Here is a 72,089-nt window from a genome sequence, read left to right on the forward strand (position 1 = left end):
CAATGTTTGACACAAAATACATCAATAAAAATTACAGTATTATTTTCTATTCTGTAATAACAGAAATTGTTTTTTCTGTTTATCATATGTTCTCAATAAGTGGGGTGGCGAATAGAAGCATTCTTTAGTAAATTTTAGATTCCCATCCTCTTTTTGGAAATGCTGATGCAGATATCCCAGTATAGAATTTTGTAGACAAGAGCTTCTAGGTGTGGTTCTGTAATTTTGCCCATCTTTCTCAAAAGGGATGACACAGTGCTGTTCCTTTATCAGTCCAATACCAGCAGCTTCACCACAGGGGAGGTGTTAGATAACACTAACCAGGAAGATGTTAGAGAACAATAGATACCACACTGTCCAGTGAGTCCTGTCATAGCTTAGGTTTACCAAAATCTTTCTATAAAGTCACTACCATAGCAGGCCCTTCTAAATTCCCAATAACTGTCCTAATTGCCTTCCAGAAGCAAAAGTAAATCTTCCTTGCAGAATCCTCAAATTATCTCTATGATTTTTCAAGTAATATACCCCGCATTTAATCAAAAATTACTTAGAATAACAGAAAACAGGACCAAATTACCAAAATTGAGAGATGGGAGAAAAAGGACAATCATCCCATAAGCAATCCAAACAGTGGTGTTATTAAGAAATTGAAAACAACATAGAGAATTTTAGGAGAAGAATGTAGTATTAAAAAAAATAGAAATGTTAGAACTGAGAAATACAGTAACTAAAATTAAGAATTCAAAATGTGGGTTTAACAACAGGTTAGACATGGCAGAAGAGAGGATTAGTAAACTAAAAATAAGTCACTAGGATATATTAAATAAAAAGAAACAGAGAAGGAGAACAACTAGGGTAAAGCAGCAGGTTATACATAGGACACCTTATACAATGGAATATTACTCAGCCATAAAATACCTCACATAATTTCATTGATCATCCAGAAGGAAAGAACATGGAAAAATACAAAAGCAATACATGTAAAGACAGTGGATAACAGTCTTCCAAATCAATCAAAACATCAAGCCACATAGTCAAGAAGCAAAATTCAGGCAGGATAAATACAAAGAAAACAACATATAGGAGGTATCAGAGAACTACCAAGAGAGCAAAAAAGTAAGAAAGCAAGGGAGGAAGTAGAGAAGGAAAACCAAGTACCTGGTGAGACTATAATTCAAACTGAAGGCATAATGAAGACATTTTAGGCCCAAAAAATATCTGAGAAAATAACAAAAATGTATGTTAAGAGCAGAAATGAATGAAATAGGGGAAAAGTACAATAAAGAGAATGAAGAAAATAAATTTGGTTCTTTGAAAACACTAATACTTTTGATAAAGACCTAGCAAAACTGATTCCAAAAAAATGGGAGAGAGAAAGAAAATAGAGAATATCCACAAGGTCAATATTATTATTTTTAAAAAGGACATCACTTACAGGTCCTACTAAAAATAAACAGAGTTATAAGAAGATATTATGAACAACTTTGTTGCCAATACATTTGAAAAATTAGATGCTAAAGTAAACAAATTCCTAGATAAATCCCTACATGTATAAATAGTTTGACAAAATTTAGCATTTATTTATAATACAAAATCTGCATTGAGGATCAGCAAATTCTTTCTTGAGGGGCAAGATATAAATATTTTTGTTTTTTTAGGCCACACAGTTTCAGTCACAAGTATTCAGTACTGAGATCGTAGAATAAAATAGGTCAGAAAACATGCAAATAGTCACTGTTATGCTCCAGTACAACTTTATTTATGATAACAGGCCATAGTTTGCTGACCCTGCTCTAAATAATTATGAGTTATAGGGAATTATGTTATCAGATAAATGGTACCTATTAAAAACTTAGAGCAAACATTATATTAATCATGAATTATTGAAAGCTTTCCTCCTTGTAAAACGGAAAAGGAGGCTCACTTTCACTTCTTCTATGTAATCTATACAGGAGCCTTACATGTGTGCTATCCAATTACTGTAGCTACTAGACACATAGGGTGATAATCTTCTTATATTAAGTTAAAATATATCATAGATATAGGGTGCCTGGGTGGCTCAGATGGTTAAGCGTCTCCCTTCGGCTCAGGTCATGATCCCAGGGTCCTGGGATCGAGTCCCGCATCGGGCTCCCTGCTCCTTGGGAGCCTGCTTCTCCCTCTGCCTCTCTCTCTCTCTCTCTCTGTCTCTCATGAATAAATAAATAAAATCTTAAAAAATATATATATATATCATAGATATAAAGAATATAAAGAATAAAATTGCTACCTTTATTACCAGTTAAAGCTAAATTGGGAGGATGTAGCTTGGTACAAGAGCCAAATGGTCCTACTAACTGAATTCTAGATTTAGACAGATGTACCCAGCCCAGCTCATGCACACTTTAACAACACAGAGAAGGTTAAGAAAAAAACTTGTTCTTTTTAGGCAGGTGTGTACCTAAGAAACACAGAGCTGAACTAGGTACACTCATTATTATAACATGCTTACAAAGAAGGGAATTCATTATATCTCTATCTTAGTCAATTTGGGCTGCTGTAAAAAAATACCATGGACTGGGTGACTTATATAAACAGAAAATTATCCTCAGAGTTCTAGAGGCTAGAAGTCTAAGATCAGGATGCTAGCACAACCAGGTTCTTCTAGTGAAGGCCCTCTTCTGGATTGCAGATGGTCAACTTTTTGCTGTCTTTACATGGTAGAAAGGACTAGAGAGTTCTCTCTGGCCTCTTAAGGCCACTAATACCGTTTATGAGAGCTCCATCCTAATAACAAAGTCATCTTCAAAGGCCCCACCTCCTAATACCATCTATAAAGCTACAGGAATCAAGACACTGTGGTATTGTCAAAAGACTAGAGAGATAACATCAGTAGAACAGAATAGAGCCCAGAAATAAACCCACATAAATATACTCTGTGATCTTTGACAAAGGAGCAAAGGAACAGGCATCCTTTTCGAAAAATTGTGGCAGAACAAAATATGCATGCAAAAAAGTGAATCTAGACATAACCTTACACTGTTTACAATTATCTCTAAATGGATCATAAACCTGGATAAAACCCACAAAACTATAAAACTCCTAGAGGATAACATAGAACAAAATCTAGATGACCTTGGGCATGATGATGCCTTTTTAGATGCAATTCCAATGGCATGATCTGTGAAGGAATTGATAAGCTGGACTTCATTAAAATTAAAAACTTCTGCTATGCAAAAAACTGTGTCAAGAGACAAGCTGCATATTAGGAGAAATATTTGCAAAACACATATCTGATAAAGAATGGTTAAGCAAAATATGCAAAAACTATTAAAACTCAAAGATAAGAAAATAAACAACTATATTAAAAAATGGACAAGAGACCTGAACAGACAACTCATCAATAAAAATATATAGGTGACATATAAACATATGAAAAAAATCTTCATTGTATATATTAGGGATTTGCAAATTAAAACAATGAGCACAGAACCATCTTCAAAAGTATTTCTTAAAAAAGCATTTTAATGAAAGAAATATTACCCCCTCTTTTTTTTTTCCTGTGGGTTAAATGGCTCTTGTTATCATATGTTTATAGCATTTCTGTGTGTGGGTAAATGTTTATAGAATTGTGATATGTATAAAACCATGGAAATTAAATATATATATTTTAATTTTTCCATTTACTTGATAATGAGATAAAAATAAATTAAAGAACTAAATGATGTATAGTTTATTAAAGAAATTATCCTCCTTTTAGATATGTTGGAAGTATAATTCCAATAAATTGTATTTTTTCAAAGAAAATAGTTTTCTATTTACATAGGTTGTGAAAACAGATATTCTAGTTTCATATTTATGCAGAAACAAAAAACAACTACTCTTGGTTTCTTAGTTTAAGAACATTTGAATAAACCTTAAATGATGTACCAATTCATCATGCTTATGAATTTACTATTATCTTTTTTTGGGGAAAACTAAATCTCCTGCAGAAGACAGTTTGACTTTAAGGTAGTTGTATTTATTAGTTTTTGTTGCATTAACTTCTATTCCATATTGCCTGAGGGGAACAATAAACTATTGAAGAGAGGCATATGGTCTTCATTAGGATAGGCATTCCATCTATGTGGTCTGTTATATCCCAAACACCCAGCACAGCACAAGACATATAGTAGATGTTCAATAGCCATAGTTTTCTTGTCAGATAATAAGTTGCACTTAATGAAGCATGCTCTTTTCTGTTGAACTTTTTTCTTTTTAGTATATTCTAAACTATTCTTTAAAAACAAATATTAATACTTCTGAAAAATCATGACTCCATGGGAAAAGTATGGCTTTAGAAATGTCAGATGCCAAGAACAGATACTTCTGCAAAGAATACATCCAGGGGCGCCTGGGTGGCTCAGTCGTTAAATGTCTGCCTTCGGCTCAGGTCATGATCCCAGGGTCCTGGGATCGAGCCCCACATCTGGCTCCCTGCTCAGCGGGAAGCCTGCTTCTCCCTCTCCCACTCCCCCTGCTTGTGTTCCCTCTCTCGCTATCTCTCTCTCTGTCAAATAAATAAATAAAATCTTTAAAAAAAAAAAAGAATACATCCAAATGGCCAAAAGACACATGAAGAAGTGCTCCATATCACTCGACATCAGGGAAATACAAATCAAAACTACAGTGAGATACCACATCACATCAGTCAGAATGGCTAAAATGAACAAATCAGGAAACAACAGATGTTGGTGAGGATGCGGAGAAAGGGGAACCCTCCTACACTGTTGGTGGGAATGCCAGATGGTGCAGCCACTCTGGAAAACATTAGGGCGGTTCCTCAAAAAGTAGAGGTACCCTTCAATGCAGCAATTGCACTACGGGGGATTTACCTCAAAGATACAAATGTAGTGACCCAAAGGGGCACGTGCACCCCAATGTTTATAGCAGCAATGTCCACAATAGCCAAACTATAGAAAGAGCCCAGATGTCCATTAACAGATGAATGGATAAAGAATATGTGGTACATAAACACAATGGAATATTATACAGCCATCAAAAATTGTAATCTTGCCATTTGCAAGGATGTGGATGGAACTAGAGGTTATTTTTCTAAGTGAAATAAGTCAATCAGAGAAAGACAATTATCATGTGATCTCACTGATATGCGGAACTTAAGAAACAAGGCAGAGGATTATAGGGGAAGAGAGGAAAATTGGAATGATGAAACCAGAGAGGGACACAAACCATAAGAGACTCTTTTCTTAGGAAATAAACTGAGAGTTGCTGGAGGGGAGGACGGTGGGAAGATGGGGTAGTTGGGTGATGGACATTGGGGAGGGTGTGTGTTGTGGTGAGTGCTGCATGTTGTGTAAGACTGATGAATCACAGACCTTACCCCTGAAACAAATAATACATTATATGTTAATTAAAAAATTAAAAAAAAAAAAAGAAATGCCAGACGTTGGTTCTGATTCTACATTAGTTGTGATACATTGGGGAAGTTACATAACTTCACTGACTTTTGTAAAAATAACTTTAAATAGATAATAACTGTATTAATTTCCCATTGCTGCTCTAACCGATTACTATAAATTTAGTAGATTAAGACACAGATTTACTATCTTACAGTTCTGAGGTCAGAAGTCAAACTCAAAGTGTCGGCAGGGTTTCTTCTGGTAAGGAAAATCTGTGTCCTAAGATGGCCAACTGAGCCAGCGGGAGAGTCCCAGTCCTTGCCCTGGGGCTCTTCCGGGTTCTTCTTCCTGCTCTGCTTCCCGCGCACACCAATCCGGGTTCTTCTCCCTGCCCCGCTTCGCGCATGTGCCATAAGCACTAAGTATGCGGAAGTAGAAGTATATAAATTGCCCCCTTTGTGCTTGGGGCTCAGACCTTTGGAGACCATTCTCTTCTGAGCCCACCAGCGTTAAATAAACCTCCTGTCCTCCAAGATCTCTGAGTGCTGCTTGGTTCTTCTGTCGGGTGATCCAGTCCAGGTTCTGTAACACTTCTAGAAATTCTATGAGAGAATGCATTTCAGCTTCTAGAAACCACTTGCATTCCTTGCCTTATGGCTCCTTCCTCCAGAAGAGCATCTTCAAATCTACTTCTGCTCTTGTCATTATACCTCTTTGTCTGACTCCAACTCTCTTGCCCTTCTCATAAATAACCTTGTGATTACATTTGTGACACCTGGATAAACTCCCCATCACAAGATCCTTAACTTTATTACATCTGTAAAATTCCTTTTGCTATGTAAAGTAACATAATCACAGTTTCTGAGGATTAGACTGTGGCTACCTTTGGGAGGGGAAGGGGTGCATTATTCAGCCTGCTAAAATAACACTTACCTTAAGAGGTTTTTAAGAGATTTAAAGGATTTTGAATATATGAACATTTGGTATAACGGATTGGCCTTGTGTGATGCATTTTGTATACATCCGTATCTATCTATATCTTCCTATCATCTATCTATCTTTCTATCTACTTACCTTTTATATCTGTTTATTAAAGTTATCTGTAACCAGCAAATTTAAAATATTTAAAATATGAGTTTTGGTGTTAGACTGCATGAATTAAAACTCTGGTTCTATTATTTATTAGTTGTGTAAACTTCAGAAATTCACTTATTCTCTTTTTGACTATTTGTTCATTTTTAAATGGATTAGTTATGCCGTCATTTGTAAAGATATTGGTGAGAATTAAATGCTTGTTATCCTGTCTGGTATATATTGCATATAATTAATTATATTAATAGAATGTGATAGTATAATTATTACCATTTTCAAGACATTTCTCATATTTTACATTCAACCCTTATTTCCTTGCATGCATATTCTCTATATACTTTTTTTTTGCTTCTATTTTTATTGTCATTTGCCTACTTTTGTGTAAGAAATGTGATTCTTGCTTAAACGTATAAATTTATTTTCATCCTGCTCAATGTAATGTGCTTTGGGTCTATTTTAAAATCATATATATTTTGGGACGCCTGGGTGGCTCAGTTGCTTAAGCATCTGCCTTCGGCTCAGGTCATGATCCATGGGTCCAGGGATCGAGCCCTGCATCAGGATCCTTGCTCAATGGGGAGCCTGCTTCTCCCTCTGCCTGCCCCTCCCCCTGCTCATGCTCTCTCTCTCTCCTTCTCTCTTTGACAAATAAATAAATAAATAAAATCCTTAATAAAATAAAATAAAATTATATGTATTTTTTGACTCCTGAAGATCTTATCAAACCACAGCATAATATACATATGTGGTTAGTCAATAAACACTTGATGACTGATTGGGGGAAAAATTAAGAGGCATTTTTCTCTCCCAATTATGAATTCTAAGCAATTAATTTGTAAACTGGTGAAACTGTCCTATTTACAAAACAAAGCAAAACAAAACAAAACAAAAACATAAAGCCATCATATGTAACTAAGATAAAGGACACTTGCTAGAAACCATGCTATGTTAAATGATCAAGCATTTCTTAGAGCCCAGAAAATCCAGAAGTCTTGCAGTAGCAAGAATTTTACTTTGAGAAATTTCTTCACCACAAAGTTAGTCTGCCTAACTATTATGATAATGCATCAATGTTTTTATTACTGTTCTACCACTCAAAATTTGTCATTATTCCTGAGGTATATGTGGAACTCCAATTTCCACATTTATATATGGAAATCTATCAATAAAAAATAATATTCCCTTGAAACAAAGAAGTTATCAACTCTAATGATTTTTATATTTTTTAAAAAGATTTTATTTACTTATTAGAGAGAGCATGAGTGGGGGTAGGAGCAGAGGGAGAGGCAGACTCCCCACTGAGCAGGGAGCCTGATGGAGGGCTAGATCCCAGAACCCTGGGATCATGACCTGAGCCAAAGGCAGATGCTTAACCGACTGAGCCACCCAGGCACACCAATTTGTATATTTTCTAATAATATAGCTTTCCTATCGATAGTACATATAAACATTCCATTTTCACATTTATATGGAAGAAAAAAAACTAAGTCTTCTAATATTTCCTCCAAACATTGAAAAATAAGAAGAGGGAATAAAACTGCACAAAAGTATACTGTCCACACAACCTGAAGATGAAGACTGCCCAAATTCAAAATAACCCAAATAACAAAAAAGAAACATAAAATCCCAATGAACAATCTCTTGTACTCAACCCCATAGCAAACTTGTGTGATAAGCAAAGTCAGTCTAATTAAAAAAACCTTATAGAAAAGAGTGAAGGGAATCCAAGTTTATCTAAAACCCAGTTTCTAAGAATAAGTTCACCCTAAGTGTAAAATATTCTCTAAAGTTTCCTGGTAAGGAGAGAGAAAGAAAGAGAGTGAGGAGCACACAGGGGATGACACAAGAAAAACACTTCCCCAAAACCATTGACTGGGAAAATGAGAGGGGCTAATTATTGTGAGTTCTTTCTTTTTTTAATTATGTTATGGTAATCACCATACATTACATCATTAGTCTTTGATGTAGTGTTCCATGATTCATTGTTTGCATATAACACCCAGTGCTCCATGCAGAACGTGCCCTCTTTAATACCCATCACCAAGCTAACCCATCCCCCCACCCCCTTCCCCTCTAGTACCCTCAGTTTGTTTCTCAGAGTTCATAGTCTCTCATGGTTCATCTCCCCCTCCGATTCCCGCCCCCCCCCCCGCCATTATTGTGAGTTCTTGCAACCAGTGGAGCTCAAAGACTGAAGTTTTAGAAAGACACACTGTGGCCGGTGTGGAGCCTGGTGAGCACAGCACTGCTCCCATGGAGGAGGAGGGCAGAAGCCCAGAAGCAGACGGTACAATTGAGGATTCCCTGGGTCACACTGGGAGAGACAGTTCTCCTTCTTGGAGTGCATTTGAGAGAAGTGGCAATGCCTTTCAGGGAACAAAGAGCCAGTAGGTGCCATTGAGCTCCCCTATTCCTTAACATAGGGGCAGAGACACCGACTGTGGGCAGCTAACCTGTACACCAGCTTTTTGTTATAATTTAAACTCCAAGTTCCTGGACATTGGTGCAAGTGCCCTTCTGGGACAAACTGGCACCAGCCCCTTGTGTTGAGTGAGACCCTCCCTCAGAGGATCAACATGGGTCCGCAACATGCTGGGTCCCAAAAGTTCAGTTTTCAAACTCAGCCAGCATTTCTGAGATAAAACACGGTGCATTGTGCTGCTGGATATGCTGATGGCCCAGACACAGACAGGATGAAGGTAGAAATCTGAAGGACACCTGAGACACATGCTCATCTATGAGGGGTTCCCAGATGGTGGTGGGCATGAACTCCCCTCACTAGAGATGAAGGAGAGGGCAGGCACCATTTTTCTTCCAGGCTCATCAACACGGACTGACTTCAGTGAGCAACACAGTGCCCACAGTGGAGGCCTGGACCACCTACACCAAGCCCTGTCCCCTGCATTCTACAGGTTTTCTTTACTAAGGCAAGTGTGCCTAAGAACCAAAACAGTGGGCTTCTCCCCCAGAAGACCATCACAAAGCACCCCCCCACACACTCACTGATAATAATACAATAGTAGGGGACTTTAATACCCCACTTACAGCAATGGACAGATCATCTAAGCAGAAAATCAATAAGGAAATGATGGCTTTGAATGACACACTGGATCAGATGGACTTCACAGATATATTCAGAACATTTCATCCTAAAACAGCAGAATACACATTCTTTTTGAGCACACATGGAACATTCTCCAGAATAGATCACATACTGGATCACAAATCAGGCCTCAACAAATACAAAAAGACTGAGATCACACCATGCATATTTTCTGACCACAACACTATAAAACTTAAAGTCAACCATGAGAAAAAATTTGGAAAGACCACAAATGCAAGAAGATTAAAGAACATCCTAATAAAGAATGAATGGGTTAACCAGGAAATTAAAGAAGAAATAAAAAAAAATACATGGAAACAAATGAAAATGAAAACACAAGGGTCCAAAACCTTTGGGATGCAGCAAAAGCAGTCATAAAAGGAAATACATAGCAATCGGCCTACCTCAAGAAGCAAGAAAAATCTCAAATACACAACCTAAACTTACACATAAAGGAGCTAGGAAAAGAACAACAAATGAAGCCTAAAGCTAGCAGAACAGAAATAATAAAGATTAGTGCAGAAATAAATGATATAAAAATAAACAAAAAATAGTAGAGCAGATCTGCTGCTCTAAAACTAGGAGCTGGTTCTTTGAAAGAATTAATAAAATTGATTAACCCCTAGCCAGACTTCCCAAAATGAAAAGAGAAAGGAACCAAATAAATTAAATCAAAAATGAGAGAGGAGAGATCATAACCCACACCACAGAAATAAAGTTTCCTGGTAATCCAGAACATTGGTTTTCAACTTTAACAGCTTAACCCCTGGGTAAATTTCTGGAGACATTTTTAGTTGTCACACTGGATAAGTGGTCTTATTGGTATCTACTGGGTAATCCTTTGAGATGCTGACATCCTACAGTTTACAAGGCAGTTCCCTACAACAAAGAATTATACAATGCTATTGTTTGGCAACAGTGCTGCTGTTGAGAAACAGTGATTGGAAGAGAATTTTATGATTTGATGTCACAGTAATTTAAAGGCATAGATTCTAGAGGATATATATTACATATATAATATATAATTGGAAGAGTAATACCATTTTTTATTTGGCATTTGCATAAAAATGTAAAATGGAGAAAATTTAGGGTCCAATAAGATCAAAGAAAATGAAAATTTTTAGGAAACAAAATGCTTCCCTTCACTACTGAAAAGAAAAATCCAATAAGAATCTATATTTTGCTACACTGATGAAAAGAAGTTAATATTAAAATAAGAATGTTATAGGGCGCCTGGGTGGCTCAGTTGGTTAAGCAACTGCCTTCGGCTCAGGTCATGATCCTGGAGTCCCGGGATCGAGTCCCACATCGGGCTCCCTGCTCAGCAGGGAGTTTGCTTCTCCCTCTGACCCTCTCCCCTCTCATGCTCTCTCTCTATCTCATTCTCTCTCTCAAATAAATAAATAAAATCTTTGAAAAAAAAATAAATAAAATAAAATAAGAATGTTATAAATCACCACAAATCCTCAGAACGGACCAAAAATTGAAAAAAGAATCTATACATATTTCTTATAAAAAATCAGAATATGAGGTCAACATACTTAATCTGATGAAAAATTTTTTGCCAAAATCTATAATGAAACAGAAAAACTCTGTAAGATAACACTTTATACTGAGTATACTCAAGCCAGAATTTGTAGATATGGAAAATACACTCTTACAGGATTATTTTAAACTCAGAACAGAAATGATCAAAATATACACACACCAAAATGAAAGCTTTTTAAACTCAGACAATAATGAAAAAGATAAACAACTCAGAAATAGAAAATTATAAGGTGATTAAGGAGAAATTAAAATTTGATGAAGGGTATTGGATAAAAGTAAAAGAGAGAGGATAAAGTGAGATTTTAAAAAATGTTAAACATTTCTGAAAATTACGTAAAAAGGAAAACAGAAAAAGAGGGAATAATATTTGTATAATTGATGTCCCTGGGAAAGGTAAGGGAGGAGGAGCAAAATCTAACCAATAGAACAGAACTAATAAACTATAATCCAAATAAACCCTCCAGAAATGAAAGACTTGAATCTTGATATTGAAAAGACCCAGGAATCACCTGGGAATATTACCCTAGAACAATCATCTGCAGTATATAACCTAGGGGGAAAAAAAAAGAAAATACTAGATTTTAAGATAAAGAAAGACAGGGCACCTGGGTGGCTCAGATGGTTAAGCGTCTGCCTTGGGCTCAGGTCATGATCCCAGGGTCCTGGGGTTGAGTCCCGCATTGGGCTCCCTGCTCTTTGGGAGCCTGCTTCTCCCTCTGCTTCTCTCTCTCTCTCTCTCTCTCTGTCTCTCATGAATAAATAAAGAAAATCTTTAAAAAAAAGATAAAGAAAGACAATTCTCAAACTCTAGTCAAAAATCAAATAACATACAAGAATAAAATAATCAGAATGACAGTAAACATATAAGAATGTAAGGAATTCTGTACCCATAAAACTTTCTTGAGAAATCTACTACTGCAGATTGCTCTTTACCCAACAAGAGAGGACTGGGAAAACTTTGGCAAAAGGACTGTTGTGAGCACTTAATATTTATGTATTAGTATATCTCAGACTAAATAAAAGACAGTTATGAGGGTGTAGGACTAAAGCACTAATGCATATGCTATGACAAAATAATGTAAGTAAAAAACAAGGGTAATGGAGAGGAAAACAGGGAAGAGTAATTTCATGGATTTTTGTATGTGAGGTAGGTGGATTTAAAATGTACCATTTAGGGGTGTCTGGGTCGCTCAGTCAGTTAAGTGACCAACTCTTGATCGCAGCTCAGGTCTTGATCTCAGAGTCATGAGTTCAAGCCCTGTATTGGTCTCCATGCAAGGCATGGAGACTACTTAAAAAAAAAAAATAATGCACCATTTAAAAATGATAAAATAGTTAAAAACATAACAGAGAACTTCGTGTCTTAAGGTATATTTACAAAGGTAACCACTGGAACAAATACACATCTGGTAAAGAAAGAAACAAGGCACATATACTATATTATATATAATTATAAAATAATATGATGGAGTGGAGACCAAATTTATTGGTCATATCAAAAAATATGAATTTCCATAGGTCACAACTAAAAAACATTTAAAACAATTTTTAGGGGTGCCTGGGTGGCTCAGACGGTTAAGCATCTGCCTTCAGTTCAGGTCCTAATCCCAGGGTCCTGGGATCGAGCCCCACATCAGGCTCCCAGTTCATCAGGCAGTCTGCTTCTCCCTTTGCCTTTGCCTCTCTTCCCTGTTCATGCTCTCTCTGTCTGTCTGTCTGTCTGTCTCTCAAATGAATATATAAAATCTTTAAAAAAAAGAATACCAAAATGTAATAAAAAAACAATTTTTAATTGTGTTCATAAAGGAAAATGTAACTAATCTGTATAAAAGAGGCAAACCTATTCAAAAAGAATCAGAAATGCTGATGTAATGTATGGTGATTAACATAACATAATAAAAAAATAAAAATAAAAATAAAAGAATCAGAAATACTAAAGTTGAAGAGTAGCCAAAGGTATACCTGAAAGATGGAAACCAGAAAAAAGTAGGGCTACTGAACTTGATATTTAAAATAAAGTATAGGGGTACCTGGGTGGCTCTGGCAGTTTAGCGTCTAACTCTTGATTTCAGCTCAGGTCATGATCTCAGGGTTTGAGATACAGCCCCGGTCAGGCTCTGTGCTCAGTGGGAGTCTGCTTGTCCCTCTCTCTCTGTGCCTACACTGCCCGGCCCCTGCCGCGTTCTCTCTCTAAAATAAGTAAATAGGGGCGCCTGGGTGGCTCAGTTGGTTAAGCAACTGCCTTCAGCTCCAGTCATGGTCCCAGGGTCCTGGGATCGAGCCCCGCATCGGGCTCCCTGCTCGGCGGGAAGCCTGCTTCTCCCTCTCCCACTCCCCCTGCTTGTGTTCCCTCTCTCTCTGTCTCTCTCTGTCAATTAAATAAATAAAATCTTAAAAAAATAAATAAATAAAAATAAATAAATAAATAAAAATCAATATAATCTTTAAAAATAAATAAAAAGTATAATTCAAGTCAAAAAATATTAAATGTTGAGTACATTTTAATGCTAAAAGTCATAATTCACAATGAAAATTAATGCCTGTCGATATTTATGGACTGAAATACCCAGAATTTATCTCTATGAAGGAAAAGCTACAAAAGATGCAGTGTAACATATGTAGAAATATACTAATACTAGGGGAATCAGTGCAAGAAGAATGAAGTGAACAATAACAGCAAATAAGCAAGGGTAAAAAAAACCTAAATGTAATCAATAAAATAGATGTAGTAGCTATATATCAACCTTAATTTCTGATATTTGAAAATATACTTTCTTATCAATAAGAAGATACCCTTTAGGGCAAACACTGCTGGTGGCCTAGCCCGCATCTCTTCTCCCATTTATCATTCTTCATTTCCCTATAATATCTTGCACCTGGTGGTGATTACGTGACTCAATACTAGTTAGTAGGTTAGAAAGCAATTTTGTATGGGATTTCCAAGATATCGTTTTTACTGATATCGTATAATTTTGTTCTTTTAATTTTCTCAAAGAAAAAGCCTAATAATGTTCTTTTTTTAAACATCTTACATTTTACCTTTTTGAAATCAGAATCCTGAAGCTGCAGGAACCTTTATAACACCCTTGAAATAAATGGCACAGTTAAAAATATTAGAGCAAAAAGGTTTAGGACGTTCCAATATTTGCAACATTATGAAGCCTCCCATGCAGCTCTGGACCATCTACTTGAACAGACATTTTTTTATGTAAGAAGAATAAAAAATCTTTTTTTCAACCCTTCAGGTTGAATATTCATTACTTGTACGATAGTCAAACAGTGTTAAATAATACAGTTTTATAACTACAACTACCTTCTCTTTGTATATGTTCAATTTCATATATATTAGGTTAGAAGATACAGTGACTTTAATAAAACTAGAGGTTCTAAGAAACATCAGTTTCCTGTGAAATTTTTATATTAAACTCCCTTCAGTTACTACACTAATTTCCCATTGAGATGTTAGTGCTCAGTTTTGAAGTGTTCTGCTTCTGAGGACCAGTAGGGGTCTTAAAGGTGCCTTGTGCTTTTCTCCAGAACTGCGAATTACCAACTGAGAATTTCAGTTCACACCGTTCTTTTTCTTGGAAAATTTGGCTTTCATTCAACTCTACTGAAAATTAGCATCAATACGGTAGGGATTAATCACTGTGTTTTATATAACTTAACTACTATAAACAACTCTTTTACTTAATTCTATGTAGAATATTCCCTGAAGTATTTATCCTATTCATTAAGAGTACCTCATAGTTTAGCTGGGAGGACCAGGTAGCAAAACAAAAGTTGACACTTTTCTTCTTATGCCTACTAAAATCTATTTGAAATGATAACTTTGCTTAATATATGGGTTAAAATTATTGTTTCTTTGTATATGAGACAAAGAAAATCTAAAGTTTTTATTTGTTTTTATCCCTCAGCATTCTTCCCTTATCTGGCTTATTTCCTTAATTAAACTAAAAGATAAGAATTAAGGGATATGCTTTATCAAAGATTATCGGTGGAGAGTAGTTTTAGATACTAACAAATTTTAAAGGTTTTCTCTATGACCTTTTATCTACTTTATATAGCTGATAAAATTAAAACAGAAATAAATAGGGGAACAAACAGACTGAAGCAAAATTACAACAGTGACAGGAGCCACAACATATTTTGGCTAAAATGTATTATCCTTTCAGGGTTGAAATTGTGAGCTTAAAATGATAGTAAGATTGAAGAAAAATTTCCAGCAGTTGCAAAGATATTGGGACTTAAGTAGACTTCAGCAATTTTAAAGAAAGAGAAATTGAGTTACACATGGCATACATGGAAATACATTAAGCTCTGAGAAATGGAGATTACTTAGGACTTATGAAGGAAAATTGAAAACTATAAAATCTATTGAGAGTGTAACATTCTATTCGGTGTGGAGGGAATGTTTAAGATTACCCTGAATATGTCTTGAGTTTGGTGAATAATACATATCTCAGCATTTTAGTGCCTTTAAAAAAAAGGAAAGAAGAAGAAGAAGAACGAACAATGGAGAAGCATAGATATGCCACTTGCAAATAAAGTGAAATCTCAGTTTCTCTTTTGATGAGAATATTTCTATTTGTTTAATTAATGTAAGAGAAAAGATGCCAAGAACTTTTTCTTTGAAATATATTCCCCCATCTCTCCTCCAAAGTATGTGCATAATTTATATTCAAATACACTAATAGGTTTTGATGACATTTAAGATAATGAACGTCTGAATATATCAGCTTAGAGTCCTTTTCCCCAAGCATTGCTGCATTAATTCATCACATATTTATTCAACCTCTACCCATCTGTATGCATGGGACACGTCTATGAGCAAAGTAAAAGATCCCTTCCATCTTACATAATGAAAGAACAGGACAGAGCGATGGCAAGAGGAGATAGACAATAAATAGTAAATATTAAAAGTTAGCAAAGCATATAGTATGCATGAAGTTGATAAAATCTTTGGGAGAAAAAAGTAGAACATGCAAGAGACATTAGGCATGTTGTAAATATTTAATCCACTGGTATCGTCATTTACTTTTCTCTCAGAAATAGACATTTGGATTATAGCAGTTCCAATGATATCAAAGCCATGACAGCAGAACGCCCCCCCAAAACCAACTAACCAACTAACCAACCAACAAACAAAAACCTCTCAGTAAACACTAAGATGACAATTGAAATAAAATTGAGAGGACAGTGGTTTGCTCTGCTTGAGGAGAATGTGGTTGAAGATGAAGTGGATATCCATTCTCCTGTCAATAATATGGTAACAAATTATTCTACAGTGGATCTAAATCACAAGCACCAGACCAGAGATAACTATTTCAAATATATTTCATAATAATATAAAAATAGGCTAAAACACTATGTCCTAAAACTGACTAAAAGAAAAAAAAGGGGGGTTTACTGTATAGAGTGTTTCCTAAAAACACTAAGAAGGATCAATGGAGTATTGAAGCATCACACACATGCTCAATTAAAGAATCTAAATCACACTTTAAATGAATTATTCCTAGTGAACATTGCAAAGGAGATTTCTACTTATCACTAAATTTATTTAAAAGAGATAAAATAGTGTTATAAGTATAGGTAGTTTACTGAGGTATGCTATATGTAATAAGTAGCACATTTCAAAAATGAGACATGGCATTCATCAATGAGAGGAAAAAGCTCATCTTGAATCTGAAAAAGCACATTTGGATTTTCAAGAAAGTAATTTATAAACACATCTTAGCTATTATGAAGTTTTCACCACTGATAATGAAATGGTTTCGTAGGAGTTTGCAAAATTCTTCTCTAACAAATATTAGAAAATCAAATGCCTATGAGTTTAAGCATAAAAGAAATAGAATTACTAGTTGTATGATTTCATAAAATAAAAGAGGTAATCTGACTGGCTCTATCATTATAGAAATATAGGCTTATCTTAAGTTATTAAAGTTGTTTCTTAGTTGTAAAGTTATGTTATTTTCACAAAAGAAATAGAACATGTGGCTAGAGTGTTTAATTAATAATACTGCCTTCCCGATTAATTTTAATGAAACACATATACCAGATAAATTAAAACATAAAACCTCATTAGAGTTTATTTTAAATTATTTGAAAATAATAGTATCATTAATCTGTATTTTAAATTTATAACAGGCAATAATTATTTTAAAGAATAATATGATTTATCTTGAGATATTTTATATATATTTTTAAAGTTTTGTTTTGTTTTTGTTAAGTAAGCTCTACACCCACCATGGGGCTTGAACTCATAACCCTGAGATCAAGAGTCTCATGCTCTAGAGTGAGCCAGCCTGGTGCCCCTCTTGAAATCTTTTTAAAATCAATTGATGAGAATAGATCAAATTGAATTTCTGTAAGACATTTTTTATAAATGTCATCTTGTGAATAGTATGTGTAGATTTTCTAGAAAGTAACACTTAACAGAAATACCTAATGCAGTGTACTATGATTACTTTGTACTAAGCCCATGAGAGTAGACTTGCCATCTAAGAAGTACATTTTTAAATTGTCTGTGGTTCATTGAGCTAGTGATAAAGAGGTTAAAGGTAGTATTTCAAAGGGCACACCAAATCTGAGACCACTAAATAGCTATAATGAACAAATAGGATTTAGTGGTTTAAAAAATACGAACTGAGGGTTATAAAAAGGAGGGGGTGAAGGGATGGGGGAACCGGGTGATGGGTATTAAGGAAGGTACGTATGGTGATGCGCACTGGGTTTTATACACAACTAATGAATCGTTAAACACTACATCAAAAACTAATGATGTATTATATGTTGGCTAATTGAACATAATAATAAAAAATAAAAAATAAAAGGACTAGGTTTAGAGAGCTTCCAGGATGGTGAACACATAGAGATTTGAAGAGACTGGCACACCTGGAGGTCCATGTCCTTTCCCCATATCTTGCCCTGTGTTTCTCTTCATCTGGCTGTTCATATCTTTTATCAGATCCTTTAATAAACTGATAAATGTAAAATAATACATTTTAGGAAGAGGAAAATAAATTATAGGAATGAAACCTTCATCTTTCATTCAATAATAATTTTTGAAAATTTCAGTCAATTTTCACTAATTTATTCATCTGCATATTCTTTCTTTATGGAAATATTTTTACATGTTGAATAAGAAAAAAAGACTTTTTCTCAAAGTAATAAATTTCCATAATAATATCCAATCAGTTTCCAATTTCATTAATTCTGTACCTGTTTATGGATTCATTTTCTTATTTATTTTGTTTTGAGTATAGCTGACCACAATGTTACGTTAGTTTCATGTGTACAACTTAGTGATTTGGCAAGTTTATACATCAGGTTGTGTTCACCACAAGTATAGCTACATCTGTCCCATTATGTCATTATTACAATATCATTGACTGTATTTATTATACTCTTGCCTTTTATTCCTGTGACTTAATTATTCCATAACTGAAGGCCTGTATCTCCTTCTCTTTGCCCATTTTGCCTAACCCTCCACCACCCTCCCTTCTGGCAACCATCGGTTTATTCTCTGTATTTATAGTTCTGATTCTAATTGCTTTTTATTCACTTTTTAATATTCCATTTATTACTGGGATTATGGTATTTCTCTTTCTCAGTCTGACTTATCACTTAGCATAATATGCTCTAGGTCCATCCATGTTATTGCAAATGGCAAGATTTCATTATTTTTATGGCTATGTAATAGTCCAGTGTGTGTGTGTGTGTGTGTGTGTGTGTGTGTACACCATATTTTCCTTACTCATTATATAATGATGGACACATAGGTTGCCCTCATATCTTGGCTGTTGTAAATAATGCTGAAGTTTCATATATATCTTTTAATTTAGTGTTTCTGTTTTTCTGGGTAAATACCCAGTAGTGAAATTATTGGATTATATGGTATTTCTGACTTTAATTTTTTGAAGAACCTCCATACTGTTTTCGACAGTGGCTACACCAGTTTACATTACCACCAAAAGTGCACAAGGGTTCCTTTTTCTCCAAAACCTTGTCAACACTTGTTTCTTGTCTTCTTTATTTTAGCCATTCTAACAGGTGTGAGGTGATATCTCATTCAGGTTTTGATTTGCATTTCTTTGATGATAAGTGATGTTGAGTATATTTTTATGTGTCTTTTGGCCACCTGGATGTCTTCCTTAAAAAATGTCTATTCAGGTCCTCTGCCCATTTTTTAATCAGATTGTTTGTTGTTTTGGTGTTGAGTTGTAGAAGTTCATTCTGTATTTTGGATATTAATCCCTTATAGGACATATCATTTGCAAATATCTTTTTCCATTCAGAAGGTTGTCTTTTTGTTTTCTTAATAGTTTCCTTTGCTGGGCAAAAGCTTATTTTATTGTAGTCCCAATAGTTTATTTTTTGCTTTTGTTTCCCATTCCTTAGGAGACATATCTAGAAATATGTAGCTATGGCTGATGTCAGAGAAATTCCTGCAAGTTCTGTAGTAGGATTTTAATGGATTCAGGTCTCATGTTTAGGTCTTTAATCCATTTTGAGTTTATTTTTGTGTATGGTGTTAGAAAGTAGTCTCATTCTTTTACATGTAGCTGTCCATTTTTGCCAAAACTATTTATTGAAAAGACTGTCTTCTCCTTTATCATAGATTAATTGACCATATAAATATGGGTTTACTTCTGGGGTCTCTACTCTGTTCCATTGATCTATGTGTCTGTTTTTGTGCCAGGACATTACTGTTTTGATGACTACAGCTTTGTAGTATAACTTGAAATCTGGAATTGTGATACCTCCAGCTTCATTCTTTCTCAGAAATGCTTTGGCTGTTTGGAGTCTTCTGTGGTTCCATACAAATTTTAGTATTTGTTCTGGTTTTGTGAAAAATGCTATTGGTATTTTGATAACTATTGCATTGAATCTGTACACTGCTTTTGGTAATATGGACATTCTGACAGTATTAATTCTCCCAATCCATGAACATGGAATATCTTTCCATTTGTTTGTGTCATCTTCAATTTCTCTAATTAGTGTTCTATACTTTTCAGACTGCAGTCTTTCATCTCTTTGGTTGAGTTTATTCCTAGGTATTTTATTCTTTTTAGTTCAATTGTAAATGGTGCTTTAAAAAAAAATTCTCTTTCTGTGATTTCATTGTTAGTATATAACAATGCTACCTATTTCTGGATATTAATTTGTAACCTGTCACTTTACTGAGTTCATTTATCAGTTCTAGTAGTTTCTTGGTGGATTCTTTAGGATTTTCTATGTGTAGTATCATGTTGTCTACAGTTAGTGAAAATTTGACTTCTCCTTCCAATATAGATGCCTCTTATTTCCTTATCTTGTCTGATTGCTGTGGCTAGGACTTCCAGTACTATGTTAAATAAAAGTGGCAAGACTGGATATCCTTGTCTTGGTCCTGACCTTAGAGGGAAAGTTTACAGCTTTTCACCATTGAGTAAGATGTTAGCTATGGGTTTTTTATATGTGGCCTTTATTATGTTGAGGTATATTTTCTCTAACCCCATTTCATTAAGAGTGTTTATCATGAACAGACACTGAATATCATCAAATGATTTTTCTGCTTCTGTTGAGGTGATCATATAATTTTTATTCTCCGTTTTGTTGATATGGTATATGACATTGATGATTTTCAAATATTAAACCATCCTTACATCCCAGAAATAAATCCCACCTGATCTTGGTGAATGACCTCTTTAATGTATTATTATATGTGGTTTGCTAATATTTTGTTGAGGATTTTTACATCTGTGTTTATCAGGGACATTGGCCTATAGTTACCTTTTTTATGGTGTCTTTGTTTTTTGTTTCAGGGTAATGCTGGCCTCATAGAATGTATTTCCATTTAAAGTGATTATTGATAGCTATGTGCTTATGGCCATTTTTAAAATTTTTTTCTGTGTTGTTGTTGTTTGTAGTTCTTCTTTGTTACTTTCTTCTCTTGCTCTCTTTGTGATCAGTGAGTATTGTGTTTTGTTTGGCTTTCTTTCTCTTTATTTTTTTGTATGTGTATCTATCATAGGTTTAGGGTTTATGGTTATCGTGAATCTCATATATTAACATCCTAGTTTAAATAGCAGTCCGTATTAATTTGATGGTCAATTAAGTTCAAATACATCCTAAAAAAAAGTCTTCTTTCTGTTTCTTTTTTTCCCCTTTTGTTCCCTTTCCCCTTTCTCTTCCCTTTTTACTCCTCCCTCCACATTTTATGTATATATTGTCATATTTTACATCTTTTTATTCATAGTTTTCTTATGTCTGATTATGGCCATTTCTTTTCCACTTAAAGAAGTCCTTTTAACATTTCTTCTAAAGCTGATGTAGTGGTGATAAATTCCTTTATCTTTTGTTTGTCTGGAAAACTCTTTATCTCTCCTTCAAATCTGAATGATAATCTTGCTGTGCAGAGTATTCTTGTAGTTTTTTTTTTTTTCCCCCTTTCTGCTCTTTAAATATATTATGCCACTTTCTTATGGCTTGCCAAGTTTCTGCTGAAAAATTAGTTGACAGCCTATATGTTTTCCCCTGTAGGTCATTTTTTTGTTTATTTCTTGCTGCTTTTAAGATACTCTCTTTATCTTTAAACTATTTTAATTATTATGTGCCATTGTGTGGACATGCTTGTGTTTATCCTGTTTGGAGCTCTCGGTGCTTCTTGGACCTGGATGTCTTTTACTGCCCCTCACTCCAGGTTAGGAATGTTTTCAATTATTATTTCTTCTAAATAAGTTTTCAACACTTTTCTCTCTCTTCTTTTTCTGGGACCCCTATAATGTGAATGTTTGTTCACTTAATGTTGTCCAAGAGATTTCTCAAACTATCCTCATTTTTTAAAAGTTTCTCTTTTTGCTGTTCAATTGTTACCCTGTCTCAGATTGCTGATGCATTTTTCTGAATCCTCTAATCTACTATTGATTCCCTCTAGACGTTTTTTTTTTTTTTAATTTCAGTTATTATATTCTTCAACTCTGAGTTGTTCTTTTAAATATTTTTTCTCTTTGTTAAAGGTCTTACTGAGTTCTTCCACTCTTTCCTCCATCCCAGTATCTTTATAATCATTACTTTAAATTCTTTATCAGGTATATTGCATATCTCTGTTTCATTTAGTTCTTTTTCTGAAGTTTCATTCTTGTTCTTTCTTTTGGAGCATATTCCTCTGTCTCCTCATTCTGCTTTACTTTCTGTGTTTGTTTCTATCAATTAAATGAAATGGCCACTTCTCTTATACTTGGAGGAGTGGTCTTGTGTATGTTGTCTACTTTGCAGACTATGTGTGCTTGGTGACTTTTGCTGCCTGGCTGGAGCTATGGCTGTATATACTCATTACTCTTTTAAACCATGGCCATGTCTCTGTCTCTCTTGCTATTCTCGATATTTTCTCTATCTTTGATTGTCCAGTACTGTTCAGTCAGCCCTCAATTCTTCTTCAGGAGGAATTGTTCTGTTAATAGGTGTAATTTGGCTTCTTCCCCACGAGATGAGTTCAGAGTCTTCTTATATCACCATCTTAAATAGAACCTTCCCAATTCTGTACCTTTTAAAATTATTACACAATCTACAGCATGGTCCAATAAATGATGCATTAGGATGAGCCAAAATACACCCTTAAGACACTTCTGCAACTGCAGCACATAACATTTGACACTCCCATTTTCCAATATGCAAATCACATGTATTTTTCAAGACCAGTGTGATGTTTCTGCTTCTTCCAAATAGATAGTCTGGCTGATATGAACTTCCTCTTATCTTAGATTTTACAGAAAAATCTTTGCTACTTTTTTGTGGCATTAATCACTTTTTACTGTGCACTGTAGGCTTTTGCATATTTGTCTGATCCTTTCTAATGTTCCAGAAATCTTTCAAAGACAATATGCTTAACTGAAATTTAAAATTTCATATGCATTTATTTGATACTATTGATACATTCAAAAGATAGTAACATATTTGTAAGTTATGAAGTATAACACAAAGGACAAAAAAAAACAAACAAAAAAAGAAACACATGAATGAATCACTGAAATTCAAAAGGCTAACACCATAAATAACTTGAACCTGTTTTATCCTTATTCTATTTTCCTGACTTTGTTGATCAAAGATTTACTAAATTTTGTGCTTTTTATTCTGTTATAAATTATAAAAATAATATGTAATTATATCATTGTGCAATATACTGTTTGGTTTTCCTGTTTTTAAAATTTTATAAATGATATCATAATTTACATAGTATTTGTGGCTTACAATTTTACCTTGGGCATTTTGATTCTATGATATACTGCCAGAGATCTATGGACTACGCAGAGTTACTGATTATAGTATTATTTTTTCATTTACTAGTTATCGAAATTTTTTTTCATAATTTGCTGTTATTATATATATATAATATATAGCATTACTATACAGGTTTCCTGGAGCAAATATGCATTGATTTCCCTAGATTAGGTAGACAGGATTAGAATTGCTGGAGGCATAGTTTAAGTGACCACATTTTTTAAAGTTGTTATATCAGTTTAGCATTCTCACTAGCATGTATAAAAGTTGACCAACATCCTCACCAACATGTATCATTATTAAACTTAAATTCTGACCAATCTAGTGGATATATAATGTTATCTAACTGTGCTCTAAATTTGCATTTCTATGATTACCAGTGTAGCTGAACATTTTTTCATGCGGGCAGTTTTCCTAACTCTGTAAAATTCCTGTTCATGTTATTTACCTGTTTTTCTATTTGGCTGTTACTTGTTTGTAGATATATTAGAATCTAATGATAAGCTCTATTTGCTGGACTAATGTTAGTTATGTATACTGCAAATATCTTCTCTAAACATGTGGATTGTCTTTTCATTCTCTTTAAAGTGTGTTTTAATCACAAGTGGTTTTTCATTTCAATTAGCTTGAATAATTCAGTCTTTTTCTTTATGATTAGAACTTTGGGGAAGTTCTTTTTTTTTTTTTTTTAAAGATTTTATTTATTTATTTGAGAGAGAGAATGAGAGATAGAAAGCACGAGAAGGAAGAGGGTCAGAGGGAGAAGCAGACTCCCTGCTGAGCAGGGAGCCCGATGCGGGACTCGATCCCGGGACTCCAGGATCATGACCTGAGCCGAAGGCAGTCGCTTAACCAACTGAGCCACTCAGGCGCCCAAACTTTGGGGAAGTTCTTAAAAAACACTCCCCTATGTACTTCTTTTAAAGATGTGTTATATATTATTTTAATTTTTTTAAAAAAATGCCTTTTATTTGTAATTGCTTAATCCATTGAAAATTAATATTTATGTACAGTGTGAGGTAGGTCTCCAGTTTTACTTTTCTACATGGATAACCAGTTGTCTTAGAGCATTTATCTGTCTCTCCTTTTCACTGTGATCTGCATTGCCATCTTAATCATAAACCAATTTTCTGAGTTTTTCCTGGGTTGTTAGTTCTCATGATCAGTTGCCTATCCTTGGCTAATACCACATGGTCTTAATTACTTTTAATCTAATAACAGGTAAGAATTAATAACAGGTAGAAATGGTCCCACCCCACATCCAGCCAAGCATTGTTTTTCTCAGAAGTACTCATTTATCTTTTTGTCCTTTTCTTTTTTCACATACATTTTAGAATCCATTTTTAAGTTTAAAGATTTTATTTATTTATTTGACAGAGAGAGACACAACAAGAGAGGGAACACAAGCAGGAGGACTGGGAGAGGGAGAAGCAGACTACCCACTCAGCAGGGAGCCCGGTGTGGGGCTCGATCCCAGGACCCTGGGACCATGACCTGAGCCAAAGGCAGACGCCTAACGACTGAGCCACCCAGGCACCCCCGTTGTTTAGTTTAAAAAAAAAAAATTCTGTTGAGATTTGAGGTTTTACTTGGAATCACAATGAATTTGTAAATTAATTATGTGGGAAAAAATCCACAAATACTATGTGTCTCATTATTTAGGCCTTTTTTTTTTTTTACTGATTTTAATGATACATTACATTTTTTTTTAATAGGGACATAAACATTTCCTTATATATTACTAAGTATCTTAACTTTTGATTAAGTATTGCCATTTTCAATTACAGTTTTAACTATTTTGGGTTTAATTCCACAGTCAGTTGTTTTGTACATTAATCTTTAGATTATTTCAGCTTATATATGCAATTATATAGTCAGAGAATACTGGCCATTCTGAATTTTCCTTTCTAGGCTTTGTGGAGTTTATTCTTGTATAGGGACTGACTAGTTTCCAGTGTACAACCTCAAAGGGAAATCTTGTTCCTAATTTCAAAGGGAATGCTTCTAATATTCTACCTTTAAGAATGATATTTGCTATCAATTTTTTTTAAAGGTACCCTTTATCATGTTTACAAGTTTTCTTTTATTCATTTCCCAAGTGGTTTCCAGGATGAATTTTAGCAAATAAATTTCGTCCATTATTTTTAAATGATTACATTATTTATCATTTATCTGTTGAAGATCCAAATAAAATTTATAAGATGTTCTCATTTTAGGCCACCTCCAGAATAAACTCAAATTGGTTATATTTTTATAGAGTGAAATATATGTAATCTTTAGCTAGATATATTTAGTTAATATTATATTAATATTTTATTTTTTAAAGATTTATTTATTTATTTAAAGAGAGCGAGGGAGGGTGCACACAAGTAAGGGAGGGTCAGAGGGCAGGGAGAAAATCTCAAGCAGACTCCCTGTTGAGCATGGAGCCCAACGCGGGGCTTGATCCCAAGACCCTGAGATTGTGACCTGAGCCAAAATCAAGAGTTGGCCGTTCAACTGACTGAGCCACAAGGCACCCTGTATTATATTAATATTTTAAAAAATATCTTTAAGGCCTGCAATTTTTCTTTCTCATCTTATCATAATGTGGTAGTGATATCACAATTATTTTGCCTCATGAAGGAGATAGAGAAAATACTCCTCTTTTAGAATATGCTGAATAATTTATATTTGAATCTGATGATTTGATTTCTTTGAATAGTCACAGGAATTTACCTGAGAAGCTGTTTAACCTGGGGTTCTTTGTGGGGACATTGAAAACTGCTGATTTTTTTGTTTAAGGTTATAAGAAAAATCAAGCTTTGTATTTCTGCTTGAGTTAATATTGCTACAATTTTCCCCAGGAACCTATCAATTTAGATTAAGTATTCAAATATATGGATGTGAGAGTATTTATAGCATTCTTTTATTATAACTTAAATCTCTGCTATAATTTAGTCTGATTTTTATTTTCCTAATATTTATTTTGGCCTAGTATTTTCATGATTGAACTTTAAAATTTCAATCACTTTTTGTTATGCTCATGAGTTAGAAATGCCTTTATTAACCTCTGACAAATAGGTAATGTATTTCTAATTTATTGCAAATATAATTGTTCTTTGGTCATAGAACATCATCTACATAAGACTGGGTATTTGAAAATTTAGAGCCTTGTTTGATGGTCTTGTCTTTTGTTAAAATGTTCTGTGTGGCTTTTGAGTCATAGATTTTCTTTAATTTGGTTGTGCCAGAATCTACATATTTTTTAAAAGATTTTATTTATTATTTGACACGGAGAGAGAGGGAGAGAGCAAGCACAAGCAGGGGGGAGCAGCAGAAGGAGAGGGAGAAGCAGACTCCCCACTGAGCAGGGAGCCCAATGCAGGGCTTGATCCCAGGACCTTGATTTTATGACCTGAGCCGAAGACAGACACTTAATCAACTGAGCCACCCAGGTTCCCCAGAATCTACATATTTTTAAAATTATATCTCTGTATGTGTTCTTCAAATCTTCACTGTGTATCAGCTTTTGCTTGTAGTTTTATAAACAAATTAAAAACCTGTTTTTAATCTATCTTTAAAAATGGTGGATATATAAAGTCATTGTGTAATATGACAATGTTTATGCTATGGGTTTTGAGACAATTCCTTAAGGACAGGTAATTGTAGAAAGTAAATTAAAATTTTGTCATTATGTAATCAACCTTTCTACCCCCTAAAAATGCCTGTGTTTTAAAATCCCATTTGTCTGATATTTTTAAAGATTTCATTTACTTGACAGCAAGAGAGAGAGAGAAAGCACAAGCAGGGGGAGCAGCAGGCAGAGGGAGAGGGAGAAACAGGCTCCCCACTGAGCTGGGAGCCTGATGCAGGTCTCAATCCCAAGACCCTGAGATCATGACCTGAGCCGAAGGCAGACACTTAACCGACTTAGCCACCCACCCGCTTCCCATTTGTCTGATATTTATGCAGTTACACTTGCTTTTTTTCTATGATATGCATCTTGTTTATATGATTATTTTTAATTTATAGACTCTATTATTTTTACAGTAGTTTTAGTTTTACAGAAATAAATTAAGTTGAAAGCACAGAACTTTCATTCATTCCCTTACCTCTTCTCCTCACTCAGTTTTCCCTATTACTAACATTTTGCATTAATATGGTACATTTGCAACATTATGAAGGACCTAGAAGGTATTATACTAAGTGAAATAAGTTAGACTGAGCAAGACAAATACCATATGATGTCATTTATATGTGGAATCTAAAAAGCAAACAAAAAAAGCAGAATCAGATCTATAAATATTTAACAACATCTAAATGAGAGTTGGTGAGTATGAAGTAACTTATCTTAAACTCTTTTCTTTTGTTTTGTTTTTCCAAGAGATTATATAATAGAACCTTTATGCTTTATTTAAAAACATTAGAATTATTTAAATAAAACCATTAAAATAATGCTAATAGAATGTATAATTTCAAAGCCAGCAATAGAAAACAGTGTTGCAAAACAATCTAATACCCTCCATTACATTTAATGCATCTCACCCTTTTTTATAACCGTGTAATGTTGCATTACACACACACACACACACACACACACACACACATATACACACACTGCAAATATGTGTATGTGTGTATGTATGTTTATATGTATATACATACCACATCTTCCTTTGGTGACAGATGGTAGCTACACTTGTGGTGAACATAACATAACATAAAAGTTGAAACACTGTGTTGTACACTTGAAACTAATGTAACATTGTGTGTCAACTGTACTCAAAAAAAATTAGATGTTGACTAGTAGTCAACTAGATGTTGACAAAATAAATATTATTTTGAAATATAAGAAAAATACAGAAGTACACAATTCATAAGTACAGAGTCTCGTGAATTATAACAATGTGAACACACCATTTTAGCCACCAAACAGATAAAAATATAGAACACTACCAACATTTAAGAACGCCCACCCAATGCCTCATTCTTAGTCATTGCATTTCTCTCTCTTCACAGTCAGCCATTGTCCTGACATACAATATCAAAGGTGCTTTGTCTATATTTGAACTTTATATGAATGAAATCAAGCAATGTGTACTCTGCATATTTAGCAAATTTTGTTCAATGTTATGATTTCAGTATCCATTCATGTTGTTGCTTGTCCATTTTATTCTTATATCTCAATTTGTCTGTCTATTTGTACTCTTGATGGATGTTTTCTTTGTGGGTTATTACATTGCTATGGGCATTCTTATACATATCTTTAATAAACATCTGCATACTGCTATGGGCATTCTTATACATATCTTTTAGTAAACATATGCATGCTCCCCTAGTCCTGTTCATTATGTACCTGGTAATAGAATTGTTGTGTCAAAGGATCTGCTTTTCTACAAGTAGTATATCATGTCAAAGCATTTTTCAAAATATTTGCATTCATGTACACTTCTACCAGATATCTATGACAGTAGCATTTAACCAACATCCTTTTGAAACTTACTACCTGTCTTTTAATTTTAGGGACTCTGGTGGGATGTCATAACATCTCACTGTGATTTTAATTTGCATTTTACTGATGCTATCAGAGTTGAACAAATTTTTATAAGCTTATTGGGCACTTGTATATCCTATAATATGAAATACCTATTTAGGTGTTCCCCATATTTTGTATTGAACAGTAGGTTTTTGCCTATTGATTTGTTAGCATTTTAATATTTACAAATATTAATCCTTTATTGTATTTATTAAAAATACATTCTTCCATATTATATTTTGAATTTTTGCTTTCTTAATGTCACTTTTTCTTTTTCTTTTTTGTTTTCTTTTTAAAATAAACAGTCCTGTAATTTGTCAAATAAATTATTAGCATTTTTTTATGGTTAGTGTTTTTTGTTCTGTTAAAAAGAATAACCCACTTCAATGTCACAAAAACATTCTCAATTTCATCTTCCAGAAGATTTTTTATCTATTATATATAAATTTACAATCCAATGGATTTCATTTCTTATGTATGATGTGAAATCAGCTCCAAGTTACACTGTCTTTTATAAAATACCCCATTGACTTGGCACCATTTATCTAAAATGCAGTCCTTTACATAGTTAAGGTTGATGTCTGAACGTTTAATTACTTTGACCTACCTTTCTGTTCTTGTGCCAATTCTACATTACCTTAATTACTGTAACTTCATAATGTCTCATTTAATAGTGTAATCCTTCAACTTTATTTATTTTCTTCATTTTTTCATTGGTTATCATTTCTCTTTTAGATTGTTATAAAAATTTTTGAATTAGATTGTTAATGTCAATAGCAAAGCAAAAAATAATTGATAAATTGCAAATTTACTTTTTTTCTTTTCCTTTTTTTTCTAAACAACATCGAGTTTTCCAATTCACTGAAATTCTGGCCTTCTCTTTATTCAGGTCTTTTTACTATATATCTGTATTTCAGAGTGTTTCTATATAGACTTTATTCATATTTGCCTAGCCTTTTATGCATAGTTACAGTTATGTATAATTATATTTTATTATGCATATATGTTATAACTATGTAAAGTAATATTATGCATAATTATTTTAGTGATATTATAACTTAATCATTCTAGTGTCGTTTTCAAAATTTTTGATACTGTTGTATAGAAATATAATATTTTTATATTAATGTATCTAGTAATCTTAGTAATTTCACTTATTAATTCCAGTGGTATTTTTCAATTCTTTGGATTTTTGTCATATACTATTATGCCACCAGGGCATAATGACAGTTTTAATTCTTCCTTCCTAATAATTTTATGTATATATATATATAGAGAGAGAGTTTGACCTTACTATATTTTTTACCCCATGAGGAGTCAGGGGGGAAAAAATAGCTTTTTATTTGGTAATAGCCTAAAATCATGTGAGTGGCTATATGTATAAGTAACTACCTTTGAAGGAACCACTAGATAAGACATGGGGATTAGGTCAAATTTTTACAGTAAGGTGAATATTGTAATTACAATGACTACCATTTATTTTACAATTTATTGAGATAATTAACTTGTTCTGATTTAATTCAGTCCTCACAACAATCTTATGGTAAGCATGGCAGTGATGTGGGAATGATCATACCAGGTATTTAAAATTACTATGATTAATATGCTAAGAGTTCTAATGCATAATGTAGACAGCATAGAAAAGCAGATAGGCAATGTAAGGAGAGAGATGAATATCCTAAGAAAGAAACAAAAAGAAATGCTAGAGATAAAAGACACTATAACAGAAATGGAGAATGCCTTTAATGGGTTTATTAGTAGACTGGACATGGCTGAAGAAAGACTCTCAGAGCTAGGGGATGTATTCATGGAATCCTTGAAAACCAAAAAGCAAGGGAACAGAGACTGAAAAAATCAGAACAGACTATCCAAGGACTGTGGGACAAGAAGGTATAACATATACATAATGGAATATGAAAAGGAGAAGAAAGAGAAAGGAACGAAAGAAATATTTGAAACAATAAAGATTGAGAACTTCCTCAAATTAATGTCACACACCAAACCTAACAAATATAAGAATTACTTAGAATTTCTCCTTAGAAACCATGCAAGCAAGAAGAGAGTGAAGTAAAATAGTAAGTTTTAAGTGAAAAATCTGCTGACCTAGAAATCTGTACCCTCAAAAATGAAAGATAAATGAAGATTTTCTCAGACAGAGATAATTGAGGAACTTTGTTGCCAATAGATCTGACTTGCAAGACATGTTAAAAGTTCTTTAGAGAGACAAAATAATTTACAGGTCAGAAACTCAGGTCTACATAAAGAAAGGAAGAGTGTCAAAGAAGGAATAAATAACAATAAAATAAAAACTGGGTTTTTTTATTCTTAATTGATCTAATAGATTTATCCCAGGTATTAAGACTGTTCTAACATTTGAAAATTAATTAATCCAATCCATCACATTAACAGGTTAAAAAGAAAAATTACATTATCATATCAATAGATGCAAAAAAAAAGCATTTGACAAAATCCAATACCCATTCATGATAGAAATTCTCAGTAAATTAGAAATAGAAGGGAACTTTCTCAGCATGACAAAGACTACAGAAAATCTATTATGGGAAACTCAAACTTTTCCCATTAAAATCAGGTACAGGCAAGGATGTCCCCTCTTACCAATCCTATTCAACATTATACTGGAAGTCTTTGTTAATACAAGAAGGCAAGAAATGGAAATAAAAAATACATTGGTTGTAGGTAAAATATCAATTTTTTATGTAGATAGCATGACTGTCTATGTAGAAAATCCAAAAGAATGGACAAAAAAACTTCTAGAACTGGTAAAAGATTATAGCAAGGTTGAAGGATACAAGGTTAATATGCAAAAGTCCATTGATTTCCTATAAACCAACAATGAACAAATGAAATTAAAAATTTAAAAGTACTATTTATATTAGCATCCAAAAAATGAAATGCTTAAATATAAATCTAACAAAATATTTACAAAATCTATATGAAGATAACTACAGAACTCTGATAAACAAAATCAAAGAACTAAAAAAATGGAGAGACATTCCATGTTCATGGATAGGAAGATTAAGTATTGACAAAATTTCAGTTCTTCCCAACTTGATCCATAGATTAGTGCCATTCCAGTAAAAATTCCAGCAAGTTATTTTATGAATATCAACAGATTCTAAAATTTATATAGTGAGGCAAAAGATCCAGAATAGCCTATACAATATTGAAGGAGAAAAACAAAATTGGAAGAATGACACTGCCAGACTTCAAAACTTACTATTAAATAGCCATAGTAATCAAGATAGTGTGGCATTGACAAAAGGAAAGACAAATAGATCTGTGGAACAGAGTAGAGAGCAAGAAATAGATCCACATAAGTATAGAAAACTTATCTTTGACAAAAGAGCAAAGGCAATACAATGGAGCAATGATAGTCCTTTTGAAAGGGGTCCTGGAACAACTGGATATCTGCATGCAAAATAATTGATCTAGACACAGACCATATACCTTCACAAAAATTAATGCAAAATGGATCACAACCTATATGTAAAATACAAAACTATAAAACTCCTAGGAAAAATCATATCAAAAATCCTATGGTGACACCTTTATAAACACAACAAACACATCATATAGACACATCAAAGACACACTCCATGAAAAAAAAGTTAGGTGATAAACTGAACTTCATTAAAATTATAAACTTTTGTTCTGCAAAGACAATAAGAGAATTAGAAGTCACACCCCAGACTGGGAGGAAATGTTTTCAAAAAAACTTATCTGATTAAAGCGTGGTATCCAAAATACAAAGAACTCTTAAAACTTAACTATAAGGAAACAAAGTTAAAAATTGGCCAAAGACCTGAACACACCATATACAAAAGAAGATATACAGGGGCAAATAAGCATGTGAAAAGATACTCCACATCAGGGATATGCAATCTAAAACAACAATGGGTACCACTATACACCTATTAGAATAGCCAAAATCTGAAACACTGACAATACTAAATGTTGACAAGGATGTGGAGAATCAGGGAATGGTGGAATACAAAATGGTACAACCATTTTGGAAGATAGCTTCGTGGTTTTTTACAAAACTAAACATACTTTCACAATATAATCCAGCAATCACACTCCTTCCTATTTGCCCAGTGAAATTGAAAACATGTCCACACAGAAACCTAAAGATGGATGTTTATATTTATAGCAACTTTATTCATAATTGCCAAAATATGGATGCAACCAAGGTGTATTTCAGGAAGTGAATGGATAAATTTACAGTGTTACATCCAGAGAATAGAATTTTATTCAGCCCTAAAAATAAATAAAAAGACATGGAGGAATCTTAAATGAATATTGCTAAGTAAAAGAAGCCAATCTGAAACGCCTACATACTGTTTTATTCCAACGATAGGACATATTGGAAAAGGCAAAACAAAAGAGATGGTAAAAATTTTAGGTGTTATCATGGGTAGGTAGGGGTGGGTAAGATGAATAAGTGGAGCACAGGGGATGTTTAGGGAAATGAAACTACTCTGTGTCATATTAAAGTAGTGAAGATATAAATATATATCTTTTGATATATATATGTATATATATGTATCAGTTTTGAATATATATATAACTTTATTTTTTATATAAAGTTATAAATTTGTCTAAACTCATGGAATATATGACACTAAAACCCTAAATAAACTATGAACCCTAAAATAAACTATGGACTTTGGTTGATTGTGATGTGTAAATGTAGGTTCATCCTTGGTAACTGACACATCATTCTGGTGGTGAATGATGTTGATGATAGAGGAGGCTGTGCATGTGTAGGGGCAGGGGATATATAGAGAATCTCTGTACCTTCCTCTGAGTTTTATTTTGAATTTAAAATTGCTCTAAGAAATAGTCTTTAAACACACACACATATACACATAGATTACATAGGGGGAGCTATAGTTATGAGCCCTTTCAGATTAATATATTAGAAGATATGCTTTAAGCAACCCACTGGTGGCTGGGAAAACTTCAGGAAAATATGTAACAGTGAGCATGAATATATTTGTTTTAATTAAAGACAAAAACGAAACTGGATAAATGTATAGGTGATATGGAAATACCACATGTTAAGACAACTAAAAAGAGAAAGAGGAAGAAGAGATAATTGGGGAGCAAAATAGTCTCAAAATAGTTTTGCCTAGTTAAAAGAAGAAAGTATAATATATCATAAAAATCAATGAGAGATTTAAGTAAAGATTAAATGCATTGCAAGTATTTATAACATTTTATAAAAGTGTAAAGCTAACCACTGGAGCAAAAATGAAATTTTTGAACCAAAATTTTATCAGAATTTGTGAATTAGCAAAGGGAAGACATGTAAAGACAGAAATACAGTAAAAATAGAACAATATACATTTTTGTTATACTATGCAAAGATGGTGACCCATCATTACTTCTATCAGTGAATGTCACTTAATAAGGAGTCTTATAGTTTTCAACATTTTTACTTTGAAAACAATTTTCATGAACAATAAATGAACATTCATACATGCTTCACCTGTATTAGGAATTTTGGCCAATGGGAAACACTTCATGCTAGCTCTTGTGTTCTGTAGACACCTCCCCATTTTTTTAATTGGCACAATGAAATACTCCATATGCCCTTTATACATCCCCTATACCAATTTAGATGCGTCATTACTGCTGGTAGTATTTTCATTGCTATTAGGATGTAGATTGCATTATATTGTCATTGTGAGTTAATACCTCTTATTCCAATCCAAAAATATAAGGGCTTTTTTGTTGTTGTTTTTCCATTTCATATTTAGTATCTTGTTTCTCCCAGAGTGAAACAGTATATACATTAATATATTACTCATTTGTTCAATCCTATATAAGGAAGAACTATTCTTATAATTGCTACTGGAATCAAAAAGTTACTGAATAATTTTTAAAATATCTTTGCTGTATTTTAATTTTTCCTTTCAGAATATATCCTGCTAAGAATATAGTGTTAAAGTGCTGTTAGAAAATTATTTAATTTTTTAAATTGTTCTTTTTTTAAACTGTGTAATTATGTTAAAATTTTACATAAAATTATGTTAAAATTTGTTTAATATGAGTATAGTTGACACACAATGTTACATTAGTTTTAGGTGTAAAACATTTTTGTTTTTGTAATCAATATGAGATTTTACCTTTTTTTTCTGTTTATTACTTCATTATATCCCTGTTTATTACTTCATTTAAATATGGAAACCATTTGATTCCAAAAGTCAAAATGACAGTAACAGGTAAACTTCAAGTAATATCTATTGTCTCTTTCCTTCAACCTAGCCCCACACACCCCATAGGTAAATATATTCATTAGTTTATAATTATTCTTACTATATAAACATAAGAAAATGCATGCATTTTTTAACTACCATATCTTTTTTGCCTTTTTTTTTTAAACAAAGAAGGGCTTACTGTAGAAAATCTTTTCCAATACTTTTTTCACTTAGCAATGTATAATAGAAAACAGTATCTGGCTTATTTCTATTAAAAAAATGAGTTTGTATCTTTTTCATTCTCTTCAGCAATGCATGTGAATGTTTTATCTACAGTCTTGCAAAAGTGTATGTTGTAATACTTTGAATTTTTGCCTAATTGGTGAGAAATAAAATCTTCATGTCATTTTTATTTTGCATGTCAGTTATGGTTAAATTTACTTATTCATATATGTTTTAGACTAATTTCACATCATTTTTATGACCAGTTTTTGACCTCTTTTTGTTAGGCTTTTAAGCCTTGAGCATATTAACAATTTGTCTGTGATATGTTATAAATAGTATATTCCACTTTATCATCTGCCTTTTGAAACTTCATGTTTCTTGTCATTTTACTTCATTCATCACTATTACTCTTTTCCTTTAATGCATCAAAAATTTAAATCATACATAGAAAGTCTCTCCCCAGTGTCTTTTTCTGGTAATTGTTTAATTTTATTTGTTATATTTAAATTTCCAATCTATTTAGATTTTTCTTGGTGTATATCAGATATGGATTAAATTTTGATTTAAATTTCCATTTCTGAATCCAGTTTTGCTCCAGTAATTTGAGATGTCATCTTTATCAAATGCTAAATATTCATGTATACTGGGATATGTATGTGTATTTTCTATTTCATAAAATGATTTGTATGTTACTTCAAGATATCATCATTTCCCCTCATTGTCTGCAAGACAATGATTGGATCCCAAATAGTTTTTGCTTTGCGCCATTAGGAGGAAAAGAATACATGTTGAAAGGGTTGCAAGACTTGTCTAATGCAGTTCAGCAGTAACAGGTTGATATGCTTGAAATTGGTCATGAGGTTTTTATTTTTTTAACTATTCATTTAGTATTGGACAGGAGATAAATTTTTGATGTTATAATACTCTCTCATGACTAGAGTTTCAGCATCCTACCAGGAACTTCTGGAGTCAATACAAATTTGTTGCTGAAAATGATTCCTTAAATCTTGTAATCCAAGAAAGTCAATTGTAGATTAGCAAGGATTCTTCTTTTTCTTTTCTTTTTTATTATGTGTGTTAATGATGGTACATTACATCATTAGTTTTTGATGTAGTGTTCTATGATACATTGTTTGCATTAATACCTAGTGCTCCATGCAGTACGTGCCCTCTTTAATACCCATCATCAGGCTAACCCATCTCCTCACCCCCCTCCCCTCTAGAACCCTCAGTTTGTTTCTCAGGGGCCATAGTCTATCCTGGTTTGTCTCCTCCTCCGATTTTCCCCCCTTCATTCTTCCCATCCTGCTATCTTCTTCTTTTTTTTTTTTAACATATAATGTATTATTTGTTTCAGAAGTACAGGTCTGTGATTCAACAGTATTACACAATTCACAGAGCTCACCATAGCACATACCCTCCCCAATGTCTATCACCCAGCCAGCCCATCCCTCCCAACCCCCCATACACGTCGTTGCAAATAGCAAGATTTCATTCCGTTTGATGGCTGCATAATATGCCATTGTGTGTGTGTGTATGTGTGTGTGTGTGTGTGTGTGTGTGTGTGTGTGTGTGTGTGTGTATACCACTTCTTTATCCATTCATCTGTTGATGGACATCTTGGCTCTTTCCATAGTTTGGCTATTGTGGACATTGCTGCTATAAACATCGGTGTACACATAACCCTTCGGATCCCTACATTTGTATCTTTTGGGTAAATACCCAGTAATGCAATTGCTGAGGCATATGGTAGATCTATTTTCAGTTTTTTGAGGAACCTCCATAATGTTTTCCACAGTGGCTGCACCAGCTCGCATTCCCAACAACAATGTAGGAGGATTTCCCTTTCTCTGCATCCCCGCCAACATCTGTCATTTCCTGACGTTAATTTTAGCCATTCTGACTGGTGTGAGGTGGTATCTCATTGAGGTTTTGATTTGGATTTCCCTGATGCTGAGCAATGTTGAGCACTGTTTCATATATCTGTTGGCCATTGAGATGTCTTCTTTGCAGAAATGTCTGTTCATGTCTTCTGCCCATTTCTTGATTGGATCATTTGTTCTTTGGGTGTTGAATTTAATAAGTTCTTTATAGATTTTGGATACTAGCCCTTTATCTGATATGTCATTTGCAAATATCTTCTCCCATTCTGTCGGTTGTCTTTTGGTTTTGTTGACTGTTTCCTTTGCTGTGCAAAAGCTTTTTATCTTGATGAAGTCCCCATAGTTCATTTTTGCCCTTGCTTCCCTTGCCTTTGGCGATGTTTCTAGGAAGTTGCTGTGGCTGAGGTCGAAGAGGTTGCTACCTGTGTTCTCCTTTAGGATTTTGATGGACTCCTGGCTCACATTTAGGTCTTTCAACCATTTGGAGTCTATTTTTGTGTGTGGTGTAAGGAAATGGTCCAGTTTCATTCTTCTGCATGTGGCTATCCAATTTTCCCAACACCATTTGTTGAAGAGACTGTCTTTTTTCCATTGGAGATTCTTCCCTGCTTTGTTGAAGTTTAGTTGACCATAGAGTTGAGGGTCCATTTCTGGGCTCTCTATTATGTTCCATTGATCTATGTGTCTGTTTTTGTGGTGGTACCATACTGTCTTGATGATGACAGCTTTGTAATAGAGCTTGAAGTCTGGAGTTGTGATGCCACCAGCTTTGCTTTTCTTTTTCAACATTCCTCTGGCTATTCGGGGCTTTTTCTGGTTCCATACAAATTTTAGGATTATTTATTCCATTTCTTTGAAAAAAGTGGATGGTATTTTGATAGGGATTGCATTAAATGTGTAGATTGCTCTGGGTAGCATTGACATCTTCATATTATTTGTTCTTCCAATCCATGAGCATGAAACATTTTTCCATTTCTTTGTGTCTGCCTCAATTTCTTTCATGAGTATTTTATAGTTTTCTGAGTAGAGATTCTTTGCCTCTTTGGTTAGATTTATTTTAGGTATCTTATGGTTTTGGGTGCAATTGTAAATGGGATCGACTCCTTAATTTCTCCTTCTTCTGTCTCTTTGTTGGTGTATAAAAATGCCACTGATTTGTGTGCATTGATTTTATATCCTGCCCCTTTACTGAATTCCTGTATGAGTTCTAGCAGTTTTGGGGTGGAGTCTTTTGGGTTTTCCACATAAAGTATCATATCATCTGCAAACAGTGAGAGTTTGACTTCCTCTTTGCCGATTTGGATGCCTTTGATTTCTCTTTGTTGTCTGGTTGCTGTGGCTAGGACTTCTAGTACTATGCTGAATAGCAGTGGTGAGAATGGACATCCCTGCCCTGTTCCTGACCTTAGGGGGAAAGCTCTCAGTTTTTCCCCATTGAGAATGTAATTTGCTGTGGGTTTTCATAGATGGCTTTTATGATATTGAGGTATGTACCCTCTATCCCTACACTCTGAAGAGTTTTGGTCAAGAAAGGATGCTGTACTTTGTCAAATGCTTTTTCTGCATCTATTGAGAGGATCATATGGTTTTTGTTCTTTCTTTTATTAATGTATTGTATCACATTGATTGATTTGCAGATGTTGAACCAGCCTTGCAGCCCAGGGATAAACCCCACTTGATCGTGGTGAATAATCCTTTTAGTGTACTCTTGCATCCTGTTGGCTAGTATTTTGGTGAGAATTTTTGCATCATCCATGTTCATCAGGGATATTGGTCTGTAATTTTCCTTTTTGATGGGGTTTTTGTCTGGTTTGGGGATCAAGGTAATGCTGGCCTCATAAAACGAGTTTGTAAGTTTTCCTTCCATTTCTATTTTTTGGAACAGTTTCAGAAGAATAAGTATTAATTCTTCTTTAAATGTTTGGTAGAATTCCCCTGGGAAGCCATCTGACCCTGGGCTTTTGTTTGTTAGGAGGTTTTTGATTACTGTTTCAATTTCCTTAGTGGTTATAAGTCTTGACTATTTCTTCCTGGTTCAGTTCTGGTAGTTGATACATCTCTAGGAATGCATCCATTTCTTCCAGATTATCTAATTTGCTGGCATATAGTTGCTCATAATATGTTCTTATAATTGTTTATATTTCTTTGGTGTTCGTTGTGATCTCTCCTCTTTTATTCATGATTTTATTTATTTGGGTCTTTTCTCTTTTCTTTTTGATAAGTCTGGCCAGGGGTTTATCAATCTTGTTAATTCTTTCAAAGAACCACCTTCTAGTTTTGTTGATCTGTTCTACTGTTCTTTTGGTTTCTATTTCATTGATTTCTGCTCTGATCTTTATTATTTCTCCTCTCCTTCTGGGTATAGGCTTTATTTGCTGTTCTTTCCCCAGCTCCTTTAGGTGTAGGGTTATGTTGTGTATTGGAGACCTTTCTTGTTTCTTGAGAAAGGTTTGTATTGCTATATACTTTCCTTTTAGGACTGCCTTTGCTGCATCCCAAAGATTTTGAACAGTTGTGTTTTCATTTTCATTTGTTTCCATGAATTTTTTTTAAATATTTTATTTATTCATGAGAGACAGAGAGAGAGAAAGAGAGAGGCAGAGGGAGAAGCAGGCTCCCAAGGAGCAGGGAGCCCGATGTGGGACTCGATCCCAGGACCCTGGGATCATGACCTGAGCCGAAGGCAGACGCTTAACCATCTGAGCTACCCAGATGCCCTCCGTGAATTTTTTTAATTCTTCTTTAATTTCCTGGTTGACCCATTCATTCTTTTGTAGGATGCTCTTTAGCCTCCATGTATTTGAGTTCTTTCCAACCTTCCTCTTGTGATTGATTTCTAGTTTCAAAGCACTGTGGTCTGAAAATATGATCCCAGGCTTTTGGAATTGGTTGAGATCTGATTTGTGACCTAGGATGTGATCTATTCTGGAGAATGTTTCATGGGCACTAGAGAAGAATGTGTATTCTTTTGGCTTTGCAATGGAATGTTCTGAATATATCTGTGAAGTCTATTTGTTCCAGTGTGTCATTTAAAGTCTTTATTTCCTTGTTGATCTTTTGCTTAGATGATCTGTCCATTTCAGTGAGGGGAGTGTTAAAGTCCCCCACTATTATTGTATTGTTGTCAATGTGTTTCTTTGCTTTTGTTATTAATTGGCTTATATAATTGGCTGCTGCCATGTTAGGGGCATCGATATTTACAATTGTTAGATCTTGTTGGATAGACCCATTAAGTAGGACATAGCATCCTTCCTCATCTCTTATATAGTCTTTGGTTTAAAATCTAATTTGTCTGATATAAGGACTGCCACCCCAGCTTTCTTTTGGTGTCCATTAGCATGGTAATTTGTTTTCCACCCCCTCACTTTCAATCTGGGGGTGTCTTTGTGTCTAAAATGAGTCTCTTGCAGACAGCATATCTATGGGTCTTATTTTTTTTTTATTCAATCTGATACCCTGTGTCTTTTGATTGGGACATTTAGCCCGTTTACATTCAGGGTAACTATTGAAAGATATGAATTTAGTGCCATTGTATTGCCTGTATGGTGACTGTTACTGTATATTGTCTGTGTTCCTTTCTGGTGTATGTTACTTTTGGGCTCTCTCTTTGCTTAGAGGACCCCTTTCAATATTTCTTGGAGGGCTGGTTTCATGTTTGCAAATTTCTTTACTTTTTGTTCGTCCTGAAAGCTTTATATCTCTCCTTCTATTTTCAATGAGAGCCTAGCTGGATATAATATTCTTGGCTGCATATTGTTCTCATTTAGTGCTCTGAATATATCATGCTAGTCTTTTCTGGCCTGCCAGGTCTTTGTGGATAGGTTTATTGCCAGTCTAATGTTTCTACCACTGTAGTTTACAGATCTCTTGTCCTGAGCTGCTTTCAAGATTTTCTCTTTGTCTCTGAGACTCAGAAGTTTTACTATTAGACATCCTGGTGTTGACCTATTTTTATTGATTTTGAGAGGGGTTCTCTGTGTCTCCTGGATTTTGATGCCTGTCTCCTTCTCCAAATTAGGGAAGTTCTCTGCTATAATTTGCTCCAATATACCTTCTGCCCCTCTCTCTGTTTCCTCTTCTTCTGGGATCCCAATTATTCCAATATTGTTTCGTCTTATGGTATCACTTATCTCTCGAATTCTGCCCTCGTGATCCAGTAGTTGTTTATCTCTCTTTTTCTCAGTTTCCTTATTTCCATCATTTGGTCTTCTATATCAATAATTCTCTCTTCTGCTTCATTTATCCTAGCTGTTAGAACCTCCATTTTTTATTGCACCTCATTAATAGCCTTCAACTTGGTTCTTTTATTTCTCCAGAAAGGGTTTCTCTAATATCTTCCATGCTCTTTTGAAGCCCAGCTAGTATCTTTAAAGTCATCATTCTGAACTCTAGTTCCAACATCTAACTAATGTCCATATTGATTAGGTCCCGGCAGTCGGTACTCCCTCTTGTTCTTTTTTTTTCCTGAGGTGATTTTTTTCTGTCTTGTCATTTTTTCCAGAGGAGAATAGATAAATGAGAGAACAAAATGCTAACAGGGTAACAATGTTCCAGAAAAATATACACTAAACAATTCAGAAAAAACCTGAAACTGGGGGAAAGAAAGGGAAAGAAAGAAAAAAGATAAAGATAAAAACAAACAAACAAAAAACAGAATATGATCAAATATGACCAGGCTGGTGCCTAGATCAGTGCCACACACTAGATTTTGGGCGTATTTTGGTCTGTTAGAAGAAAGTGCCTCTCAAAATTTTAAAGAAAGTAAAACTTGTATATGTATAAAAATAAGGGTTAATACAATGAAGGAATGGAATATGACTGTAAAGATGAACATTATAAAAGATTTTATAAAAGGAATTGATAAGAAGTTGGTTGAACAAAGAAAGAAGAAGATTTAAAAAAGGGGGGGAGATAATGTGATCAGGCAGGAGACTAGAACAAAGCCATACACTAGAGAGTTAGGGTATATTTTGGTCTGTTAGAAGAAACTGTATCCCAATGATGATGAGTAAGGATTCTGATAATGTCTTTGAAAGGTGTTCAGGAAAGGGTCAGAAGGCCTGGGAAGAAAAGACTGAAGTGTTAGGATAGTTATAGCTTGTGTCCAGAGAATGCCACTGGGATGTATTCCCTAGGAAATCAAAGAGTATACCTTTCATTAAAGCAGTAAGAAATCACTGGTGGAGTTCACACCATTCTCTGTGAGACTCTTAGTTGTGACTGTCCTCTGTAGGTAGAGGTTAACAGGAGTTATTACCTTTGAAAAAAGCTTCATAGAATTTCAGAATGGCCAAGGTGCCTCATTTAACCAATAGAAACAATGTGAAAATAGTTATGCTGAGAGGAATTAAACTGTTATAGTCAGGGGTACATTTTTTTTGGGGGGGGTAAGTTTTTATTTAAATTCCAGTTTGTTAACATACCGTATTAGTTTCAGATATGCAATATAGTGATTCAACACTTCTATATATCACCACAAGTGCATCTCCATCTCATCTCCACAAGTGCACTCCTTAATCCCCATCACTTATTTTACCCATCTCCCCACCTCCCCTCTGCTAACCATCAGTTTGTCCTCTATAAGTAAGAGTCTGTTTCTTGGTTTGACTTCCTCTCTCTCTTTCCCCCCTTTGTTTTTTTGTTTCTTATATTCCTACATGTGAGTTAAATCATATGGTATTTGTCTGTCTCTGACTTATTTTGCTCTAACACTCTTTAGCTCCATCCATGTTGTTGCAAATGGCAAGATTTCATTCCTTTTAATGGCTGAGTAATACTCCTATATATAAAAAATCAGGCAGAATACTGGATTCTGGTATTGTGGAAAAACCAAAAAGACAAAAAATTAGAATCACTGCCATATTATCTTTTTCTGAGATAGACACATATATTAAAACTTAATAGTCATAAATCTAATGTGTTTCAAGTGAATGAAAGCAAAACGAAACATATAAGGCTTCCATGGATATTTTGGGAAAGCTTTTAGGGAAAAAGGGTATGTGGCCTAGTACTTGAAGGATGAATATATATATATATAACAGATGGGGAATGTATGTTAAAAAAAGATCATATTCAAAAACTATAAGAATTTGGGAATTACAGGTTGTAAAAAGTATGAAAGGGCATGAAAACCAAGTGTCTTATTTGTATGGTATTCTATGCTGATGCCTTCCAAAATTGAAGCAAACTCTCTGGAGATAAGAGTCAGATAACTATTTCAAAATGTAATCTAAGGAAACTTATGAACAGCAAGACTTAGAACCAGAAATCTAAGCAACTGTAATAACTGATATAAAACAAATTAAAGAAATAGCAGAACAAGGAGTATCTCTCAGTGACCTTAATAGTCTTGACCATTGCTAAGATGAGTAAAGAGGATGAGAATTCTCTTTGGTTCTTCTAGTTAATTTTCAGGAGCAATTGTCTTTGAAGTTCCATTAAAGGCTAATGTCCCAGTAGCTTTAGCCTTTGAATTTCTTACCACCTGTTCACAACTGCTGAGAACAATTTACTATTTACAATGTTCACACATACTTAGGTTTAGACACATAGAAAGACCTGGTGTGATAAGAGACCATGTGGAGAATTGAAATAGATACCTGGACTTCAGGGTTAATCATGATGTTTAGGGTAAAGTCTTAAGAAGAAACTAGGGATTTAAAAAGATTAGGTGCTAGACCTACATAATAGTTGCTTAAAATCCATGTGATTAAACTCCAGGTGGCTCTGGACTTCGATGTACACTATTAAAGTACCTTCAGCTCAACACAGATGAAATAAAACGATTGTCAGGAGTTGTACTAAAAACTAAAGGCAAACTAATTGATTTTACATTTTGTGTTTGCTGAGGGGCAGCTGCTAAAATGGAGACATTAAATTGACATATAATGTAACATCAGGACCAGGGTCTCATTTTAGGACACATTTAAATCTTCTCAACATTTCCCTCTTGTAATTGCTCTGACTTTTGAGCTCCATTTTCCTTAATGACACTCAGTGAACTGAATTGCTTCAGTGACATGAGAAAGCAGCAAGGAAATTCGGTAGAAGGTTTGATTACATCCCTTGTTGTAGCCTAGTTTCTGAATAATCTTACACTTTGATTATATAATCTTCTTTTCATGGTTTATCCATCATCAGAATAGAAAACTATTCAGGGGTGATATAGTTCCCAACCATGTATTTGTAGTATTAATAGCTAAGATATTAAAAGATAAACTATAATATATGAATTTGAAATTTCTCTGTTAGTGACCCTAGATTTATTGCCTTTAAATCCTGCAAGCTGAAGTATTTTGTACATGAATGCATACTGTTTTTCTTAGTGATTATAATCCATATGTTGCTTTTTCTGGTCATTTGGTTGAAGTATTAAGTGATGATGACATTTCTTCAGTAATCTGTTTATTCACGATAAATTTTATACTTTGAAAATTATGTTTTAAAGAAAGATTTGAAAAGTAGGTTACCAGAAATTTAAGGTTTTGTAAGTACTTCATTATCATGCTTGCATTTAAAGCTCCCATGCATACTGAGATTTTATGTACAGCCTGAGATTTTTATATTTAAGCAGATGATAAAAGGCAAGCCAACGACCGCACCAGTGAGTTGCTAAGCCACCAGAAAAAAAAGCAAACTGTTCTAAGCACAAGAACCAGTCAAGCTGTGAGCTGTGGAATCCATAAGCTGTGTATAGAATGAGGTCACTGAATCATGATCTTATTCTGAACAGAATCATTTAGATATGCATGTACATAGAAGACTTGTTTGAAGCCCAAGTAGTGTTGGTGAAAAGTACACAGTGCAGTGCAATGATATGCATATGCAAAAAGTCAAAATGAGAATTTTTTTCATTGGATACATGTATTTCCACGTGCTATCAGTTGAGTGCCAGTTTTTATTTTTACAGATCCAAAACATCACCTTTTTAATTATAACAATTAGAATCTACAAAATACCAATGCATTTTTTTTAACTGGACACATTTTAGGATCATTTAGAAATACAGGATGATAATATAATACTAAAAGAGAATCTATAAAAAATAACTTTTAGTTAGCAACATTGAGGGTTACTATGAGCAGAACAGATTTTTATATTTTTTGGAAAGAATAAATTTTCTCTTACTTCTTAAGTTACATAACTTAAACATGTTTTGTAAGGTATAAATTCAAACCCAGTTCAGAAAATAGGTTATCTGTCAGAGCACAAATGTTTACACTGTTTGTGAAATTCAAAGTGGCAGAAGGGTTAGAAAATTCACAAAGCCTTTGAAAAAAATTAAAATTATCTTTTGCATAGATGGCCACTGTTACTCAGGAAATAAAAGAGGGGCTAGATTTCACCATGAGGAATTAAAGCTAAAAGGACTCTTTGGAAATTAAAGTGTCATCCTGAGTTTCATAACAGGAAAACCCACCACATAGTGACAACTCTCTCAAGTACCAGGTCTATTCAAAAATAAACTCTGAATGATGACATATTTAAAAAAAAAAGACTGAAGAAAAACTATTTGCAAACTTCAATATGATACCATAAATTCCTCTAGAAAGATAAAATTTAATGACTTAGGGAATGAACCAAAAGTGGGTAAACTATTGTGAAAATTTAAAATATTCATAATATCATATATGCAAATAGATATATATTTTTCATTTCACTTTGGTAAATGTTACAGGAAAGATACCATGATAAAAAGATAAACAGATGGTTTACAAGACTAGAAGTTCTTTGAGAAAAGAGAATATGGCGTAATTTGTTTTTTATACTGAAGAACCATCATAGATCATTAATTGTAATAAGCCTCCAAAAATGTTAAATATAGACTTTATATGATTTCCAGGAATTAGGAAAATACAGATGTAGGGACAAGATTGATAATGTAGATGGCTGCACAGGACTAGATATTTTTGCAGACTAAGAAAAATAATTAAATAAAAGAGTCCTAATTCAGCCACTGTGGATTACAGTAGGGAGGTTCCTAAAAAAATTAAACATAGAACTATCCGTAATTCCACTTTGAGGTATATATTCAAAGGAAATGAAAATAGGAGTTCGAAGAGATTTCTGTACTTCTATATTCATTGCAGCATTTTCACAATAGCCAATAAATGGAAACAACTTAATTTTTTGTCACTAGATGAATGGATAAAGAAGATATGGTGTATATTATGTATCAGATATATATGATATACTTATAATATATCATATATATACACACATATATATATACACAAAATGGAATATTGTTCAGCCATGAGAAAGAAGGAAATCCTGTCATTAACAACAACATGGATGGACCTTGAGGGAATTATGTAAGTGATAAAAGTCAGTCAGAGAAAGACAAATACTATATGGTATCATTTATATGTCAAATCTAAAAAAAGCCAAAATCATAAAAACAGAGTAGAATGGTGGTTATGAGGGGCTGGGATATGGAGGAAATGAAGGGCATATTGTTTAAGGGTATAAATAGGGAACTAATAGTTAAATACATCCTGGAGAACTAATACAGTTTAGTGATTATTATAAAAAATACTGTATTATAGGGGCACCTGGGTGGCTCAGTCGATAAAGCATCAGACTGTTGATCTCAGCTCAGGTCTTGATCTCAGGGTCATGAGTTCAAACCCCATATTGGGCTCCATGCTGGGTTTGGAGCCTACTTAAAAAAAATACTGTATTATAAACTTCAGAGTTGCTCAGAAACTAGATAACTATTCCCACCATAGAAAAGAAATGAGAATTATGTGGCATGATAGAAGTGTTAGCTAAAGCTAGGTAGTAATCATATTGCAATATAGAAATCAACACATTGTATACCTTAAATGGACACAATGTTATATGTCAATTATATTTCAGTTAAAACAGAGAGTGATCCCTGAAATTGGGTTTCTCTGTCTCTTGTGGAGAGAAAGTTGAGCTTTGTGTAAGAAGGTAACTGATTGAGTAAGTTTACACGTGGCTAAATGGTCATACACTCTGGTGCTCTGGGGCTATACCACTAACTACACAAAGCAAAATATGCTAAAGAATACATAAGATATTTATTTATTTATCAATTTTTTATTTATTTTTTTAATTACCTCAGCTATAAAAGTGACTGTATCTGGAGTTTGGAAGAAAGGTAATACTTCCTGGTTTTATAAAATGTTATATAACTCTTAGAAAATTAGATATAATGTACTCCAAACCCTTCACTTGACAGGTAAAGAAGATGAACCCTAGCAGTGTGAATACTTACCTGCAATCACATATAAACAGAACTAGTCATAATTTATGTCTCTCAGCTCTAAAGATAGTATTTTCCCCTTGTGCAACACACTAAATTCTTATAGGACCCAATAATTCAAGTGAGGAGCCATTTATCTATGATTGTTTCAGAAATTCCACCCTGATAAGAGAAAGCAATGATAATTTACTATTCAGTAGAAACTGAAGTGTTGAGAAATTAAAATAATATTTTCTGATTTTTCCTACGCGTTGCTAGGTAGTTTAGGGACTGTAAATGCAGTCCAATATCTGCTCTAATGTTTGCTTGGTTTTCCCAAAATAAGACAGCTGTCATATTAGTCAAAGGTAAAGAAAAAATACCTTACTGTCTTCTGTTAATAAACTGCTGTAATAACTTTACCTTTTTAAAATTGTAATAAGCATCCATTCCGACTACATGAACTTTTTTTCAATATAGGCTTTCTAGAAACACAATTAATCCAAAACAACTAAAGACCGGGGTTCCTGGGTGGTTCAGTCGGTTAAGCGTCTGCCTTCAGCTCAGGTCATGATCCCAGGGTCCTGGAATCGAGCCCCACATTGGGTCCCCGGCTCATTGGGGAGCCTGCTTCTCCCTCTTCTTCTGTCTCTCCCCCTGCTCATGCTCTCTCTCTTTCTGTATCTCTGTGTCTCAAATGAATAAATAAAATCTTTTTTTAAAAAAGCTAAATTAAACTAAAGGCAAGAGCACTGAGCAGCAAGAGAGGTGATGTTTATCTGAATGAAATACATTAAATCTACAATGACAAAATGGAAAAAAATTTTCAAACGAATCTTATTACCCTGAGAAACTTTTCTCCCCACTTTGCAAACTCTGTGATACTGTGAAACTGATTTTGTTCTAGGTCTATCACAGTCTCACTTTCTCTCTTTCTTTGCAAAACAACAACAAAAAGTAAATTTGTTATGTTCACTCTCTGCTTACAATGAGAGCTGCTCCACTTAGCACAATTGGAGAAAAAAGTAAGTCGTGTAATATTTGTTCTTTCCTGTGCATGGTTTTTATATCTCTATATTGATTACCAGTCCTGGTACCTCTTCCATTTGACCATTATTCCCGGATATTTACCTCACAGCCTTCTTATTCCCATCCAGTGCCATACTGAGTCATGTTGGTGATGAACGCAAAAGGAAAAACCAATAATCGTAACTTCATTTAAAAAATTGATATTGTTCATCATGGATTTTTGCGTCACGTTTGGTTGGCAAAGTGTAATTTAACATGGTTGTTTCAGGCCCCTTATGTTGTATACCTAAAACATGTGCCTCCCTCATTTCACTCTATTTCAGCCCTGCAAAAATTCTTCCAATGATTCAAAAGCAGTTCATTTTTAATCTTTCTCATTGTGGATATTCTTCCTAAGTCAGAATTTCTATTATTTCAGCAAATTTGTGGATTCTTAATGGCATTAAGTAAAATGTTAGGCATTTTTAGTTGGGATGTAAAAATTAAGACATGATCCTACTCCAAACATTTTAAAAAATATAACAGAAGGAGAAAAAACATGCACACTTAATTATTGTGTATGCAGAAAAGTGTAAAGTCTACAAAAGAGATTAAAATCTATGAGAATAAATCTATGAAAATATTTTATTCTGATCAGGAGAGGCAATAAAATGACATCATTTGAGCAAGAATTAAATGGTAAGCTTTTGAAAAGCAGAACCAGGCACCACGCTCAAGTTGTAATGAATGACACTGGAAGACTAGGAAGAAAGACCAGCTGCAGCAGAAAAGGGAAGGCACCATCTTATACTCTGAGCCTAACTCAGTGACTCAGAATAGGTCATAATTTATCATTTAAAAAAATCTGGCTTTTGGGTTAAGGTTCTGTTAGAAGATGTGATTACAGCACATAAATGGAAATGGAAATTTGATCATCTTTAAGGGAGATTACAGAATATTGAAGAATAGGTGCCAGAGGAGTTCAAACTGTCAGGGACTATATTAAAATACTTATACTGATGTCAAATTTACATGCACAAAAATAGTAGCATTTAATATGATGAAGAGAAAAACATGAAGGACTTCTGATATCGCCAAGACTTTTTTCAAGGATGACTGGTGAGCTGGGAAAGCATAGTATAAGCAGATTGCAGTTGGTACGTGGCTAAGTGATGCTATCAGAATTATGGCCTGAAATACCTATTTGAGGAAAAGATAGATACCAAATATACTCTCCCTTGCATTAAGCATTTTAGAGAGTATGAAAATGTGAGAAGAGAAAATGTTCTTAGGAAACATTTTTAGGAACAGCTTTGGAGAGTGGGTTTTAGTCTGGAGAAAGTCAATTTGAGAGAAGTTTGAATGAGATCCCTTTAGCAATATTTCCAGTATGGAGAGTTTTCCCCCTAAAGAATGCAGTCACGACACTGGAAGGAGAGTTTGGCCAGACAGGACTTATTTTAGACAAAGCAAAACAATTGAGATTGAAACTATCACAAGGAATATGTGTCTCAACTTAATTCTTGCCAAGTGAAGTGATAGTCTTTACTGTCAATACCTGTCACCCAGTATTTCATCTGAGTTGAGACAGTAAGGGCCTCCTTAGCAAGGAAATGACTCAATTTAAGATTTGTAATTGTATATTCATGTAGTTTACTTTGTCTCATGATTATCCTTTCTAATATATTCAGATATGACCACTATTAACCAGAACCCTGGGATGTTTCAAACAGCTTGGGCAAGAACATCTCTTCAATGTAGATTATTATCATTGCAAAGTGGTGCTTAGCTTTCAGGGAAAATGCTACCACCACCAACCCCCACATATATTTATAAAATTAAGTTTGAGCACATATCTTTCACATTCCTCAATTCCACAGCACTCACTAGCATGAATTAAAATGTCAAATGTAGCAATAATTTTACACTAAAATTATGTGAAAGAAAGCAAAATGTTAAAATCATAAAATGCCATACTTTCAAGTTAGCATTTAAATTCGTAACATTTGGCATAGCAGGAATTGCAAATATTAAAATCCTACCTAATTAATTTGAAAAGTACTCTCATGCTAATTTCTCAAATGATTTTAGAAATTTACTTTTATAAAGAATACCTGGTAAGAAATATACTACTATAACCTTTCCACTTTGCAAAGATAAGTGAAATTTAGGTTGCAGGAAGGAAAGAAAGGTCAAAATGGGTCTTTTTCCCCCAAAATTCTTCTAGGTTTTTTTCAAGGTCTCAACATTACTTGAGAAAAATTGATGGATACAAGTTAAAACAGAAAATGATCTGACATCAGAAAAACTCATGCGTAAGGCAATATGAATAATAGTTCTTATTAGATGCCAGTAATACTTATAATTGGAGTGTCAGGTTACCCATAATTAGTCAATGTCTTCTCTCAAATGAAATAATTTCAAAGCTATTTATTTGTGTTGTAATTAAAAAAAATTTTAGAACTCAAAAAAAATGCTCCTCTTGGCCCTTATGAGACTTCTTTTTCCTGAGAGAGCGGAAAAATTTTATTTATTTATAAAGCTGAACTGTTAGGTGGAACACCCTGATTCTGTCAGTTATATGCAACAACCAAAACACTGATTTCTCCTGGTGTTAGAAGTCCAGAACGTGTCCTTCCTGATCTCTCAGGATATTCATAGCAATCTTTTCTTCCAAGTGTTCAGTCCTAACCTCCTCCTAATAACTTACTCCTTTCTGAAGTAAGATACTTAACACTGAATATTCCAACCATGGTCCACTATAAAGTTATCATCAATATTGGTTAATTATTCAAAATTTAATAAATGTTCAATTCCACCATTGGATTTGTATTGCCAGCCACAATCTAGTAGTATTTATATTGTGCTTCTTTTCATGAACTTTGTATTCACATCTTCTCCTCTAACAGCCTCAGAAACTAGAGTTTTGGGGGTTTTGTTTGTTTCTTAATCAAATAAAACAGTTATTTTGGAGGTATGAAGATATTCTTGAAAAGTTATTCATAAAAATTTGATGTTTATCTCTGCTATTTTGAATATTGACAAAATGAATAACATTCTAATTAATCATTTCAAATGCAAATTGAACCAAATAAATTTAGTAAAACTACTTAAGATATATAAATAAAGTTTAAGGAAAGGAAAAATATGCTGCAGGAAAGGGGTAACGTTAAAATCCAAAAATCTATGCTGTATTTTCTAGATAATCTGTGCACTTATGTTCCCATCTTTTACAATTCTACCCTCTTCCTTGTGGTTCATTCACATCACGTGGATTTTTCATTCTTACTAGTTTATACTTCTTGTCGTCTACCAACATTCTTGTCATTCTTGTTTATCAAGTACTTTACTGCCTTTTTTGTTGTTTCTACATTATTTCATCCATAATTCTTGATAACATTTACATGAACCTGTATGACTGGATAATATTTTCTCCCGTTCTACCTGAGCACCCCCTTTCCATGAGCCATACCCTGGACCATATTATAATCCCAGATTGCCCCTCTTCAAAAGTGTTGAATGCAAATAATGCCCATTGTACATTAACATCCCCTTAGACATTTAGCTTCCCTGCTCAAGTATTCATAATTAAAATCACTTAGCATTTTGTGGCTAACAATCCTTCGAAGATCTGACCTTTTCCTCATCATTTTAAGCTACTTTATTCTTTACACTTCCTTCTTGTGTACATTAGATTACATGGTCTCTCATGATCATTATTTCATTTAGTTTTTTTCCTTCTGTTTTTCCATCATACTCACTCTGTCAAAATGTCCTTGATTTCATGATCAGGATGGTTAAAATACCATCTGAATATTGCCTGGCAAATATACTACGTTCCTTTAGTAAATTTACTCTCCTACTCTTTAAACTGCTGCATCTTACCTTTTCCTTACTCAAACTTCTTTCCTTCTCACCAAAGCTAATAGCTGATTTAATATTCAAATGATATAAAGCACAAGAAAATTGAATCCTTATGTTTCTACCACCAAATCTTCAAGTTGTACTGAAAACTGTTCTTTTTCTAACCTAGGATGTCTCCCTTTTATTGTCAAATGGAAATACCTTTAAGTGTACCCTGGATTCCATTTTCATTAACTTTCAAACACATTCCCCTCCGGACATGCTCTTTTTTTAAACATCAGTATCTCTCTATCTACCAACATGAACATTAAAAAGAAAAAATGCTGTTTCCCAAATAATGTTCTAAGTTCCCCAAATACAGCAACTGCAGTAGCCTTCCCTGTACCCATATAAATGTCTGTCTACTCCACTGTTTTAACCAGTCCCCACACAACACAAGTTGTCAGTGTCAACACATTCTCTCTGCACATTCCTAGGACATATTTACTCACTATCCTGATTTATCCTGTCTTCACATTCATTTCAGTAGAACTATGATTTTCAAGCTCAACATTTTCTTTTTTTTTTAAAGATTTTATTTATTTATTTGAGAGAGAGAGAGAATGAGAGAGATAGAGAGCACGAGAGGGAAGAGGGTCAGAGGGAGAAGCAGACTCCCTGCTGAGCAGGGAGCCCGATGTGGGACTCGATCCCGGGACTCCAGGATCATGACCTGAGCCGAAGGCAGTCGCTTAACCAACTGAGCCACCCAGGCGCCCCAAACTCAACATTTTCTAAAGCAGTATTGTTCCTTTTACCTTTATTTCTTATTTTAAATTGTACCCCAAATGAAACATCTTATTCCACACTACATGGCCTATAATTAGCACTGGACTGGGCTGGTTCACTCTTCTGTTTCATTTACTTTTCCCTTTTTCCTCTTCAGCCATGCCAACCTACATATACTCAGTTTATTAGCCTTAAATGTCATTATATGGATGTGCAAGTTGCTTTGTAAACATGTTTTAACTGAATAATAGTAGCATGCTATAGATTTCATTCTATTAATTTTTGTATTCTACATTTTTAAAGTTCTAAACGCGTTGCTATATGTACATTTCTCATTTGCTGTGACTAACTGCACTGCCGTCCACACTGTTATCTTCACACTTCACTTCCCCAGTCCTGTAAGATGGTCACAAAGGTGGCCTCCATTCCATGCTCATGTGGAGGTACAGGTGCCAGGAATGGCCGGCAGTCCCTGTATGGACGAATGCTTGCCAGAATTGCCACATTGGTTATACCTCCCCCAAAAGTACAGAGTTCATGATAGTTCTCACCTCCTGCTATACTAATGGATATTAAAGGTCACTTATGTGACCTTCTAAGTTTTTGCTTACAGTTGAGAAGTCACTTTTTTCTCTCTTCCTCCCTCTCCCCCTCTCTCTCTCCTCCCCTCTCTCAATCGCTCTCTGTCTCTTTCTCTCTCCTCCTTCCACCCTCTCTCATTTCTAATTTCTGTGCAAGTTGAACAACTCTTCACCATTTAGTCATTCATATTTCCCCTTCTGTGACCTTTTCTATGCCCAATTTTTGTGTTTTCCTTTATTTTCTTGTTGAATTGCAGGAGGTCTTTGCATTTTTAGTTAATAAAACTGCCAGTTTTATAGAATAGAATGTCCTTGATTAGTCTCTTACTTATTTACTACATGTGTGTATCACTTTCAGTCTCTAATACTAATATAATCAAATATATCATTTTTGCTACGGTGACTTTCTAACTTTAACACTTAACATGTGTTAGCCAGTTATATAAGTATTTTATGTATATTAGTAACTTTTACCCTCATTATAACCCTAATGAGTTAAAGGTTATTATAATCATTATTTTAAACTTGAGAAGACCAAGGCTCAAAGAGTTTAAGCAATGTACCCAAAGACAACTAATAAGTTACAGTGTGGATTCAAACCTGGCTGGAATTGTTACAGATTTATCACTCAAAGACTCTATACTGCCTCTAGGGATTAAAAAACAACTTATAAAACAGAATATCTTTAGACAGAAAGTTATGAAATGATTCCAATTCCAATTCACACAAAGAACTTGAACAACAACAAAAAAGAACTTGAACAAGTAGAGATATTTTTTTACATAGGACATGATAATTCTACAAAAGTATCAATTCTCCAGTAAACCTATGAATGTAATTAATTCCAATCAAGATTTCTGCAACATTTTTCAAAGAAATCAAATGTACTTTAAAATTTATAAGGGGGGGTGGGGCACCTGGGTAGCGCAGTCAGTTAAGCATCTGCCTTCAGCTCAGGTCATGATCTCAGGGTCCTGGATCGAGCCCCGAATAGGGTTCCCTGCTCTGCAAGGAGTCTGCTTCTCCCTGTCTCTCTGCCCTCTCCCCTCTTGTGCTCTCTTTTTCTCTCAAATAAATAAATAAAATCTTTTTAAAAATGTATAGGAAAATAAAATTTATTGTTATTATTTTTTTAATTTATTTATTCGAGAAAGAGAGTGTGTGCAACAGCAGGGGGAGGGGCAGAAGGAGAGGGAGAGAATCTAAAGCAAGTGTGGAGCCCCATGTGGGGGCTCGCTTGATCTCACAACCCTGAAATCATGACCTAAGCTGCAACCAAGAGTTGGATACTCAATCAACTGAGCCACCCAGATGCCCCAAAAGTTTGTTACTTAGAAAGTCTTTTTCATCCTCAAATTATACTATATTCTCTACAAATTTACTCTTTTAGGGTTAAATATTGACCTTCCACATTTAAGTTTGGAACCCATTGAAAATCACCTCTGTACATGTTTTAGAGTAGGACATGGTTTAGTTTTCTCCATACCACGAGACAACTTTTTAATCACTATCTGCTAAACAATACATTTTCCATTAATTATTTGCAGTGCCACTTCTCACCATTTATAACTCATCATTTATAAGTGGGCATATTTATGTACTGTGATCTATTCTTCATTACTACTATAGAATTTTACTAAATATAGGTAGAAAAATGCTTTTTTAGAAATGCTATTTTATTCATGAGTTTTAAATTCCACATGCATTTTAGAATTTTTGCTGTATAAGCTATAAGTTATAGCTTATTTATTGATGATTTTATATTTAATCTTTTCAATTCAAATGGTTTGTTTTAATTTTTTTTAGATTTTATTTATTTATTTATTTTTAAAGATTTTATTTATTTATTTGACAGAGAGAGACACAGCGAGAGAGGGAACACAAGCAGAGGGAGTGTGAGAGGGAGAAGCAGGCTTCCCACAGAGCAGGGAGCCCAATGCGGGGCTCGATCCCAGGACCCTGGGATCATGACCTGAGCTAAGGCAGATGCCCAATGACTGAGCCCCCTAGGTGCCCCAGATTTTATTTATTTGTTTGAGAGAGAGACAGAGATAGTGAGAGAGAGCACAAGTGGGGAGGAGCGGGAGAAGCAGGCTTCCCGCAGAGCAAGGAGCCCAATGTGGGACTTGATCCCAGGACGCTGGGATCATGACCTGAGCCGAAGGCTGACGCTTAACTGACTGAGCCACCCAGGCGCCCCTCAAATGGTTTGTTTTAATTTGTTAGGTTTTCTAAGTAGTTGATTATCATATCTCCAAGTAATGATATTATGATTTTTCCTTTTTAAAACTAAATCCACTATTTATTCTTCATATTTTATTGTATTGTCAGGAGTTAAGATAAATGATTGTAATATTCTATACCAAGCATAATATTTATGTCAACAATTGGGAAGAATATACAACTGTTACCCTACTTTCAAGCTAACCAGGTAATTTGCCACAGTTCCATAGATGCTGACAGAAGACCCAACGCTTCTTGATCAGAGGCACTCACAGCAATATCAGTAGCAAGAAAATGAATACATTTGCACTGGTTTTCTGAGTCTAGTTTTCACAGAGCAATAGAGAAAGACTGATGACAGCTATAAACTGGATTGCTTTATAATAGAGGAACACTGAGCTTGGGGAACCCACCATTTTAAAGGAACTAAGTAAGAAAGGGAGACCTTATCCCAACCCTCAGGATTGCTTGCTGCAATCAAAACCTCCAAAAATCGTCCACATAAAGACCATTTAAAGAAGCCTTGAATTCCTTGCACATACAGCAAGATGCATAGGAACACAATAGTCTAGTGAAGTATCTCCAAAGAGTTTACTATAATTTTTTGGCTTATATTCTTTATAAAGTTACCTTGAATCCTTTATTACCAATTGATGTTTAACATTATAAAATGCTTTTTTTTCTTGACAGCTGTTAAAATTATTTGAGTTTTCTTCTTTGGTATATTAATATGAGGAATAAATCCATAATAATTGATTTTGTGATGTTGAATTATTAAACTCTCATATAAACTAACTTAATCATTATATAGATATTTTAATACACTATTAAATTTGGGTATATGCTATTCTTAGGCTTTTTGAATCTCTACTCATATGTAAAATGAACCTATAACCATCATGGTTTGTATTACTTTTGACTGATTTTGGAATCATGGCTATCTTAACGTCCTAAAATGATTGACAGCTTTCTTGTTTTTCTATCTTTACAAACAATTTATGTAAAATAGAGATTTCCAGGGGCGCCTGGGTGGCTCAGTTGGTTAAGCAACTGCCTTCAGCTCAGGTCATGATCCTGGAGTCCCGGGATCGAGTCCCACATCGGGCTCCCCGCTTGGCGAGGGGCCTGCTTCTCCCTCTAACCCTCCCCGCTCTCATGTACTCTCTCTCTCTCTCTCATTCTCACTCTCTCAAAATAAATAAATAAATCTTTAAAAAATGAAAAAAATAAAAATAAAATAAAATAGAGATTTTCAGTTTAATGAAAATGTAGTAAAATTTACCTAGAGTTTATTTGAGATTGTAATCTTTGATCAGATCTTTATTTTCATGAGTAGGTATAGATCTATTCAAGTTTGCTCTTCCCTCTTGCACCGGCTGTGGCGTTTTATATTCTTCCAGGATTTAATTTATTCCATCTAATTTTTCAAATTTATTTTCTCACAGTTTTTCCATATACTTATTTATCACTTTTAATCATTTTTTATGTATAGTCAAAATTCTGCTTAGAATTTTGTATTTTATTGGTGCCTTCTCTCCTTTCTCTTTTCTTTTTAGTCATACCAGTTTTTTTAAGCCCTCATTTTATTCACTTACAAAGCAGCATTTTACAGAGTTGAAAGCTTTCCACTCTTTGAAACTGTCTTTCCTCCTGGCTTCTACATAACCTTAATATGCTGGTCATTTTCTAGATTCTCCACACAACCTCTATATATTGGTTCTCCCTAGAGTTTGTTTCTTGATTTCCTATTTTTTCTCTTGAGACTTTTCCTTTAAATGATCTGATTCAGTCCCATGGCTTTACATATAACATAGAAAAAGAAGGCTATTGAATTTACATTTTTATACTAAAGTTCTCTAAACAGGCATTTTATTGAACTATTTACCATATTCAGTAAATAAAACTCTTCACTAAATTCCCAATTGCAGGTCTTCCAAGTCTCAGTGAAATGGTACCACCATTCACTCGGTTGCTGATCTAAACCTTTGGGCTGAATTATTATTTTTTTTTCTTTCTTAATCTTTGAATTCCAGTACATCAGCATGTTTTGCCATTTTTTTTCCTATGTGTATATTAGAGAAGTTTCTTATCTCGGTCTTAATTTTTTCACCTAAGTCCATTTTTCACCTGAGCCCCAAGCCTAGACTACTGAGATCTTCAACTACCCATCCCTTTGCACCCACCAATCTTATAAAAAAATAGGAAATTTATCAAACTAAGAAAGGGTTCTGACTGAATTAATGAAAAGTGATCTAAGTGCACTAACCTTTTAAATTATTTCAGAATGACACTTGTATACATTATAACGAGAAAATTGGACAAGGAAAATATGTTGTCTGGGTTCAAGGTCTTCTTGACAGTATCACACACATATAGTATTTTAACACAGTGTATAATCAATGTGCTTACATTTATTTAAAAATGGATAAAATCTCACTATCACTGTCTTAACTTTAAAGTTGTAATTAAATTTATATATTTTCTTAAATATATAAATTCTTAAATCCCTTTGTTAAAATTGCTAAGGTTTTTCCTTTGTACATATCTCAACTTTTATTACATCATATGTCACAAAGTGCTTGAATTTATATTTATTCATATGTGTACATGTCTCCACTTCAATGCAGTATATATGTACAGTGAAAAATACCAATTGTGACTCATTTAATCCGTATTTCCCATGGTACTTACCTAGCATGGAAACTTGCATACAGCACCTATGAATTAATTTTTATTGAATTAAAATTAATTAATTAAAATATTGGAGGTAATGGACTGAATGTAGATTTTATTCACTGTAACTTTGATAATTAAGGTGAAAGAAGGAGAAAAGGGAAAGGAGTATCTAGTCAGGGTAGGTGGACTATTAATGACCTATCTTGTAATGTCCAGAATTTGACAATATCTTCCTTTCTGAATACTTTAATTCTGTTACCCTTTTCCTTTAAATCCCAAACTAACTTCTGTTATCCAGTTTATACAACCTGAAGTTTATTATTAAAAAAAAATGGATATCATGTTTGTTAAGCATAACTCTGTCATTCGGTCAGTTTTATCAGATTAATCAGCCTGCTATTCAACAGGGCCAGAAGGAATGTGACCCAGGACAAACTGCGGTGGGGGTAATAATAACAGTATAGGTGACTGGAACATTCTGTACATTATAACAGTGCAACTCAAAGTACAAAGGCAGTCTGAGCACCAATCAACTAGGAAGACAGTAAAAATAAATAAATAAATAAATAAATAAATAATAAATAAATAAATAAAGGTTGGAATGACAGATGAGATAAAGTCATTCTTATTTTGCCAAGAACCATTTCTACTTAACAAATTACTTATCACACTTAGAATTCTTCTCCCAATAATCTCTGAATCTTTGCTGTTTTCAGCCTTCTAATAGCCTTTTTATGAAGAGTTGTTATTCAAGGAAACTTCGTAAATGTTAAGCTTATTAAATAATTCCATAAACTTCTAGGTTACAGATGAATATTAATTATTTTCATGAAAAGTAAAAAGTAATTTTCAAAGGTAAATATTATCACTGGAAGGTAGCAGTTTTGGAGCTCAGAAACACATAGTTAAACTTTATTTTCTTTCTATAAATAGTTGTGTTCTTCATACTGTTAGGATCATTCAACCATAATAATATATCTTATCACAGATATTTTACTTGTAATACCCCTAGTAAATAGATATTTTTTCTAGTATTTCTACTTAACTGAAAGAGACATTATGGATTTTGTTCTTTTTTTCTCTTCACTTTCGTTTGAAAGTCTAATCTATGTTTGTATAAAGGATGGAAAAATAGCTTACAGTTAAATGCAAATCAAATCTTTGATCCAAAACAACCCAAAATCTGCTCTTTATTTTCAAAAGTCCAAAAACTTTGATCATGTTTGCAAATACAACATTGAAAAATTACTCATCAGACACACATACAAATGTTTCTTACATCTAAAAAATAGCTTGATTTAAAAAGACCAAGGGGCGCCTGGGTGGCTCAGTAGGCTAAGCTAGACTAAGCATCTGCCTTTGGCTCAGGTCATGATCCCACAGCCCCACATCAGGCTCACTGCTAAGTGGGGAGCCTGCGTTTCCCTCTCCCTCTACCTGCCACTCCCCCCTGCTTGTGTGCTCTCTCTGTCAAATAAATAAACACAATCTTTAAAAAAAATAAAAATAAAAATACCAAAACATATGTAATAAATCATTATCACTCTAATCCATAAAGTATAATATAAAGTGAAAAGTAATAATATTGTGTGTGTGTGTGTGTGTGTGTGTGTATACACATTCACACCACACCTGCACAATCTCACAATTTGGTGAGATTTTTTTGCCAATAGAGAGTGAATTTTAAGTTTGCATTTATATTCTACTAACTCATTTGAATTCCATCAATTATCAGAAGAAAAATTCAAACAAAATTGACCATAAGAGACAGTGGGATTGGCCCTGTCATGCAAGAGTAAGAACCCTGACTGTGTCCCAAGTGAAGTAGAGAAGTGAAAGTAAGCATCTCTCTTAAGCAGGTATTCTGGGAGGCTTCTCAGCAAAAAAAAGTGATTTGAAAATGAAAAATCTTCAGTAATAACACAGGGAAAAGGAAAACCCATCTCTGCCAAGGATTCTAGATAGATAGGAAAAAAAATTTCCTGTGAAAAATTGAAAACTCAAGCTTGTACAACTAGACTTGTGCAGATGTTTTCAACTTTGGAAAATTATATAAATCTTATTTAAAGCCCATAAGGAACAAATGAAAAATGGCAGGAGTCTCCAAACTTTGGTGTCCATTTCCAAAAACAACACAAGCAAGATCTACAATAAAGATAATGGAAGATAACCTTTATAGATATTTTATGTGATACATACACATATGATTCTGTGTGTATTATATGATACTACATGCAAAGCCAACCTATATATTAAATATATGTAAAGCTTTAACACACACACACCAGTGATAGTGGAATCTTCATGATAATCGTAATGTCATAGGAGTGTTCTTGGAAATATTTTTACCATATAGATGTTATCAGATTATTACTGCAAAAATGTTAAATCTACGAGTTTAAAATGAAATACCTTTTCCTCTAACTCTCCAAAAACAGATGACAATGTGGACATATATCACCAGGGCCCCTCTCAGGACCTTGGATGAGGCTCAAGCAAGTGAAGGGGCCTGACCCTCAGCTTCACAGTAAATCCACCACTAAGTACAGTTAATGAGAATTCTATCTGTCTTACACTAGCCAAATTTAATGATTTTCACAGTTATATAAATAACATTTCTCAAGACATAAGGTTCAAACAGACAAAAAGTTTACTTTTTAGATTGGTAAAAACCTCAATTGTAAAAGTGACAACTAGAGTCTTTATTTCTTTAAATTGAATTATCAGCAAACAGAACAACAATAAAAATATGTCACTCATGACAAAGAATAGCATATATTATAAATTAATCTCGGTCTATACCTTTACCTCAATCTAATTAAAAAATTAAAGTTGCTCTTATTTTATTAGTTCCCTGGTTAATACACATCCTGCAACTTGCTGCTTTCTTTGCAGTACACTTCTTTAGCAGGCAGGGGAACTTAAATATTTGTATTTTAGCTTGCCAAAACACACAGACACATTGTTTCATTCAGTTTTGATGAACTGAAATGTGGGTTTACAAAATCCCATTTCTTAATTCTATGAGGTGATGAATTCTGAAGAAATGTATTCTATCATTATTTTGTTTGTTTTAGCTAAAACAATGGCTATACAAATTACTCCTTGTGTTACTAAGCTATAGAAAGTAATCTAATGTTTTTTAATCAGAAAAAAACAAAAAAAATATAGTACCTCTTACATGCTTGGCATTGTTCTCAATGCTAGAAGAATAAATTAAACAGCAAATATCCTTGCTCTCCCATAGTTTACACTCTGGTGGAATGAAACAGGCAAAACAGTCATTTCTGCTTTGCAAATTTTTCAGAGAAAATGTTTGCCTTTGTTTCGATTTATATTTCATAGATATGTTAGTGACCATAATTACCAAAAATATTATACCAAATTTCACCAAAAATAATGCCCAGATTCCTCATGTAAATTCAAAATAACTTTTTCTTCTTATTTGTATGAATATTGACAGTATGCTTACTATACTTCTTAGGTAAGGAATGTTTTTGGTAAATACTGGACTAACCAATAAATCTCATATTCTTAGGGCCTAATACTATGAAATTAATTGTCATGTTTTCAATCAATGGAAATAATAAATATATTCAGCTTTTTTCATTCTTTATATGCATAGATATAAACTTGAGACACCAGAGGACCAGATTAAAAATAGACCAAAAATATAAAAGAGAAAAATGTAGAGAATGGCATCCTGTTATGATAGCAAGCAGAAAATAAAAGCATAAATTCAGACAATGGAAACTAAGGAATGATTAACTCTCCTGGACTGTGTCTCATCTGCTTAAGGTTGATATACATAAAATTATCAGAATAGTATTACCTCACATCTTACATGGAACTTGAAATTTAAAGTTACTTTAGCATTTGCACACTTTTTAACTGCTTTTCTTTCTTGAGGAGGGGCTGGGGAGGGAGGAATTGAAGTGTCCTTTTCTGGGTAAATATTTCCAAACCTATTGGTATGTTTAAGATACTATCAACACAATACACTTTAGGAAATACTATGATAAAGTCTTTAGGGAAGATGCTGGAAGTATGTTATACTCTTGTAAGAATAAGGATTGTTTTAAGATTGATTGATTGATTGATTGATTTTAGAGAGCGTGTGTGTGTGTGTGCACTGGGGTGGGGTAAAGGGCAGAGGGAGAGGGAGAGAATCTCAAGCAGACTCCCTGTTATGTGTGGAGCCCAACACAGGGCTCGACCTCACCACCCTGAGATCGTGACCTGAGTTGAAATCAAGATTTGTCCAACTCTTTAACCAACTGAGCCACCCAGGCACCCTAAAAGCGTGTTTTTTTAATGCAGTTCATTGTTTGTCTACTGCTTCACCTGCAATATAATACACATAGTTTGCTAGAATTTGATTTAAATTTTGGCATTTCTTTAACACAGCGGGTCTATGTAGTATGGGAAAAGTTAATCGTATTTATATTCAGAAGAGACTTCTTCTTGTTAATGCTATCATGCAAATGATTTGAACAAGTTGTTTAATTATTCTTAGTCTTGGGTCTATCATAAGCTCACAGAGTTGAAGACTAAATAAAGCCACCAATGCATACATTCATTCATTCATTCACTTCTTGAGTGAATGTTTCTGTGGTTGTTACTGTATGAGAGACATTAGAAATGTAACTTGGTGAAAGCTAAGAAGAGCTATGCAGTATTATTTGACAGCATATAATAGAGACCTTAGTCTAAGGGTTAGGCAAGAATTCTGTTAGGTATTAACATTTCAGTAGCACATGAAACCACTTTACTTTATGTCATTTAGGGACTTATTAGATGTGTCTCTATATATAAGAATATAAGCTCCATGAGGGCAGGCATTTCAGTATTTTGTTCACTGCTCTATCTCCCAGTGCCTAAAATAGGGCATGAATGAATGGATGGGATGAAGCATTTATTATGTTGGTAAATTGGATAATGACTGTTCCATTGTCGTATTATGAAACTCAATAGAAATATTTTTCTTTCAAAATTTTCACTTTTACAGAAACTTCAGATGCAAGAAATATATATTTAATTTATAATTCAACATCCCTTTGATGTCTATTGAGTGCCTGTTATTTCCAAACACTAAAAGGAAAAACACCTGTGTTTGTTTTATTCTATACTCAGAGAACACTTCACTTCTGGCACCAAATGCCGACAATTTTCTACACCAAACGATGCTCTAACTCTTCGGACACCAATAGAGTGTCCCGGAATTCAATTACAGCACTAACTAGGCAGTATTGGTACAGACCCCACAAATTAAGGGCTCAGTTCCACAAAACTGGCTCCTACTTTAGATATCCATCACAAATAGTGAATCCCAGGTAACCCACATTTTTGTCTGACTTAGGCACAAATTGGGGGTTCTCATGGTCCCCTTCTTGGTCATGTACAAGAATAAGTAAATAATATGTTTAAAGTGTTACATTAATAAAAACTGCCATTGATTGGCTGTCTAAAAAGAATTCAAACTTTAAGTTGAGTTAATTTCATTATCTCTAGTTGCCTCTCCCGACCTGAAAGAAAAATGTTATTTCTTTCTTCAATTACGGAAACTGAGGATCCACTAATTTAATTTTCATTTAATTTATGCATGCCATCCTTGTAAAACTGGTGGTCTGGACTTATGGCTGTCTATTTCTTTGGTTCTCTTCAGACTTCTTCTATCTATATGCTATTTAGAAGTGTGTTGCTTATTCTCCAAATATTTTAGGATTTTCCAGGTATCTTTCTGCTGTTGATTTCTAGTTTAATTCCACTGTGTTCTGAGAGTATTCTTTGTATGGTTTCCTTTTAATTTGTTAAGATGTATTTGAAGGCCAGAATGTAGTTTATCCCAGTGAATGTTTCACGTAAGCCTGAGAAGAATGTGTGTTCTGCTGTTGTTGGATGAAATGTTCTATAAATGTCAATTAGGTCCAGTTGATTGATGGTGCTGTTATCCTCACTGATTTTCTGCCTGCTGAATCTGTCAATTACTGAAAGAGGGCCGTTAAAGTCTCCAACTATAATCGTGGATTTAACTATTTCTCCTTGCCGTTTGCATTAGTTTGTTTGGGTTAGTGTAACAAAGTATCATAGAAGTGAGTGGCTTAAACAACAGAAATTTACTTTCTCACAATACTGGGGCTAAAAGTCTGAGACCAAGGTATTGGCAGACTTGTTTATTCGTTAGTTTGTTTTGTTTGTTTGTTTTCCTGTGGCCTGTATCCTTGGCATGCAGGTGGCTATCTATTCCCCTTTGCCTTCACATGGTCTTTCTTCTGTGTGTGTCCATGTCCTAATCTCCTCTTCTTATAAAGACACCAGTTCTGGGGCGCCTGGGTGGCTCAGTTGGTTGAGCGACTGCCTTCGGCTCAGGTCATGATCCTGGAGTCCCGGGATCGAGTCCCACATCGGGCTCCCTGCTCAGTGAGGGATCTGCTTCTCCCTCTGACCCTCTTCCCTCTCGTGCTCTCTATCTCTCATTCTCTCTCTCTCAAATAAATAAATAAAATCTTAAAAAAAAAAAGACACCAGTTCTATTGGATTAGAGCCCACACTAATGACTTCATTATAACATAGCAATTACATCTCAGAAGACCTTATCTTCAAATATAGCTACATTCTAAGGTACTGGGGGTTAAGATTTCAATATATAAATGGGGGAGTAGTTTAGACCACAACACAACTCTATCAGTTTTTGCCTCACATATTCTCATGCTCTGTTGTTAGATGCCTACACATTAAGGATTGGTATGTCCTTACAAAATTCTGGTTTTTGTAACGTTTCTCTTTATCCCTGATAATTTTTGCTTTTCTGAAGTCTCCCTGCTTTGTCTGAAATTAATATAGCTAACTTCAGATTTCTTATGGTTAATGTTAGAATGGCATATATTTGTCTATTTCACTTTTAATGTGTCCGTGTCTTTATATTTAAAGTGGGTGTCCTATACTCTTAACTACAGAGAACAAATTGATAGTTACCAGGGGAGACATGGGGGTGGGTGGGTTAAATAGGTGATGGGGATTAAGGAGTGCATTTGTTGTGTTGAGAACTGGGTGTTGTATGGAATTGTTGAATCACTATATTGTATACCTGAAACTAATATTATACTTTATGTTAACTATCTGGAATTTAAATAAAAACTTAAAAAAATAAAGTGGCTGTCCTATAGAGAACAGTAGTTGGGTCTTGTTTTTTTGTCCACTTTTTTTTTTAATTGGTGAATTTAGACCATTTACATTTAAAGTGATTTTTGAGCTGGAGGAGTTATGATGGCAGAATACTAGGAGGACCTTATGTTTGCCTTCTTCCTCAAACACAATCCTGAAAAAGAAAAGCAAAGCAGGAGGCATCACAATTCTAGGTTTCAAGCTATATTACAAAGCTGTAGTCATCAAGACAGTATGGTACTGGTACAAAAACAGACACATAGATCAATGGAATAGAATAGAGAACCCAGAAATGGACCCTCAACTCTAAGGTCAACTAATCTTTTTTTTTTTTTAATATTTTATTTATTTGACAGAGAGAGACACAGCGAGAGAGGGAACACAAGCAGGGGGAGTGGGAGAGGGAAAAGCTGGCATCCCGCGGAGCAGGGAGCCCGATACAGGGCTCGATTACAGGACCCTGGGATCATGACCTGAGCCTAAGGCAAATGCTTAATGACTGGGCCACGCAGCAGCCCCAATCATAGTTATTTTAAATTCTAGGTCTGATAACTTCAAAATCTCTGCCACATATTAATGTGTTTCTAATGCCTGCTCTATCTCTTTTGACTGTGTTTCCCTTGAATTTTACCGTGCCTTGTAATTTCTTATTGAAAGTTGGGCATGATATTGGTTAATAGAAAAGGAGATAAATAAGTTTTTAATGTGAGGTTTTATATTTATTTTTCATATATAAATATATTTATATTGAGTTAGGCTGTGTTTAATGTTTAATGTGGCTGTAGGTGTCAGAGGCTTCATTTACTTTAATGTCTTTATTTATGGTTCCATTGTTGCCTTTAGGTCTTTTTAGAAACTTCCTAAATAAAGTCTGTAATAGCTCTCCCACTTGTAATCCATTGCTATACTGGAGTACTGTTGATAAGGTGTCAAAATATTAAGGAGAGGAAGTATTCTATAACCACATGATTAAATCATTGTTTTTAATGGGCAAGAGTCCCTGGGATGTGACCTTCAGAAGTTTCTTACCACTTTTTCCTCTCTATATGTGTGACAGAGAGGGTAGAAAGGCTCAAGTTATATAATTGCCCTTTTCTTACAATATATTAGATTGTGGTAAAGCAGCTTCCCCTGAGAACAAGAATTTGCTACTGAGAACAGAATGTTCTGGGCATGCACCAATATGGTTACTTTTCTGTTCTACCTACTAAAAGCAAGAAGCAATTTTTTCTCTAGTCATTAAATGAGAAGCTGATGGGCTCTTAGAGATAAAACCCATAAAAATGTGGAAGCAACCAATTTCCTGTTCCTCCAGGAGTTTTTAACTCTCAAGCTGGTTCAGGCTCAGCCTCCATTTATCAGTGGATTACAGTGTTCTTACCTGTTACTGGCCCTAGTGGCTTCTATTCCAAGTATGCTGTGATTCTCTGTATTTGAGTTTTTTCAGTTTTCAGGACATCTCTTTATCTGTCACCTCAGTTCTCTGGTGGATTTAAGAAGAACTGAATTTTAATTCGTTCAGCCTTTTACTTTAAGTTTGGGAGCGACAACTTCCAAGCTCTTTATACTTTGAGGCAGAAACCAGAAGTGGGGACAGCCTGTTTCAGATGCCCACATTTTTACCAGCTGTATCCAAATCTCAAAGTGATAGCATGTGTTGGGGTGGAGGGAAAAGAGGGGGTTTTGTAACCATCCAGGCAGTCAGTGATGAGAACATAAATTAGGCAGCCAATACATATAGTCAAGTTTTCTCTATTGTCAGAACAACAAAGTAAATGGTAAATACATGGCTAAACAACTTGAATATCTCAAGTTTGAGATCAATGCAAACTGGAAACCATTTTCTAGGTTATATTATATTCATTGAAGATTTGGTTCATAGATTCTCATCAATATGTATGTGGTTGTTACTCAAAATGCCAAATGATAGGACTTTTATAAAGTAAGCCCACTTAAATTATGATATTTTTTGAAAAAAATTCTAAATTATTAAATTCAGGTAGTAAGTAGATGGACAATGGTAGAATGTACTAATATATGAGGTTGCTTTAGGCCTGATTTGGGGGCTTCAGTGGTTCTGACAAAAACTGTTAAAGTCATGCGTGGAATTTAAAGAGGAAACATATACCAAATTTTATTTCCATTTTTCCAATTATTCAATGTATATATTTTTAGGTAACTGACTTTACCATGATCACAATTCCTGTTACCATTTTTATACAAAGTTTATGTGAACCACTTTTATCAAAATATTTTATTTCTTTCTTAGTACATCTAATTGATAGCCTCATTTATATGTATTAAGGATGGCTTAATTTCTCAAGTACTTTTTTAAAAGGACTATGGCTTTTCTACTACATTGTACCCATAATTTTAGTTTTTGGCATCCTTTTCTAAAACCAAGCTCCTGTATTTTCAGGATTTCATGCAGTAGAAATTCAACCTGGCATTCTTTATTCAGGAAATTGACTGGCTAGCAGTGAGTTTTGTGTTCTTGAGGCTTTGTTTCCTAGTTACACAATAATTTGCTGTTCACTTAATCTGAAATGTTATGTAAGAAAATGCAAAGTGTTTTATATATATTATAAATAATACATTTATTTATCTATCTTCCAAATATATACAGAATTTATTGGTAAGGAGAACTTCTAAATCAAAGGATTTGAGAATTATTTGTCTTTTCAAATCCTTTGATTTTTAACATGAGTTTATATATATATATATATGATATTTATGCTTTTAAAAATTTATGCCACAAATATATGACACTTTGGTATGCAAGATTCAGGGATCTAAAGAGTACCAGTCACATACTATCCATTTCTGAATATCTCCCCAGAATTTGACTTGATATAAGCTATAATGATCAACATTACATAAGAAACTTTCTTTTAGCTTTGTCTCCCCAAGTTAAATTCAGTGATCACAACCGTGGTACTCATATCCTTACAATAATTCAAAAACAGAACAAAAAATGCTTATATTCCTTAAGTATTTCCATAGTCATGTGGAAGGATTCATTGTACAAAAGGAATAAAGACTGAACTAAGCTATACTATTTAAGAGCTAATATCAAGAAGAATATGAAACCATATAGTTAAACCAAAATTATCAATATTAAAAGCTTAAAAATTATACCAACATATTTAGGTCAGTGACTTGTAAGAATAAATAGAGTAATATTCTTAAGCCTTCTTGTTACTTTATTTTATTTTTTGGATTCATGAAATGGATATTATTGATCTAAAGTGAATGTTCAATTTTATATCTTTTAATATATGTTGCCAATTAATGCTCTAGGTCTGTATAGCCACATGTATAAAAGACTGCTCATTTCTTTGAAGTACTGTCTTTACTCAGTATTTATTCTCAGTATTTACTCAGTATTAAAGTCAAATAGGGAGAGAATATTATCTCATTATTGCTTAATTTATATATTTTAATACTAACCAGGTTATTCCTTTCCTATAACTTATAGTTTATATATTTTTTCTCTTTCAAGAAATCCATTCATTTCCATATAATGTCAGTTTGTATATATTTTCATTACTTGTAAAAGGTTTTATATATTGAAGCCATTCACCTTGTCTTGTTATATAAATTTAAAATATCACGGTACATTCCACTAATGATTTTATTGGGAAAATATTGAAAATTAAACAAAAAAAAGAGAATCTAATGAAATAAAACTCTAAACAAAACAGTAGAGTTGATCAATAATACAAATTTTAACAAACCAATTTATAGAAAGTCAGATAAATAAGTGAAGAGATGGAAAAAATGCAAATACTAAATGATAATGGTAAGAAAACTGAAAGGGCTTTATTAATATTATACAAAGTAATATTTGGGAAAAGACATTACAACGACAAAAAGTGCATTCATCAAGAAGAAACAATTGTATAAATGTGTGTATATACATATATATACATAACACTTATGAACATATATTCAAAATAAAGGAAGCAAAACTCACACAAATAAAAGGAAAATAAAACATATTTAAAATTGTAGTTGATGATATTATCATTCCTTTCTCAGTAATTAGTTGAAGAAGCAGTCAAAAATGGTATCTTAATGCCTAATAGAAAGCTTGAATAACTATCAACCAATTTGTGTACAACATACAGTTGTTTTGCTTTTTTATCCACTGTGAAAATCCCTGCATTTTAATTGGTTTATCAATTTACATTTAATATAATGATCAATAAAGTAATACTCAGTATGGTTAAGTTTAAATATATCAGCTTTTGATGTCTTTTCCATTTATTCTTTTCTGTATTCCTAATTGCTTCATTCCCTATTTTGGATTAGTTGAGAAGTTCCTGGTTTTCCATTTTATCTCTTAATTGACTTACTAATTATAGTTCTTTTTCTCATTATTTGTTGCTCTTAAATTTACAGTATGCCACTTTAGCTTATTACAGTCCATGTTAAATTTATATTATATCAGTTCATGTGTAATTTGTATCATTATGTGTATATTATGACATTAAATTTGCACGTCTCTACATGTTTTCTTGCACTGGGGTCTGAGGAATCATGCATATCTATGCTTTTTGTATTGCTCTCAGCCTATCCCTACTAATACTATCAGCTAGGAATGACAAGTGCTCACCAGGGCCCATACTACTTTGGGGCAGCCCCCACAGACATTTCCTCAACCAGAGCCAATTTTGTGGATGGACTGGCCTTTGTGGTTCTTATGATTGCAAGATGCACCTCAGCAACAACCATTAAGAAACTTTGAAGAAACAAGATTTATTGATCACAAATCCTGGAGGGTACATTACACGCCCAAGGGCCACACAGAGAGATTGAGAATAGAGACAGAGAATGTGCTAATGCACAGAGAGCTCTGCCTTCAAGAGCAGCGTGCCCAGGGTTTTGTGGGTTCCTTAGGTTCTGTTTGCCTTTATTCAATCTTATTTTTCCATTCCACAACCTTGATCATCTCCATTGTCCCGTCTCCAAGTTCACTAATTCTTCTGCCTGCTCAGATTTACCTTTGAATTCCTCTAGAGAATTTTTTATTACAGCTATTATATATTTCTACTCTAGACTCTTTTTTTTGGCTTCTTTTTTAGGTGTGTTCTTTTTTAACCTCTTGATATTTCCGTTTTATTCATACATCATTTTCCTTACTTTTTCCACATCTTACTTTAGTTCTTCAAGCATATTTAAGGCCTTGTTTTAAGTGTTTGTCTAATAAATCTGCCTTCACAGCTTTTTCAGGGACAGTTTCTGTTGATTTATTTTTTTCCTTTGAATATGCCATAATTTCCTGTTTGTCTTTTGTTTTGTTTTTTTCCTATTTCCTTGTGATTTTTGTTGTTGAAAAATAGACATTTGAATCTAATAATGCAGTAACTCTGGAAATTAGATTCTCTGTCTTCCCCATCATTTGTTCCTTTTTGATATTGTTTTTGTTTTTCTGATTCTTGTAGGCCCTCTCTGTGCTGATGATCAGCCTGGGGTATAAATTTAAGGTCTTTTCAGGTCTTTCCTGAGTCTTTTCCAGGACATCGTGGTTCACTTTCTAATTTCCTCATGTATGCAATTGTTTTGTTTAATTTTGGGCTCCCAAAATGGGGAAAATGAGATAAATAAAAGGGGAGGCAAGGGTGCTGGCCTTTTAAGTTCCCTGTTAAGTTTTTTCAGCCAAAAGAGGGGCAGGCTTACAATTAACTGCAGGGAAGGCATAACAAAAATGGCCACCAGCCTTTTTGTCTGCATTTCTTTGACCAGAATCAGCAACTGATGATCAGAGCACAGATCTCTGATATTTGAAGAATAGGATCCTTTTAACCCAACTTAGCTCCTTCAAGCTATGTGCTGGGTGCTCAAGAAATACATGCACAGATGTCTGATTGGGCTGGGGGTTGGGGGAAAGGTGGCCACTATTGTGCTAAGAACTGAAATTGACTGAAATTACAAATTGACCACTATTTACCTGCCAAGTCTCTCTCTGGATGTTGCAAATCTTCAATACATTACAGAGTTCCAACATATTTACATCAAACATATTCCACCAGTGCAACTTTTGTCTAGGTGAGGAAACAGATTCTTGGTACTTCCTACACCACTATCTTTCCCAAATCCAATGTTGTCTTATTTTAAGGAGGATTAAATTTTGGTTCTACAGGCTGTTAATTTATGTATGGATCTTCTTAGTGTGGAAAACTTACAGTGGTAAATAAGGGTGACTGAAAACAATCAGAAGCAAAGGTGGAAGCTTTTATTTCCAGGGAATATTTATAAAAATAAGGTATCTAATATTTTAAAAATCATAAACAGAATAGCTTATATTTTCTGAATTATTTATGTGCACAATGCATTGTAGCGAGCATGGTGGATAATAAG

The sequence above is a fragment of the Zalophus californianus genome, chromosome 1, assembly GCF_009762305.2.
Source record: "Zalophus californianus isolate mZalCal1 chromosome 1, mZalCal1.pri.v2, whole genome shotgun sequence".
Lineage (NCBI taxonomy): Eukaryota > Metazoa > Chordata > Mammalia > Carnivora > Otariidae > Zalophus > Zalophus californianus.